Source organism: Hyaena hyaena, unplaced genomic scaffold, assembly GCF_003009895.1.
Source record: "Hyaena hyaena isolate Hyena2069 unplaced genomic scaffold, ASM300989v1 scaffold_1631, whole genome shotgun sequence".
NCBI lineage: Eukaryota > Metazoa > Chordata > Mammalia > Carnivora > Hyaenidae > Hyaena > Hyaena hyaena.
In genome coordinates, this window is record NW_024082265.1 from 115,541 (window position 1) to 187,629 (window position 72,089).

Consider the following 72,089-nt stretch of genomic DNA (forward strand, 5'->3'; position numbering starts at 1 on the left):
TATAGCATTGTATATGGTGATGGTGTATACATTAAAAATATATGGCTTTTCTGTATGTCAATCATAACTCCAGAAAATTAACTACTTGGAAATAGAGGAGGGAAGGAAGGAAGGAAGGAAGGAAGGAAGGAAGGAAGGAAGGAAGGAAGGAAGGAAGAAGGAAATTGACTCTGCTAGGCCTTGAATTAGTCACAGTGGTTTCACAATCATGACAAATAAGAATAAGAAATTTCAACTTTCAGGGGTAAGGAAATAGAGGTTTTGACAATTTTTAAGAACACTTATCGCTGTAGCAGACATGAATTAGGAACCACAAACTGTGACATTCAAAACATATAACATTTTTTTAAATGAAATCTAATTCTGTTTCCATTCTCCCAAATATCTGGGTGAGAATTAATCTCAGTTCTTATTAACGCTTTTCTCACACTGGGATTTGTAAAGGAAAAGGTTTGGGAAGATTGCTTTAGTGTTTGCTTGAAATGATTACTCCGGACACGACCATGTCATTGTCCAACCCTCCAGCCCCTTTGAAGTCTGGCTGCTATTGGTTGTTTCTATGCTGTTTTGGGGCCCAATAATATTTGCTGAGACTAGGGCTCTGTGGCTCAGAGCGGCATCACATAGTCCTTTAATTCATAGGTCTTGTCTTCCCCTGCATGCAATGAGGGAGGGGACCCCAAATGTCCACTCTCTGGTCATACAAACTTCCACCCACCTCCTGATTTGGGATTCTCCCTGCCAGCTGGGATCCTACTCTTCCCTGCCTCTAAAATACTTCTTTCTTCTCCTCTTCATGAGCACCTAGAATAAGTAGTTTGCTCAGATAGGCAGGGCTTTCACAAAGTTATCTTTAAGTAACCTCTACTTGGACCTTGAAAATTCTTTTAAGGCAAAAGAACACAAGGGCCTGGCTACACTTTTGAACTAGGGAAGGGGAAAACAAGGGATCACAATCAGCACAGATCACATTCTTTCCAAATCCTTTTTAGGAGTGAAAACAAAACACCAGTTCATATTTCAATGTTGTCCTTCCATGTTATTCAGGGAAGGAAGCTGGGAAACAAAAGATTTCACTTACTTTGGGAAAAGAAAAATGAGCATGCATAGTTTCAGTTCAGGTATGTGTGTGTGTATGTGTATATATATATATATATATATATATATATATTTTAGGGGGAAATATATCATACATATCATATATCACATATACATATATACACACATATATTTGGGGAAAAGAAAGGAAAAGATAAAGGAGGGGGAGAACAGGTTAGTTTTTATTTTGGTAATTTCCATTTTACATATACATCTCCATAACCTCACATTATTGGATAAAAACATGCAGAGAGTTCTGGCGCTTTGCTCCCATGTCATGATTTGCATGGATAAAATTACTATCTTCCCAATTTCTTCTTTGGTCCCTATTTGATAATGCCATTACTGCCCCACATGTATATTCTCCCTGCTTGTGCAAGCATAAAATACGGTCCTAGAAATATGGAATTTTAATCCTAGGATTCAATAAAGAGCCCTAGCACTAAGAGACTTAACTCTTTTTCTGGGAACAGTGAAATGTTGGAAAAATATGTTAATCTCTGTTTTTTACTTCTCCCTTTCCTTATGTAAAAATGGATCAGCAATACTTGACCTCAGAAGAAAGGGATCAGAATTCACTACCTGCATCATTTGAAGGAAGGGACTAGTATGCAGTTTATTCTTCTCTCTTTGGGAAACCTAGGATGAAATCAAAAGGTGTTCTGGATTAGGGAGAGGGTTTCTTAGCCTCCTGGCTGACCAGCCCTCCTGTCCTTGCTCTTGTTTTCCCATCTAATCCCTGTGATTGAGAAACCTCTGTTTCTTACAAAATTCTCACATTTGAATCTTTTGGATCATCTTTAAAGGTTTCTCCTAAGTTTTCCATTTTGAAACACTGTGCCTTGATTCTGAAGAAGGCCAAGGAGAATGGTTTTTCACACTGCTTCTAGCTTTTTCTCAGAAACAGAGAATTAGATTTAACTTTTTGGCAGTGTTACTTCATAGGAAATGTTATATTCATCAATCAGGATGCACGGAATATCTAATTATTTCTCTCTTTGTGATGTTAGCAATTGTTGGTGTTTAAGACTTTGATACATTATTTCATTATGAGTTGCAAAATGGTTTAGATAAAATGAGAAAATATAGAAAAGTCTCTGAGATGTTTAAAATATTATGCCAATATAAAATTATATCAATATTTAATTTTCCTATGAAAAAGGAAAAGAAAGAGAAGAGGAGAAGAAAGGGAGGAGGAGAAGGAAGGGGGAGAAGACCCACATAAAATAAAAATAAACAGTAAATAGACAAAATTCCTCCAACTCCTATGCGTTGAGAATTCTTTGATCAAGAGGACAGCAAATGAAAGACAGTTGGGCTTCTGAATCAAATGTACATCCATTTCCATCTTTTTCTTTTCTCAATCCCATTTAAAGAAGTTGAAGACAAGAAGAAACCCACAGTAGGGCTGAAAATGAAAGGGGATATCATCAGGTAAGAGTTCTCCACCATTACCCTCCACAGAATGTTGATTTTAGCGGTTATGGATGAGATAACCCTGTGGGAGTTGGGTAGTCCATTGGGGGAAGTTCTAGCACACCGCTGGGAAAAAAATCTGAGAATAGACGCACTGAAGAAGGTAAGAGGAATATTTTTACTTTGGCTTCATCACCATCCCCTAAAGTGGCACAGTTTGGTGGCAGAAGAGATGCCCATGGCCTGTAATTTTCCCATGGGGGAAAGTGAGAACATACTGAGTGAGTGCTCCATTAAAGTTAGGCTTGGTCATATGACTTACTTTAGCCAATAGAATGCAAATGAAAGTTATATACACCACATTTGAGGCAAAACTTTTTTTAAATGTTTTATTTACTTTTGAGACAGAGAGAGACAGAGTATGAGCAGGGGAGGCACAGAGAGAGAGGGAGACACAGAATCCAAAGCAGGCTCCAGGCTCTGAGCTGTCAGCACAGAGCCGACTCCGGACGAACCTGTGAACCATGAGATCGTGACCTGAGGCCAAGTTAAAGTATCCGACGCCCAACCAACTGAGCCACCCAGGTGCCCCTGAGCCAAGCTTTAAGAGCCATTGCTTGATTCAGCTATTTCTCCTTCCCCTCTTCCACAGGAATAGTTTATCCTCATAACAATACTTTGAGGGAGGGTCTGTTACTCCCATTCCTTTATTCCTTTGTGAGGAATCTGAAGCAGAGAGTTAAATAACACTCAGCTGGTGTTGCAGAGATGGAGTCAGCATTTGACTGTAGGTAGTCTGGCCTCAGTGTCTAGATTTCAACCACTGCACAAGACTGCCTGTCTCCAGCACATTCTTTCACTCCAATCAGTTTTGTCTCTTGTGAAGCCCATTTCTGATGTCTTAGCTTAAGGACAAACACTTCTTGCTTCCTCTCAAAAAAATATTTATGCCTTACTAATCAGTACTACTTACTTATCTCTCTCTAAGTGAAGGCTTCCGAGACCCATGAATGAGTTTTTTTTCCTAAGATCCCTCAGAACATAAACTATTTTCAATTATTCTGTTTGACTTTATATGTAATATCTGTAGCTGAACTATCGGCAAATGTTACACATTCTTCACATTATTTAAAATAATATAACTCTTCATGTAAACATGTAATTGATATCTGAATGAATGAATGATTGAACAAATGATTGGTTGGCCAGAAACATATATTTATTTAACAAGCCTCTTTGATGTCTGTTTCCTTGATGTCTGTTTGATAGAGACAAATGACTCCATTTCTTCTAAACAGTATGGGACCAGGAATCCAGCAAAATATGTAGAATAAATATGGGTCCTCAAACATTGCCATGTTCTGCATCTATGGAGAAAAGAGAAACATAGGAAGGTGGGGGCGGGGAGATTCCTCAGGAACACTCCTTCAGTCAAGCCTGGGCTAGACCAGGGGTTGGCACACTTTTGCTGTGAAAGGCCACATGGTAAATATTTTGGGTGTTGCAGGCCTTGTGCTTATGTCCTAACTATTCAACAGATGAAAACAGCTGTAGAAAATAATGTAATGAGCATGGCTCTGTTCCAATAAGAACTTCATTTACTAAAATGGATGTTGGGCTAGATTTGGCAGGAGAATTAAGTAGCTGTCCCATGGGCTGAAGGAAACAAATTAGCTGTGATGTAAAATGTTGCTATCAGTGATAGCTATCCTACAAACGAACAAGCAAACAAAACTTTTTGACTTTACTGATAATGGTGTGAATATCTGAACTTGGAGAGCCCACTGTTTTTTCTTTGTGTGAGAATGCCACAGGCACTGTTTTGCGTCTAGGAAAAGACTTGTAGAGAATTTTAAATTTAGAAGAACGTTTAGGGAGCCTAGTTCATGCGGGATAAGGGTGGCCTTGGCATGCGACCTCTTACCTGTGCTGCAGGGGGCTAGGTACTCAGCAATGGCAGACTCATCTGAAAGAATCGTTGGGTGAAAAGAGACAAAAAAAAATCCGTAAGTGGGAGCCCATATTAAGTCTGTTCACTTTACTTCTGGAGAAAAGCACATATCAGGATTGTCAAAACTCTATGTAAATATACAGGTGTTGAACAGGATAGTTAAAATATTTATATTTGAACACCCATTTGTCATAAACTGCCTTTCCTTGTTACATTATCTTTTTATGTGGATTATGTTCTCTATGTCTCTAAAATATTTGAGAGCAGTGTCCAGATATTATCTTTCTTTTTAGATTTCTAAGTTTCTGACTCAGTAGATAGTGATAAATTTGTTCCATTAATAGTTGTTACAATATGTATCTTAGAGCAAAGAGACAAATAGATGTAGTACTGACTGAATGGACTCAAAAGTAGGATCTGTTGTAACAATGGATTCTATTTCTTGGTGCTGGGTTGAGATTATCTAGTTGTTTCAGTTTCTTCTCACTTACCTGTCTCATAGTAATCATAGACTTTGACAATCGCTGGCTTGAGTTCCCTTACTGGGATATCCTGCAGAACCGTGAAGGAAAAGCTGAGTGTCTGATTTGTTACCTAAAAGGACAAGTGGGAGTAATGAAGAGTCTGGAAGCGAGCGTCCTTCCCTCTTCTTTGAGCAAATTATATTCTTTCTTGCTCTCTGGCTTTCAGGCACTTGTGTCTTTTAGGCAAACATTTATGGATGACAAGATGGATTTTAATGCAACTTTGGAAACACTTTACCATGAACAAAATTGCCCAGAGTTTCTTCTAAACAGTTGAGACAATCCATATTCTTTTGTAGGCTTCCCTATAAGATTAACTCTCTGGGCCTATGTGAATGTTTTCTAAGATGCAGAAACTTGGCTTTGTAACATTTGTAATTATCAAGCTATTTTTTTTGGTGTGACTGGATAAGACATTCCGTTTGCTTTATAGTCAGATTTGAAGATATTCATAAAGTCTACATTTTATTTTATCTTATAGAGTGATGTATTAGAATGTTTACACTATCATTAATCAACTACCATCATCTATTTATTCTTTTGGGAGAGCTCTTCAAAATAACAGACACAATAGACTTTTTGTTTTATTGATTTTCTACTTGAAATTTCATAGAAATACTCATATTCCATTTTTAACATAATTAAAGGGACCAGAACACTCCATGGGCCTAAAAGGAGATTTTTATTCTTTTAGAATAAAGGGACTTTCTAGAAGGGTGCTACTAATTACTGCTTTCCTCATATTACTTATTTTCTAATGAAGAGATTCAATTAAAAGACCACCATTATGTATAGTCTCAGCCAAAATGTCAGAGCTCTTACCTGTTCCACATAAATGAGGACATGGTTATTGCTGACTTCTGTCCTGCTCACATGACTAGATCTTTCGAGCTGAAGAAAATTAGAAAAATCAGAAAGTTAGAAAGACAGCAGATCATGGTAAGGGACAAATGTCCAAATGATGTCAGGGCTAGGATTCCTATAAATCATTTTCATGATTCAATAGCCAGGGTACATTAAAGATATAAAAGATGGGTGAGGGGAAGGAATCACACTTGAACACAGCCTTCAGTGTTCTCATGTCTTGACCATGAAAAAACCATCTGGCTTTCTATGAATAGAAAGAAGCCAGTATTTTCAGATCAGGATTTCCACCATGTTTCAATATCCAAGTAACATATTAGACTCTCTGGCATCATTGATGATTCTAGTTCACATCGATTCTATCATTGCCAAATGTTTGAGAGCATATCAGCCAATTTGATACTTAATCATTGTCTTTCTTGCATTGATAAAATAAAGTTTTGTGCCCATATGCTTTAATTCCCTAACTAGACTGTGAATAGCTTAAGGACTGGGACTCCTTTTGGGTTTCCCTGGTATCACACAAGTCCCTCGGCTTAGAGACAAATAAACAGTTATTGGATTTAATTTCCTGGGTTTGAGAAAAATATCTTGGGGGAGGGGCAGGATGATAATGATAAGGCTTTGCTATCGGTATGCTCCAAGTTTGAAGACACACAGCGTCCTTTGTATGAAATTCACTATGCTTAAAATTCACCTACCATTTTTATTGTTGGTTTCAAGGGGATAAAACCAGATACCATCTTCACATCAACGATCACCATATTGGAGACAGGACGGCTTCCTGTGTAACTATAGTGTCAAAGGGAAAAGGAGTAAGGGCTTTGTATGTGAAAGAAAGTCAGAGTCCCTCCTTCAAGACCTACCATAAACCTGCCTGTCTTCATGAAGTTTTCTGTGACTTCTCCTAGAAATCTGTGTTCCTCGGACATGTATGACACTGATGTTTGGAACCCTGAATGCACATGGGATCTACAGCTTACTAAAATCATAGATGTTCAAGCCCCAGTCCCAAACTATCAAGTCAGAATCTTTGGGAATGGAGTTTGGCAATCTGCACTTGTTAACACATGATAGTTTTTGATCACTTTCATCTATGCGTTTGTTATTTTGTAGGTATTACTTTTATATTTTTAGTTAACTTGAATGTAGAATGTCTCCCAGAGAGGTTTCAAAGTGTTACAAGACCAGATAGACTTATATTTTATATTTTGAATAAATTGGTGTTTTAATCAGGTTGGTTGTCTGAAACAAGATTTGTTTTACAATACCAGTACCATTAGTATTAGTTACATAGTATTATATTGCTGCTATGTTTTCTTAGGATTCTTATAAGTTTTTGATGGGTTATTATAGAGCAATTTCCATATCTTATATTTAATTTATACTTCTATTTAATATTAGCATTTGTTATTTATCTGATTAGAAAATAATAAAATAGAATGCAACTATTCATAAGAGGTAAAGAAGACTTACTTCAATCTAAAGTACAAATGTTTGTGGAAAATAATTTACTCTTCAGTGAAGAGTTGAACAAAAATTAGTGTAAATGTAAGAAATTTTTAGAACATTTGAAGAGTTATTTTTTCTTTGACATTTTAAGGCCAGACTTTGCTTTTAAATGCTTTTGAAGTATTACTAAAGTTTTAAGACAAAAAATATTACTAAATAAAAGAATCACTTCATGGTGATACAAGGTTAACTTCATTAGTAGATATAACAATTTTCAATTATACTCACCTAAGAGCATAGCTTCAAAATATATTAATTACTGATGGTTCCAGGTAGCTTTTATTTATTTATTTATTTATTATTTTTTAAATAGTTTATTGTTCCAGGTAGCTTTTAGACTCGGAATTGGGTGATTCAGTCAGAAGAAGTCTTACCTGACATTCAGTGAGATCTGGAAGCTGGTGTGAGCTTTGGGCCCCTCACAAGTATGGGGTACAGTCTGCACCTTCAGAGCAAATGGGAAGTCCTCCTTCTCTGGAAGAATATTGTACTTCATGGATGTCTGTGGAACAGCAATGCACCATCAGTTTCTCTCTTTGCCTAGGACTCCTCACTTTTTCATCGTTTAACTTCTCCAGATTTGCTCTTTACTTGTTCAGGAACAAAAGACCAGAGCCCCCCTTTCATTCTCTAAGGTTAAAATTTCCAACATAACTTGAGTCTCACCTGAAGATACACACATCTTTCTCCAGTCACTGTTATGGCATATTCCCCAGGTAGCTCTGGCAATGAGACCCGATGCAGTAAGAGGAAGTTGTTTTCATCCACTTGGAAATTCATGGAAAATGTCTGTGAATTCTGAATGGTCACCTGTGCAGCTTTCTCAGTCCTGGTGAAAGTGGTGGCTTCATATCTGGACAAAGCTTGGAGAGCCACCACCGTGTCCTGGAAGAGACGAACGGAGAACCCACCCCCAATGAGTAAGTTTTTGGTAGCAGGGACTTGCCCCAAAGTCTGTGCTGGTTACCACAAGGGGATAATGGCTTTTTCCCTATGAAGTTCACATCTGCTAATTGTTTTTCCTTTTTCTCTGCCTTTCAGTCCCCATCAAAGTGATGCTACAATTTCTGCAAGTGAAATAAAAGTTTCTGATGCCAATTACCCTTGCAATTTATTTTCACTTATATTGGCTTTGTTCGAAGGAATTATTCCCTATATCCAGAAACTATGGCCTACTCTTTCTCATCAATGGTGCTCTTGGCTATAGCTTTCAAAGATTGGGTCTAAAATTAATGAGTTAGGAAAAAGAGTGAATGGTGTTAATTTAGATAGAAGAGTGACCAAAATTGGCTGTGAGTAGTATTACGGGACCATTGCACTTTCCCAAGTTTCTTTCCCACTTTTATATAGCTTATTTTCATTTCCCACACCTAATTCCTCTTAATAGCAAAAGTCCCACTATGTACATCCTAAATATTGAAAGAAGTTTGTAGAAGGGAAAACCCAGATTCTCTGGATATTTAACACAATCACTCATATCCTCAGTAAAGTATTTCCAGAATTGTGGTAGGAAAAAAAATTCCAAGAACCTCAGCTTTGAAAACAAAAATCAGTTTAAAGGAGAAGTAAGAAGAAATTTTGCAGGGTAGGCAGGAAAGAGTGGAGAGGCTGAACAGAACTTCTCAATCATTTCATGAAGATCGAAGTGAATTCTGCTTGGTCACTTTCCTTTTATTATTTTTTTAAATTTTTAATGTTTATTTATTTTTGAGAGAGAGAGGGAGAAAGAGAGAGACAGACAGAGAACAAGCAGGGGAGAGGCAGAGAGAAAAGGGGACAGAGGATTCAATGCAGGCTCTGTGCTAACTGACAGCAGAGAGCCCAATGTGGGGCTTGAACTCACAAACTGCGAGATCATGATCTGACCTAAAGTCAGACACTCAATCTACTGAGACACCCAGTTGCTCCGGTCACTTTCCTTTTAATCCTACAATTCTCTGGTTCACCTTAGAGGATTTCTTGGAAGAATCCTACAGATGTAGTCTGGAGCCAAGAACACTGTTTCTTACCCAGTGACGATTTTACCTTATCTCAACTGGAAGTAGGTAGGATGCTATTGGCCATCTGGGGGGAGAGGACAGGGGTGCCACTAAGCATCTTTGGTGTCCAGGATAGCCCCTCACAACAGTAATTATCTGGCCCGAGATGTCAAGAGCACTGATTTTCAAAAACCCTAGTCTAGAGTGTGGCCAATGACCAATATGTGTAAGCTCTTGAGAAGGCTGATGTTTATGGTAAGTAGCCACATTTGTAGGGTGTTTACATAGCACCCGAGGAAAGCATTTTCAGGGAATGTCTTAAGTCTGCTTACTTCAAATTCCCACTGTCCTCAAATATCCCTGAATAACACTCCCCAAGATTTAATGGTCACTTTTCTTTTCCTTGTAACTCTTCTATTTTCAAGCTTCCCATCTGCCAAGTGAATCTGGAGGAAAGACTGTTTGGGAGCCACAGACCTGAGTGGAGGAGAAGCCCCCGTGGGCATTCTGTTGCTTTATGAGCCACCTCACGATGTGCGTGGCAGAAGTCAGCTCCTCGGAGGTCGGGGCAGACTGTGCTGTGAGGTAAGCAAGGAGCACATAGGACGTCATCTCCACCTCAGCTGAAGGAGCCTGGGGTTGGTAAAAATGCTCCACCGGTGCCCTGGGTTTCTGAGGTCGCTCCCAGTGGACTGAGTTGTCTTCAGGGTAAGAAAAAGGAGAGAATCCTAATTATCAGTGGATGATACATGAAAACACATTTGTATCACATGAAGCTGAAACTAATATAGAGATGGAGTAAGGTCCTCTCTGTCATGAGCCCCACAAATTCCCTAAGTCACATTTCCATATTGAACTTGGTTTAGTCCTGTGGGATTAAGTTGAAGAATGTTGTTGGAGGAAGAAGAACGGAACATCCTTATCAGTGTCTTAAATGTTATTTTCTTAATTAATTTTTTAATGTTTATTTTTGAGAGAGAGAGTGAGTGTGTGTGTGTGAGAAGGGGAGGGGCAGAGACTGAGAGAGACACAGAATCTGAAACAGACTCCAGGCTCTGAGCTGTCAGCACGGAGTCTGATGTGGGGTTTGAATTCACAAACTGTGAGATCATTTCTGAGCTGAAGTCGGATGCTTAACCGACTGACCCTCCCAGGCACCCAAGAGTATTCTCTTATTGCTTGGGATATTTCATGGAAACTGGAGGATAAATTGGAATATAAAACCTACCTATTTGCTCCCAGAGGACTTTTGTGATCATCCCTTTTGCCAATAGAGATAAAAACACTTTGAAAATGTCATTGCACTTCTTTGAGTATCGTTTTTTGTTGTGCCTCTTTTCATTCAAGTATAATTTCATTCAAGCAGGTAATTATGTAAAATATATAAAAATTAAAAATATAAATATATGTAGCAGTTAGTAATAAACTTCCCTAATTTACCTGCAGCATTGTCTACTATGTGACACACTGTATAACATAAAAAATCACAGAGAAGACATTTTCATAAGAGGTGCTCTGGTATCATAATACATGAGTTGGATAAGGAATTCCAGATGAAGCCTTTATTGCTTTCAGCAGGAACATAGTTCCTATCTTTTTGTAGTATTAGTGGAAGCAGAAGGGGAAATTTTTTTTACCATTCCCTCTCACCTTCATTCACAGCGTCCTCATTAAGAGAGTTCAGTATTTCTCTCTTCTTTTCTTGGTTCCCCACTAGGGCAAAAGCGTAGGCCAACAGCGCCTTGGTATAGCTATGGCTCCTAGGGGTTCCCTCCCGTGCTGTGCTCCAGGCAGACTCCAGGCAGAACAGGGCATTGCGAATAACAGGGTGCTGCAAAGACAGAAATGTAATGATGTCAGCCTGGGGAAAGCAGTGGATGGAGCAAGCCCTGGGCATGGTTGGTAGCCAGCCAGATAGCCATGACAGTGAAATTGAAAAAAATATTTAAAATCTCTTAATAGTTAAGTCTTTAAAGAAGACTTATTTCAGCTCTGTAGTTTTCACAGTAGGAAATGGGATTGGGGTGAACCTTACAGTGGCAGGGAGAGGAATTTCCAGAAGAGCGATAGTAACATAGGCAGAGAGGGTCACTTCATCTTCTACTCCTCCCTGTGAAAAGAGGGAGAGAGAGCGAGAATTTTTATCAATCCTAATTTAAAATTTTAGTATATTCTTCTCTTCTGTTTCATGAAGACTCTCCTCAGTATGTCTCTATCCAGCAAAATAACATCCTCATGCAAAGTATCATTTCTTTCTTCTCAGGTCTAATGTTTTCAGGTTTAATATTCCTTCCCTGATGCCCTCTCACAAAACACTGGACTTCATCTTTGCAACTTCTCTGTGCGTTTCTTCTCCCATCAGCTTTGGAAGAATATTAGCATTTGTGTATCATGAAGTTCAGGATAAATACTCAGAACACTTCACCTTAATGGCATTGTTGAACAGTGACCCAGAGCTCCTGAAACAGCCATCATCCTTCTGTCTTTCGGAGAGCCAGGTAAGGGCTTGGGTGATGTGTGCTTCATCAATAAAGATGTAAGTTCGGGCCTGGGAAAAAGTCTTCAGTACAAAGGCTGTGAGCCTGAAGAGTCAATGAACCGTTACTGAGAGTTTGGAGACTTTTTCTCTTAACCTGGCAGCTTCCATATTCTTTTTTGTTTAGTTGCAGCCTGTTGTTAAATGCATTACCAACTGGTCCTTGTTTCCTAAAGCATTTCTGTGTTGCTTTAGAGATTCAGGTGTCTCCTAGACACCTTGGGTAGTTAAGATATTTGTTCTCACATTCTGGACTTTCTGTATTTATTTCTTTTCACAGATTTCCATTTTTAAAGTTATTTATTTATTTTGAGAGTCAGGGAGAGTGTGTGAGCAGGGGAGGGGCAGAGAGAGAGGGAGAGAGAATTCTAAGCAGACTCTGCGCTGTCAGCACAGAGCCTGATGTGGGGCTTGAACGCATAAACCATGAGATCTTGATCTGAGCTGAAATCAAGAGTCGGATGGTTAACTGACTGAGCTACCCAGGAGCCCCTTTTTTCACAGACATCTTACCTCCTCATCTGCAGCTAATAGTCTAATGAACTATTTTTAATGTCCTGCTTCAGTAAATATTTCTGTCCACCTCACCCACCACTCTTCCACCACTTTCTGGGTCATTGATTTCCTCTCATTTTCTTGTGTGGTCAGACTTATTCAAGATAGATAGATAGATAGATAGATAGATAGATAGATAGATAGACAAGTAGATAGATGGATGAACACACAGAAGATAGATGGACAGACTGACCATGATGGATGGAGAAACAAAGAGAGACAGACAGACAGACAGACAGAGTCATCTAGTAGAAGGTAGTAAAGTACACTCAGTGAGTAATGGCTGCTGTTTTCTTGCCTGTCACCAGCATCTCTCAGTGCTGAGCAACAACTTATGAGGGAAAACCACAAACTTACAATTGTCTCTTAGCAACATGAAAAAGAAAAGATACTTGGTGTATTAGATATAAAAAGAATCAATCTCCAAGTGTTCTCAATTCTGCCACTTATTGGTTGTTTATACCAGAGCCATTTATTTATCCATGTTGTATGCCATTTCCTCCTCTGTAAAATGAAGTGGCTCTCACTTCACAGGATAGTTGTAAGACATAAATGGGCTAATATATGTACATGCTGTGAATTCATTGTTGAAACTCAGAGTAGATTTTCTTTTCTTACCAAGTGTTGCCCTGACTCCTGCCATATTGCTGTCCAAAGGGGCTATAAGAGCCATCTTGGTGTTTGTAGTTCAGCTGTCTCTGGTAGCCTGGAATGAAAGGTTCAATTAGTTCAAGAAGTATTACAGAAAGGCCAGGCACCCATAGGTGCAGGTTGATGCATCCAGAAGTCACAGACATTGTATGATCTCTTGTGATAGGACCTGTCATAATTTTATGGATATGTCACAACACAACATCCTATTAAATGGTGGGGAAATTGTCATTTCCACAAAAATCACTATCTTTAGCTTAATATCTGGTAATATAATTCAAGCTTAATTGGGAAAAATCTCATTAGAGCAACAAAATAAACATTTCTTTGTCTCACCACTGATAAGATAGCCAAGGGCCTTGGACTTGAGCTCTGCAGTCAACTGTTGGGTTTCATTCAGATAGTTCAAGACATAGATGTTTGGAGCAAAGAGGGCCATGTTTTGTTCTCCACAGCCATAGGGCATCTGGAGGAGATTGTGTATATTTTGCATAGCAGAACTTAATATGTCACCTGGGGAATGTGAAAGATTAGATGTCAGAGTAATTTTGGCTCATAAGTAGCTAACACTATTAAAGACAAATGATTTTCATATTTAGAATTATAGATACTGTCATTTAGGCAAGGGAAAAGTTCTATTTAGAAAGTGAGACTTCCAGAATCCCAATAGAAATAGATGCTATCAATAAGTTGAGATTTCAGACACAAACATAGATAGATAGATAGATAGATAGATAGATAGATAGATAGATAGATGATAGATGATAGATAGATGATAGATAGATAGATAGATAGATAGATAGATAGATAGATAGATACAAATGTATTATGGCTGCTCTTTTGTCCCAAGTTTCCTGGGTGCAAGATGACTCACCCAAAACTGAAAAAGAGGCTCTGGCAGATTCTTTGACCACATTAGGTGGGAGCTTCAGGGATAACAGCTCAGATATTTCCGTGCCTTTGGAAACAGAAAACCCATATCAAAGATGGCATATCTTATAGCAACACAATGTGGTGGTTAGGGAGGAGGGCTTCAGAGCCACCCTGCTCAGATACAGTACTGGCCCTGCCACTTACTAGTGATAAACCTGGACAAATTACTTAACCTTTTCATCGTCTAACTTGGTCATATGATGATTCCATGAAGAATGCATGTAAAACATGTGCATTAGAGCAGCCTCTGCAACATGTTAAATCTCAAGACATGTGAGCAGTTGTTATTGTTGTTATTATTATATTCAGCGGTAATGTTATTAGGTCTCCTTCACGGACCCAGGGTCCCAGGAATAAGGACTATTACCTTTAATAATCCAGCTCTTCTTGGCACTAGATAGTTACCAGACTCCTTTCCCCTCTCACTTTACTATGTTTTGTGTTGTTGTGCATAGTGGTTCTTGAAAAAGAGCCTGGGAACTGGTGAGGGTGTATAGTTTTTTATTTAATTGTGTAATTCTCTGATTTCATTGTTCTCTGATTTTATGTTTTCAACTGGTCCTTCTCAAGTGACAAGAAAAGTGTCATATACACTATGAACGTAGCACTAATACTAATGTGGCAACATAATTTACAAGGTACAGGTGTATCTTAATGATATGATAAATTCTCAATGTAAAGTGTTGTGGGTTTTTTTTTTTTTGCCATGAAACATATTTTTTTTTTTTAGTAAGATGAGTACAAAGTACTCATTTCATCATCAACTATTTTAGAGAATATAATTGTTGTTCAAACTTACCACAACTTAGCTCTCCTTCTGCCTAGACTATGACACTTAGCTACTATATCTTGACTGGTTCATGATCAGCCACTGGGCTATGGAGGTAAAAGTTAAATGTAAACTGAGCAAGCCCCAGCCATAGTCTTGTCTATTCCCTAACCCATGTTGATGCTCTCTCTTGGGCTGAGTGTCATCTTCTACAAAATGTTATAAAGAAATATTTATTGCTATGCCAATTTAAGGAAACATTCTGTAAAAATTTTTTTATTTCTCAAAATATGAGAGACAAAGACAGAGATCGAGCAGGGGAGGGGCAGAGAGAGAGGGGGACACAGGATCTGAAGCAGGCTCCAGGCTCTGTGTTGTCAGCACAGAGCTCAACACGGGGCTCAAACCCACAGACTGTAAGGTCATGACCTGAGCCGAAGTTGGACACTTAACCGACTGAGCTACCCAGGCACCCCAAGGGAACATTCTAATAATAATAGGAGATAATATGTATAGACATGCATTGTAACTTGACATACATATCCCTGTGAAGCATTATTCTCACTATGATTATGAAGATGGACTCTTACCTGAAACACAGATCATAGAGTTGAAAGTCTTCTCTTGCTCAATACCTTCAGGCTGGAGTGGGAAAAAAAAGGAGAAAAGGGATAAAGATCCAGTCTTCTGGGGAATAACCATAGATTCATTGCACTGAAGGGTGGAGTTTATAATAAACAATCTTAATATCCTACTTATTATCAAATTACTATAGATCCATACAATTTGAAAGACCAGGGAGAACAGCAGAGGAGAAAAGGAGGGATAATAAGGAAAGAGAATCAAAGGTAAAAGGTGTGAGAAATAAATGAATCTTAGAAGAGAGGTAGAGATCAAGAAAAGAAAATAGCTCTAAAATAATCTAAGAAAAAGTATTTACAATAAGCTAACAAGGTTAGTTAGAAAAGTTTACTATAATACTTTTATTTTTTTTATATTCTATTTTATTTTAGAGAATGAGCAGGGATGAGGGGCAGAGGGAGAGAGAGAGAGTCTTAAGCAGTCTCCATGTTAGGTGTGGAGACTGACAGAGGGCTTGATCCCACTTCCATAAGACCACGACCTGAGCCAAAATCAAGAGTTGGATGCTTAGGGGCGCCTGAGTGGCTTAGTTGGTTAAGCGTCCGACTTTCGCTTAGGTCATGATCTCGTGGGTTCGAGCCCCGCGTCGGGCTCTGTGCTGACTGCCAGCTCAGAGCCTGGAGCCAATTTCAGAGTCTGTATCTCCCTCTCTCTCTGACCCTCCCCTGCTCACGCTGTCTCTCTCTCTCTCTCTCCTAGAAATAAATAAAACATTAAAAAAAATTAAAAAAAAAAAGAGTTGGATGCTTAACCGACTCCTACAATACTTTTAGGACGGGAAATTCCATTGGTTTTACCAGGTGGATTGTGTAAGTATGGTGTTAATTACCCTTTATTATTTCAAGAATATTGCCATATTTTTCATTGTTATTATTGTTACTTAGAAAAATATGTCAAAGTGGGGCCAGACCGACTTACCTCCACCAACAGGGTTTTGATGACCATGTCTTTTCTCCCAATCTCAGAGACCTCAGCAACCTCATTTCCACACAGCTCTAGGGAATGCACTGCCTCTGCACTCACCGAGAAGTTCACATTTCCTGAAACAATGAATGTAGAAAAAAAAAGCATTCCTCTTGACATCAGTCCAAGCCATTCTTAAGACCTGAAAATGACTCTGCTCTGTAATCATATTGAAGGGCTGTACTTTAACCTTACTATTGGCTGGAATAGGAAATAAAGCTGAAAAAAAAAAAACCTAAGGCTAATGTCCACTGTGCCCAGGTACAATGATCGTGGGGCCCAGGTGCAACGGGAGTAGTAGGAGGCCATTGTGGGTAGAAATCAAAAGAAGTACAAAACTAACCTTATGGAATTATATTTGTGGGAAAGAAAAAGGAGAAGATGATGTAAATAGGGTTCAGATATTTACCACACTTGTTAATTGGGGGAATATCACTCACCCAGAGTTTTAGGAGTTATTGTCCAAGACAGGGTTTGCCTCTCATTTACACAGATGCAGTAGGATTCCTTTCCCTTTTCATTCTGGGATTGTAAGAAGGCTGGAGAAGCTTTCAGCTGCACACTGACCTATCATTTGCAAGTGAGGCATAGAAACAAAAGATCGGAATATGGAGAGACAATGAATGCACAGAACTGGGACTGTGTATGAGATGCTGCACTAAATTGAGATTTGGAAAAACCAATTATGTCATGTAAATTCATGCATGCTTTGAGGAGTATAAGGATGGCAGTGATACAAAGCAAGAATGATTACTTACTGGGAGGATCTGGCCTTTGCATTAGAGTAGATTTGAGAAATCCGCAGGTATAGCAATGGTGGAGGGAAGGGAAAAACAGCAATGGAATATTGCCTATGGGAGCACTACCTACTGGTTCTACTTGTTGGTTCCTACCGCTCATGTAGATTTTCTTCCTGACTTCTTTCTTCCCTCCTTCCCTCAACAAATATCACCTGTCTACTATACACAAGGCAGAGCAAATTAAGAGGTTCATGACCTTGAGAATATTATGTTACAAAGGGGATAAGCTATATACAAAACTGTGACACAATTTACAAAGAAATACATGCTGTAGAAGTTGCAAGCATATTGTTGGCGTTTAGAGATAAGAACTTGAAGAATGACACTTACGGAATTAAGAAAGAGGAGTTTTCTGTCAGCATCAAGGCTTTTCCTGACAAAAAGCCTATCTCGTGGTAAAGGATACTGCCAGATTCAGGAAATTTTCTTTTTAAAAGTATATGGTTTGGAGATCTTGTACCTGTAGCTCAAATGTCATTGTGTTATCTTCCTGATCATGCCCTGCCTTGCTTAGCACTATTTTATTTGCAGTTCTAGTGCAGAATCCCCAGGAGTCTCCACAGTCTTGGGAACAGAATCAGGAGCTGACTGACCGAGGAAGTCTTTGATTCTCTCCACCCTTTCGGTTCACCCTCATTTTTCTTACCTGGATGCACTTGGGAAGGTAGTTTAGGACAGTGGCCTTGAGTGTGAAGGTCTCTCCGCGGATCACAGAGTAGGGCATGGTGAGCTCCACAAAGAAGGGCTGAAAGGTGTGGAGGGAGGCGGGAAGAGAGAGACCAAGTCCAGTGTCATTGGACAGACAGAGGGCGCCTGCCTTCCACTCAGTGATGGTGTCAGGGACTGTCACACCCACTTCAGCCACACCTGATGAGCTGAGGAGGATAGAAATGTGAAGAAGAGAAAGAAAGCAGGTGAAACATCTTTTCTCAAGTGAGAATCAGTATGTGCACATGAGTACACCAGATTACATACTGGGAAATCAAGTCAGGAAAATAGTAGGTACTAGCTGGTGCTTCTTTCCCTTATCAACATAACTGTACCTCAAAGAAAAATAGTTGAATGTGATTCAGTTTGGTCCATAGATGTTCCTCACTGTTGTAAATTCCCATAAACAAGCATATTTAAGAATCATGATGTAACAAGCAGACCATTACATTTACGTAGCCCGGTTGTTTATATGTGTGTTCCAATCTGGTTTATGGAAGGTTCCCTCCATAGCTAGGCAGTCCTGCATTTGGATATTTGTAGCACCCATGTCTATTTTCTGGAAGGCTCAGGAATACTTATTTTCAAATCGCTTATCTCTGAGACAATTTTACCTACATAATGAAATATAATATACCTTTATATTATATTTAAAACCTATATAATAAAAGCATTTTCTTAGACCTATCTGGAAAAGATGAGAGGTTAAGATGATTATTTAGAATTTCTCAGAAAGTCTATCTTAGAGTTGAAAATGCTGGAGGATCCACATACACTCACCCACAGCAAATGGAGGAGAGTGAAATTACTTACTCCACCACCACCAACTCCCAGATCCAGGTCTCAGGGAAATAAGTCCTTACTATTTCAGTGACTGGCTCTGGATTTTGCATATTATTTATAGATATTATATTAGACGAGTCAAATTGAGGACTATACGGACTTGCTGCCATTCCTGCTAATAAAATAAAGGAAAATTACAATCTAGTTAAACAAAAAACATCCATTCATGGCATATGCGTGAGACTTAGAGAGGAGATTTTCAGTTAACCTGCTCAGACGGTCTCCTAAGAGTTGTAGAACTTTGGAAGTAACTTGTTGAGCCCTCATTCTTTGAAGACAGGAGTCTTTGTTAAAGGTAGAAATTCCATGTATCCTAGAGATACCATAATTTTATGTGAGTGGAGGCTCATAGAGCAAGGTAACTTGGAGATGCATTTACAGTTTGCGGCGGACGTAATGGGTTTTCAAGGTCACAGAGCATTGTTTCCTTGATAAGAAGGACTGAACAGAGAATTCAAAACTCTCTTCAGGCAACAAGTGTTCAATTGTTCGAATTACCAATGGGTGAACAGAATTTAATAATATCAATTCTTTGTGCGCTATAACGAAGCTCATAAACTCATTGTTCTCTTGATACCAAGGTTAGAGCATTCGATTTTCTTCTCTTTATTTCTTGGAGAGGAGAAATGAAAAATTCAAGATGCCATAGAAAGCTATTTCCATTTTGCTAGGATGAAGACAGAGAAATTATTTATAAAAGTGACGGGATAGAGAACTAAACATGAAAGCTTTCTGGTCTTTGTGCCTTGGGTTGTGCTTGTAACTGAGTTTGGATTGGGCTCTCCATCACGTACCCCATGTGATATTTCAGAATTGCCTTGTGAAAGAATATTTATTAAAAATTTTTCCAGACATTTTTTCTTTGATATCTTTCTCAATTGTAAAAAACATCAACAGGAAATTTCTTTAATTAATGTCAGACAACTTCTTTCCCTTATGTCCTTCCGTATTGGTAGCCATCGCTTTTTATAACTTTAATTTCTCCCTGATGTTGCTCTATTGTCTCTGTTTTCTTTTTTACTCCTTATGTTGAATATGTTATTGGTACTTAAATTTTAGTATCTAAATGGATGATGCATCTAAATAAGCTGTTTTCTCTTTCCTGCTACAGATGCCAAAGGTCCTTTAACCTCTCCAGCTATTACAGTTAACAAATAATGTGTTATTTTAACTCCATTTATTGGATGGTGATTGTATCCTCTTTATTGTCTCATTCTCAAGGTCAACTTCAGATCCTTTCACAGTGTTTCTGTTAAAATTCCATTCTCCTTGTGTCACGACTCATAAACTCTACTGTAAATGCCTTTACACTCATTTCCTAAGACAAGCTGTTGTTGTTGTCGTTATTTTGCTTCTTTTCTCCATCTGACTTCATCAAACTGTGTTGATCCCTGGACACATTCACTCACATTCCATTTCACTGCTGATCACAAAATACTTTCAACTGGATATTCTGTTCATGGCTGCAAAAGGGCCACTCAATTTAGATTTGTATTCATTTTTGACCTTTACTACTTTCAAGCAAAAAAGCATAAAAATTCAAAACTGAATTTTCTTCTAAATTCAGTATCTAGTGTGATCCTTATAAGAAACATATTAGATCACATCACTCCCTCCTTCTGAAAATCTTTCCATCTCATGCAGAGTAAAAAGTCAAATTCTTACAATGATCTACAAGGCCCTACACAATTCGGCCTCAATTATTCTGCTGATCTCTCTCTCCAGCTGCTCTTACTTTATTCATTCTGATCCAACCGTGCTGGTTTCCTTACTCTTAGAACATTCCAGGCAAGCTCTCGCCCTACAGCCCTTGAGAGACAGAATCGTGTTGAGGTTAAGAAACATGGGTCTGGAGTCAAACAGCCAGATATGAAGCCCCATCTCATATCTTACTGGCTGTGGCATCCTAATGGTTTGAGTTACTTAGTCTTTCTGGGTTCCATTTTTCCATTTGAAAAGTGGTGAGAACCATACAAAAGAAATGGATTGACTTATCTTGCTTAGCATCATACTCTCCAGCTCCACCCATGTTATTCCAAATGGCAAGATTTTTTTTTGATTGATAAATAGTATTCCTAACACAGTCAGAAACAGACAAATATCATATGATTTCTCTAATGTGTGGAACTTAAGAAACAAAACAAACAAGCAAAGGGAAAAAATAAGGGAGAGAGAGAGGAAAACCAACAGACTCTTAATTATAGAGAACAAACTGATGGTCACCAGCTGGGAGGTGGGGAAGGGGATAGGTTAAATAGGCGATGGGAAATGAGGGGTGCACTTGTCATGATGAGCACAAGGTAACATACGGAAGTGTTGAATCACTAAATTCTACACCTGAAACTAGTATAACACTGTATGTTATCTAGCTGGAATGAAAATAAAAATTTTAAATAAAAAAAGAAGAAATGGAAATTATGAGGTGAAAGAGATTTTAGTTAATGCTATAGTGATAATCATTTTGCAATATGTAAGTGCATCAGATAAAAACACTGTATTCCTTAAAATTATTTAATGTTCTGTATCAGTTATATCTCAATAAAGCCATCTATCCTGCTTACTTGATACATAAAACCTCCGATCCATAAACACAAAACTCAAAAGATGTTAATCTTCATTATATCAAGAATATTTTGGAAGAAAAGACGGGATCATGAGAGAGAGAGGAAAAAGGATTTGTTAATGGGCTGCAAGTATAAATAGATCTGGGGAGTGGAACATGTATTTTAATGGGAAATTGAAGGCTGTAGAAAGAGGCTACTTCTTTTGATGTTTTATTTTGTCTTTTGACCTTGGATTAGGAGATATTTCTGCCATCTTCATATTGTTTCTTTTCACCAATGAGACCCTTTCTCTTCTTTTCCATTCTTTAAGATATAGCATCTCTAAAAGTGTCTCCTGATTCCATAATTAGAATTATTCTCTCCTTACATTGGAAACATTTTATTTTCTTATAGTATAGTAGAATCATGTGTTTCATCTGATTTTGTGCCCTGAAATATCGATTCACGTAGGGGCGCCTTGATGGCTCAGTTGGTTAAGTGTCTGACTCTTGATTTCAGCTCAGATCGTGATCTCATAGTCATGATTTTGAGCCCTGCACCAGGATCCATGATAAGCATGGAGCTTCCTTTTTTTTTTTTTTTTTCAAGCATGGAGCTTCCTTAAGATTCTCTCTCTCTCCCTGTGCCCCTCCACTGCTTGTGTGCTCTCGCTCTCTCTCTCTGTCTTAATAAAATAATAAAATAAAATAAGATAAAATAAAATAATCTGACTGACCTTTAAGAAACTCTAGTCAGTTCTGGCTATGCCATTTACCAGCTGAATTATCTCAGCAAGAAATATCTTATCTGAATCTTGGTTTCTCTATGGATAAAATGGAGATAGGGCTACACTATCTATCTCATTTTACATTGTTTTGACAAAGAAATATTGTTGGATGTTATACAAAATTGAAAGTAACTTTTTATTTTACCTCCATATATTGTTTGCCTTTTTGCTTCTGCAGGTGGGCGGATCATTGGACATGACGGTGGTTTTCGGATTTTAGAATTGGTGAACGCCTTTAATCCCATACCCTGTAAAAACGGTGACTCAATAGGCTTGTAAACTTGATTAGAAAGATATTTTGGTTAGAAATTTCCCTGTGTAACCCCAACAGCCTTAAATTTATATTAATTCCATGGGGATACACAGACTCAATAAAAGAGTGGCAAAATGATAACACTTTATGGCTTATTAAGATTTTATAATTTATGGCCTTTTGCAAAAAACGAAATATAACTAAAATATTTCAATGAAATGGCAGAGGTTGGGTCTAGCCCTGTCTCTGACTTATCAACTTAGGCTAAACATGTTCTAATAAAACTATATATTTCTATATAGCAAAATGTCCATAAGCCAGTAAATTAATAGGTAATAAGGATTTTACCTTTAGGAAGTCATACATATCTTCTTCATCATAACTGGCTAAGGGAATGTATATGGCTCCTTTATGGATGATATAAGAATGGCTACAACTTGCATGTTCTTCCTCCTTCTGGTCCAAATTTTCAGGAAAACCAGTAAGATCCTTCATCGTTAGCAGATTATATACCTGTTACACAGGGGAGATCAAAGACAGAGCTCTTACCTGTTTTTCTTTTTAAATACCCAGTGAACTAAGAGAAGTGTGATAATAATCATTAATTCTTTCTTGAGTACCTTCAAGTAGTTGGTACCTTAGAGAGAAGTTAAAATTTTGTTTGTTTATTTTTAGTAGTGCTTTTGTTGTAGTGGTTTTATTGACATAAAACCTACCTGGGAAAATGTTTCTAAGGAATAATAAAACTTAAATTACCAAGGATTAATAAAAAGTTAATGAAAAAATGTTTAGCGGTAAAACATGATCAAATAGAGAAAGATCTAAATTGTCTCTGTGTTTGATGAATAGTTAATAATCTGACAAACTTAGGTGTATCTGGATGACTCAGTCAGTTAAGTGGCTGATTCCTTTTTTAATGTTTATTTTTGAAGGAAAGAGAGACAGCAAGAGCTGGGAAGGGGCAGAGAGAGAGGGAGACACAGAATCCAAAATGGGCTCCAGGCTCTGAGCTGTCAGAGCAGAGCCCGATGGTGGGTTCAAACTCATGAGCCACGAGATCATGACCTGAGCTGAAGTTGGTTGCTTAACTGACTAAGCCACCCAGGAGCCCCCCAATTCTTGATTTCAGTTCAGATCATGGTCTTCTGGTTCATGAGTTTGAATTCTGCATTGGTGGGTGCTGTGCTGACAACATGGAGCCTGCTTCGGATTTTCTCTCTCTCTCTCTCTCTCTCTCTCTCTCCCTCTATGCCCCTCCCTCTCTCTTTCTCAAAACTAAATAAACTTTAAAAAAAAAAAGAAAAGAAAAAATATTCTAATTTAGGTAGGAATTATTGCAATCTGTTAAACTTCTATTTCTATATAACTTTATTCTTGGATAGAAAAACCACATAGGTACATAAATGAATATATATCATTGATATTCAATAGAACAATGTCTACACAATTGCAAACACAGGACACCTTTTTTTTTTTTTTTTTTTAACAAGAAGGATGACAAAATGAAAGAACAAAGAATCCATAGAGAGGAGCCAAGAGGCTTGGATATTTATATTCTAGGCTGGAGTAAGAGTGAGTCCTAATCAAAGGACTTCCAGCCTTTGGCTGGATCTCAGAATTGCCATGCACCAATACCTCCTATGGGCCTTTGTTTCCCATTTTGAACAGGAGCATCAGTATGTCAGTTCCACCATTGTATGCTGGATGTATGGAGGTAAATACTTTATGTACATTCTAAGTTAAGGTCTTCATAGCTAAAGGAATTGTACTTGAGGAACTACACCCAAGGAACATCAACTATACCTGGGCCTAAATTGAATGATGAAGTTCATTCAACCTTTGGGCTGCTGCTATTTGGGAAGGAGACTTCTAAGGTTTGGGTTTGGGAGGAAAGTGAATGTATTTTACATCTGGGAAGGTTATAAGTCATTGGGAGTCAGAGGGAAAACTGTGAACACAGCTTCCAAAGTTGCCCCCAGTAACCTCTACTTCCTGGTATTAGTGCTCTCCTATAGCTCCTCCCATAATGAATGGAAGTGATAGTGTGTAAATTCCAAGGCCAGGTTATAAAACACATCACAGCTTTAACTTCTCTCTCTTGGATCACTTGCTTTGGAGGTAATCACCTGCCATGTATTGAGGACACTCAGGCAGCCCCATGGACACTCAGTCAGTGTGTTGAGGAACTGAGGCCTCCTGACAACTGTATGAGCAGCATATCTTGGAAGTAGACTTCCAACCTCAGTCAAGCCTTCAGATGATTGAAGCCCTAGTAACATGTGGCCATGTTGACGAACAGGTGAGATCACAAGCCAGTCACTTAGCTCAGATAAGTTACTTCTGGATTCTTAATCCACAAAAAGTGCCTATAACAATAAATGTTTATTGTTTTCAACCAATACGTTTGGGGAGCATTGTTATGAAGCAGTTGATAACTAACCTCATACACTCTTTAAACTTCTTTATCTATTTACTTTGTTCTTGAGTAGGAGAACCAAATGGTCGCACAAATGAGCATTCTCCATCTCTACTGGATGAACGAATATTTTCCAGGTTATTGTCAAAGTAAGTGAGGTGAAGAGTTTTACAACTTTAAAACTTTAAAAGCCCAAGTCTCCAAGTATGTTTATAATCTTTTTTTATCTCTATAATGTTCAAAGCTGTTTATGCACCTGAATCAACTGTTAAATTTATATAACTAAACAAAATAGGATAAACATAAAAAGTATTGGAAAGTAGACTAAAGTTCTTTAATATAAGCTGAAAAATAGCTCAGAATAGACTACATAAATACAGAGTGTAAAAAAAAAAAAAAAAAGGCATTCTTCCAAGGAAAGTGTCCAGAGAGAATAAGTCCCCTTTTTTCAGGTAACTTCACCATGCCACCTTCTAATTCAAATAGAAAACTATGGTAAGAAGAATTTGTCTTTTCTATAATAGTTATTATGCTATGAGGAGATATTTTGACCTGTTAATAAAATGCTTAGGTTGAAAACAATTTTTATTATACCCTTCCTTCCGAAGAATGTTAATTTTGATGATTAGAAACAAGATAGTGATTCTTGATATGGTTATCTCACAGCTTAAAAATGTAGTACCTATTAATGAATTTTGGGAAGTAGAAACTAGAACAAAACCAAAAGAAACTTCAATATTACTGATTTATCCTCCAGTATTGCCAAATAATAATAAATCCCAGATAGGCAAGTTAATGAACTGATCTGTTTAAATATTCATCCATAAGGCAATTAAAGCTATAAAATTCACCAGTGACAGCTTTTTGACAATGATTAAATTCCAGTAACATATCATTTTTCTCACATCATACTGAGCACTTTTGAAAGATGACTAGTTTTTTTAAAAAATTTTTAAAATGTTCATTTATTTTGAAAGAGAGACAGAGTGTGAACTGGGGAAGAGCAGAGAGAGAGGGAGACACAGAATCTGAAGCAGGGCCCGACATGGGACTCGAATTCAGGAATCATGAGATCATGACCTGAGCTGAAGTCATGCTCAACTTCCTAAGCCACCTAGGTGCCCCCAGTTATCTAGTTTTAAATAGGTTAGAAAAGTAGTTTCTGTAGTTTCTTCTCCTTCTGATAGTTTTCAAAAACTGCATGTTTGGAAGTATTTTCTCCTAATGCTAATTATTAACCAATTTTTTATTTTCGGAGCCACAAGCAATTTCTTATTATAGTCCCTCTAAAAGGACAGCTCTATAAGGGACAAAGACTCTGATTGTTTGCTGCTATTTCCCCAGCTCCTAAAATAGACCTAGCACATAGTGGGCCTGCAAGGTGGTGATGATGATGATGATGATAAAAATAACCAATGATGAAAAAAATCAATGTGACACACCCAATATTACCACTATGAATTAATACAATTCTAGAAAAAAAGAAGGGACTTAAAATTTTAGTTAGTCTGTGACTCATCATTGCTGACAAAAGTGTAGTCAATCATTTTTTTAATTGAAAATAACTTGTAAATCACTTATGACCATTTTCACAGATCTCAAGAACTCTAGAGATATAAATAGATCTGCTGGAAGGTACATGACTTACGCTTGTAATACCAGTTTTTCTAAAACGCCTACTTACTACAATGATCAAAAATGATTTTCTTAGGTAGGATCCATATTATCAAATATTTTGTCAACTTATTAATTCTCTTTTGTAAACATAACCATCACATAAGTGGTGAATCTTAACAAAATTTAGCTTTCATTAACATCATTGTAAAGCATGAGACTTAGATTTGATTCCCTAGAGGAAAAGAAGTTATGTCGTGGAAGAGATCAAAGCTAGTGGGCAGTTTCAGAATCTCAGCTATGTCATTTACTTCTGGGTAATCTTGCACCAATCTCTCAAACATTCTGAATCTTGGTTTTCACATCTTCAAATGTGTCCATTATTCCCTGAGGTGTTGGGAGGCTCACATGAAGGCTTTATGTGAGAAAGCTTGAGAAATTATAAAATTTTGACAAATGGTGACTATTTTTATTACATTTCACTCCTAATAAGGGCTTCTCCTCTCCCCTCTCCACCCTCCCCTGGTCCCTCATGTGGCCCTTCCTGACCCACGAGGCTGCTGGGAACTCACCGAGGCTGGGGACAGCTCATCCTCGGGCCTCATGAGCAGCACACTTTGGTCCACAGCACGTAGGGCGCAGAGGGACTGAGGAGAAGCTGAGACTCACAGGCGGGCGTGTGAGGCCGGGAGACTTTGTGCTGGACAGAAGCTCAAGTTCACCTATGAGAATAGAAGGAAAAGTCAGTCAGCACTTCCTCGACTTTTGGGATCCTGCCGTCACCCACATTTCCCGAGCCAACTTTACATTAAGTCAGGAACCTATTTTCCTGTCTTCCCTTTGCTGTTGAAAAGGTTTATTCAATAGCTCAGTCTTGTCCTAAAGGAACAACGGATAGCTCATAAGGGGTAAATAGCTTGTTTGATATAGAAAGGCCCGTCTTTACCTCTGACCCATTATAAGGTGATTCTAGGTATTTGTCCTTAAGGTTTGGGGAACGTTTGAGTCTTAGCACCTTACATACCTCATGTAATTGAGTTAGTGGATAGGGCATCATGGACACAAGGTTGAACTATGTTTTAGTTATGTGGTAGCAATTTGGCAGCAAATTTGGTAGCAATGTGGCATAACTGGAAAAGTATTGTGCTAGGTGCCTGGAGATTTGGTGGTGCCATTAACTTGCAGGGATCCTGTGTGCAACTTACTTAATTTTCTGGACTCAGTTTTCCCTGAGGTAAATGGATGATACCTATATCATCCTATAGTTCCAACACCTATAGTTCCATTTATTTGTGTTGTAATTTTATGCTGAAGACACTCACTTTGTTGGCTAGACAATTTTCAATCTTAAAACTCTGTGAATCTCCGATGGCTTCTCCATCCGGTAAAATAGTAAAGATGAACAATCGAGCAATGGGAGCAATGTCCGACTCCACAAGGAAGGATAAGGAAAAACTGCCTTTCCCTGGAACATGGAGAAATTGAGACAAGATGGTCATGAGCCAGAGCACTACTGCTAGATCTTACCCAGTTTAGAACTGTGCCTACTCATTCAAAGGCATAGTCTCCTTAATGCCCTTCTAATTATTTGGTGAAATTAAGAGGTCAATTTTCCCCTTTTTAGCTTCAATTGTAGGATTAGTAAATTCCTTACACTCATGTCTGTGTCTGATTTTCCACTTAACTAAGGCTGAGAGCAACTAAATTCAGAATAGCTCTAAGGTTTTCTACATATATATGTATACACAAAATAACTTATAAAGTCTGCTGGGCTCTGTTAAAAATTATAGAATAAAGGAGGCACCTGGGTGGCTCAGTCAGTTAAGTGTCTGACTCTTCATTTCAGCTCAGGTCATGATCTCACAGTTGGTGAGATCGAGCCCCATGTCTGTAGGCTCTGTGGTGATAGCATGGAGCTTGCTTGGGATTCTGTCTCCCTCTATCTCTGCTCCCCCCCACCCCACCACTTGCACTATCTCTCTCTCTCTCCCTAAATAAGTAAATAAACATTAAAAGAATTTTTAAAAATTATATAGTAAGGAATTTATTATAATGTCATATATATAATGAGTATATATATCACCTATCTATATGATGAGTGGAAACCATTTCATTTAAAGACCATTTCAGGCCAGAGGTGATTCTCAGTTTAAATACAGAGCTATATGGGGCGCCTGGGTGGCTTAGTCGGTTAAGCGTCTGACTTTTGCTTAGGTCATGATCTCGCGGTTCGTGGGTTCGAGCCCCGCGTCGGGCTCTGTGCTGACTGCCAGCTTAGAGCCTGGACCCTGTTTCATTCTGAGACTCCCTCTCTCTCTGACCCACACCTGCTCACGCTGTCTCTCTCTCTCTCCTAGAAATAAATAAAACATTAAAAAAATAAATAAGTAAATACAGAGCTATAATTTGTAAGCTATAATCATAGAGCTTACTTTTTTTTTCCAAATATATGTCTTTATTGTGGTAAAAACACACATAACATAAAATTCACCATGTTAACCTTTTTACAGTGTACAGTTCAGTAGCATTAAGTATATTCACATTGTTGTGAAAAAAATCTCCAGAACTTTCTCATGTTGGAAATCTGAAATGTTATGCCCATTGGACAACTCACTCTTCCCACCTCCTACCCCACCTCAGTCCTTTGGAATAACCAAGGCAGTGTCGTGACATTTGTATTGTTGTTTCATTGTAGGGATCAAGTTTTAACTTAGACCCTAAAAAGGAAATAAGTTTTTCTGCGAAAGGAGGGTAATTTAAACCCTTGTACTGCTGTGTCTTGAGTGAACCATAATAGGTAAGAGTAGGTTGAGGTATCACAAAAAAGAAAAAGAACTTATGGCAATTTTTTTTCCCAGAGAGTATTGGAAGGAAAGTAACCTTTAGGTAATAAACTTCATGAAGGCTTTGTCACTTAACATCTGAATTCTGCACTTAAAAGAGACTCAGAAATTGTTCTGAAATTAATAATTTGCATCCTGATATTAAAACTGCAGAAAAGGATAAGAAAAGAATGACATGAGTAAGCCAAACATAAGCAATGTAAAAGGTTGAATTTAGACTAATTATGAACAGAGTTGGTTCTTTTATCTAAGAGAGTCAAGGATCTTCAGTATGTCTTTATGAAGAACAAACTGATAATTAATAATGTAAAAATGTATGATTAAAATAGTGTTATTATAAATACTTGTGAGTTTACTTGATTCTATAAAGAAATTCCTTTCAATTATTGACTGAATTACTTTCATTACATTTTGTGATGTCTTCATGGAGTAAATAATTAATAAAATTTTCCTTGTATTACTATGTAGATATTCTTCCTTTTCTGAATGATGCACAAATTAAAATGTCAAGAAAGAAACAATCATATGAGCACATAATGTTTTAAGACACTCAGCTATTTCTATAAATGGTTATACATTGCAGTATTATGGGAAAATAGAAAAACAGGCAACAAGATGCATAGAAGGGAAATAATGCACACAGTGGGAGCTGTTCTATATATCAAAGTATCTCTAAATATTGGGATAAATGATACTCAAAGCTGGCAGCACTCTTTAATGTTTAATTCAAACATTTTTAAAAAAATGTTTATTTATTGACATATCAGATAAAGGGTTAATATCCAAAATCTATAAGGAACTCATCAAACTCCACACCCGAAAAACAAACAACCCAGTAAAGAAATGGGCAGAAGATATGAACAGACACTTCTCCAAAGAGGACATCCAGATGGCCAACAGACACATGAAACGATGCTCAGTATCCCTCCTCATCAGGGAAATACAAATCAAAATCACACTGAGATACCACCTCACGCCAGTCAGAGTGGCTAAAATGAGCAAATCAGAGAACTCTAGATGCTGGCGAGGATGTGGGGAAACGGGTACCCACCTACACTGTTGGTGGGAATGCAAGCTGGTGCAGCCCCTCTGGAGGTTCCTCAGGAAAATAACACTAGAACTCCCCTATGACCCAGCAATAGCACTGCTAGGAATTTACCCAAGGGATACAGAAATGCTGATGCATAGGAGCACATGGACCCCAATGTTCATAGCAGCACTCTCCACAATAGCTAAAACATGGAAAGAGCCTAAGTGTCCATCAATGGACGAACGGATCAAGAAGATGTGGTTTATCTATACCATGGAATACTACATGGCAATGAGAAACAATGAAATCTGGCCATGTGTAGCAACATGGATGGACCTTGAGGGTGTTATGCTGAGTGAAATAAGTCAGGCAGAGAAGGACAAATATCATATGTTTGCACGTATAGGAGGATTAGGAGGAACTTGACGGTGGACCATGGGGGAGAAGAAGGGGGGAAATGGTGGAGGAAAGGGAGAGAGGCAAACCATGAGAGACTCTTGAATACTGAGAAACAAACTGAGGACTGATGGATGTGGGGGGGAAGGGGGAGATAGGCATGTCGGGGGACACTTGTAGGGATGAGCACTCGGTGTCATATGGAAACCAACTTGACAATAAACTATTTGTAAAAAAAAAAAAAGTGTTTATTTATTTATTTTGAGAGGGAGTGTGAGCAATGGAGGAGCAGAGAGAGAGGGAGAGAGAGAATCCCAAGTAGCCTCTGTTAATTCAGAGCCCGATAAGGGTTGGGGAGTTGATCTCACAAACCGTGAGATAACTACCTGAGCTGAAATCAAGAGTGGGATGCTTAAATGACTGAGTCACCTGGGTGCCCTCCCAAATAATTTTTAATTAGTGAGGGTACTAATTACTAACTTCTTTTAAGTTGAACCTTCTCCAATATTGTTTCAATATGGAAACAGAAATATAATTGGCATCTTATTTTTCCAGCCTGATAGGGAAGGAAACTATTTAAAACCTCATAATTTCAAGCCTTGTTAAGTTTTGCTGTGGGGTGAAGTCGAGTTTGGTGAAATATTTGCCTTACTTTCAGTTCATTACAAGCATGTTCATGGGCTCTTTTTTCAGTGACTTAAATCTTGACATGATTTAATTAGAATGGAAAATAATCCTGGCTTCCTTTCCCACACTTAATGAAGTGCACTCAAATTCATGGATGAGGTTCCCAGCTTCATGCTGGTAGCACTGTATGCATCCTGATTAAGTGCTGAAGGGAGTGACCTTCCCAGAGAGAAGAGAGCCTAGCCCAGAGTCCCGCCCAGGAGAAAAAAAATCTATCACCATTTTCCTCCCCATTCTCCAGGATGCTTAACTCTCTCCTCTGCAATACTAAGATTAAAGACAGCCAATATACATTTATTGTTGGGGTAAAAAAAAAACAAAACAGAAGAAAACTTAGGTTTTGAGAAGTTTGTAATTTAAATGTCAGATGGAAGAGACAAACTGGAGGGGAAAAAATTGTAACTCAGCAGAGTGCCTGACGCATAGTAGGTAATCAGATTTATCTGTTGACTGAGGAAAACTGCTAGAGTCATAAGGAGAATCTTTAGTTTCTTTTGTATCCTATTACAAAGGGATAATGGGAATAATATTCCCATTTGTGAACTATTGCTGAAGTGTAAAGCTGGCTGTGTTGGGAAGGAAATCGGGGGGGGGGGAGGAATTGGAGGATACTCACTCTCTCCTGGCTCTATAGGCACAGCATATGTTCCTGATCTGACGATGTTTCCCTTAGCCATGAACTGAAATGAAAAACCAACACAAAAACAACCTTTTGAGCCTAACACACTTCTCGACATCTTACTCCCCACATGACTTGCTTTTGATTCTTGAATCTGCTTGAGAGCATTAACTGCCTGAAAATCAAAGAATCAGGGGGAACTTGGACAAGAAAGCACGATGGTAGTGCACAAACAATTTTTGCGTTCGTGGCTTTTCCACCACTGTTTTCTTCGGATGAACTCCGAATATATTTTGTAGGCTTATTCTTACCAGGTAATAGAAAATGAACTCTTTTGGTTCCCCAGTGGCCTGCCCATTGAGTATATAGTATGTCTTGATAATCTGAGTTTGGCCACAGGGCAGGGTACTGGCCACGGGCTCCAGGTGAACGTAATTCCCACTTAAGGAGAAAGCGTGTCTCGCAATGTGCTAAGTACCCTCGTGTTCTTCTCTTACCCACACGTAGTTAAAACAAAAGTTATTTTGTTCGTGGAAGGCCTGATAAAACAGAAAAACAAAGAAAACTGTTTTGATATTCTTCGCTTTAGCTTCCCACCAAAATGAATAGTTAAAAGTTTGTGTCATCTCATCTCACATATACTATGCATTGTCCTCAACCCTGTCGACCACCAAATACACAAATTATAAGCTTCTCAAATTGCAGAGATGAAAGGAAACTATTTACAAACGAATCCCCTTTGTCCTGATTTTGCCAAATCATCACTGATTTATCCTTTCTTCTGCAGCTTATAGAATCTTAAGGAGCAAAAAAGGGAATCTTTGGATTATAGAAGGCCTTTGTAAGTTGGTTTAATTGAAATTATGTTGTATATATTCACGTAATATTTTATAACTGTAAGGGCTTCAAAAGTGTTTGTAAATAACCCCAGCAAATTATCATCTATACGTCTTATCATTATTATGACTGGAATTTTAAGGCCTTGTGGTTTTTGGACCTTTAAACCTTGCAAATATTGTTTAGCAGATAATTCCATTTCTTTCCCTTGCTCCTTAGCTATTTTATGAGTACACATACTTTTTTTTTTTTTTTTACTGAATTTACTAGGTGTATTTTGTGGACCTTTCTATTTGCTATCATAATAAAGTTCCTTTTTTAAAAAATATTTTTATTTATTTCTAGGAGAGAGAGAGAGAGAGAGACAGCGTGAGCAGGGGAGGGTCAGAGAGAGAGGGAGTCACAGACTGAAACAGATGCCCGACGCGGGGCTCGAACCCACGAACCGCGAGATCATGACCTAAGCGAAGGTTGGACGCTTAACCGACTAAGCCACCCAGGCGCCCCAGTTCCTTTTTTTTTTTTTAAATGATTGCTCTGAAATATATCATGCTAATAATTTGTAGCTCTGTTAACTCTATGATTATAGAATTTCTTTTTTAAGATAGTTGCAAACGACATATCAGATAAAGGGTTAATATCCAGAATCTATAAGGAACTCACCAAACTACATGCCCGAAAAACAAACAACCCAGTGAAGAAATGGGCAGAAGACATGAACAGACACTTCTCCAAAGAGGACATCCAGATGGCCAACAGACACATGAAACGATGCTCAGCATCCCTCCTCATCAGGGAAATACAAATCAAAACCACACTGAGATACCACCTCACGCCAGTCAGATGCTGGCGAGGATGTGGAGAAACGGGCACCCTCCTACACTGTTGGTGGGAATGCAAACTGGTACAGCACCTCTGGAAAACAGTGTGGAGGTTCCTCAGGAAACTAACAATAGAACTCCCCTATGACCCAGCAATAGCACTGCTAGGAATTTACCTAAGGGTTACAGAAATGCTGATGCATAGGAGCACATGGACCCCAATGTTCATAGCAGCACTCTCCACAATAGCTAAAACATGGAAAGAACCTAAGTGTCCATCAACAGATAAATGGATCAAGAAGATGTGGTTTATCTATACCATGGAATACTACATGGCAATGAGAAACAATGAAATCTGGCCGTGTGTAGCAACATGGATGGACCTTGAGGGTGTTATGCTGAGCGAAATAAGTCAGGCAGAGAAGGACAAATATCATATGTTTGCACGTATAGGAGGATTAGGAGGAACTTGACGGAGGAACAAGGGGGAGAAGAAGGGCAGAAATGGCGGGGGAAAGGGAGAGAGGCAAACCATGAGAGACTCTTGAATGCTGACAAAAACTGAGGACTGATGGATGTGGGGGGGAGGGGGGATGGGCATGGAGGAGGACACTTGTGGGGATGAGCACTGAGTGTTATGTGGAAACTAATTTGACAATAAACTATTTGTAAAAAAAATTCTTTTTTAAATTTTTTAATGTTTTATTTATTTTTTGAGAGAGAGAGAGAGAGACAGCGTGAGCAGGGGAGGGTCAGAGACAGAGGGAGACACAGAATCTGAAGCAGACTCCAGGCTCTGAGCTGTCAGTGCAGAGCCTGACACGGGACTCAAACCCATGAACCGTGAGCTGAAGTTGGACGCTTAACTGACTGAGACACCCAGGAGCCCTATAGAATTTCAAATATAGGCACACTGTTCATCTTTTCAATCCTAAGGAAGAGCAGGTCTCTATCACATAGAAAACCTTAAGCATCATTCCATATTTTAAATTGAATTAATATGTGAACATTGAGAAATGGAAATAATTTAAGTGCTATTTATCTAAGCTGGAATCCATGAATCATTATCTTTTTACCATTTCTTTGCTTGAGATTACAAGAGTCAATCTTTTAGTTATAGAAATCTTTTGATCATCATCATTAGACAATATATACTAAGAATGTGGGGGGGGGGTTCCAATCACTTTCAAAGTTATTTGAGTAGACATAGAAAAAAACCCAACATAAAACAAATTACATAAATTACTTACCCATTGAAGAACTGATATTGTTCAGGACCAAATCTTACATGAATTTTTTTACATAGTACATAATATTTTAATGATAATGTTAATGAAATGATCGAACATTTCTACAGTATCTCTGCTAATGTCTTTATTATTTTGAATGAAATTTTAAATTCCCAAGTTTATCCCTAAGTCGGACAGCTTCTTATTTCTATCTCTTGAATACAATATGTATGCTTCTTCATTTCTGAAAAAAATAATGGTTACTGAGGTTTCTTTTTGTCCTCCGGGTTTTTTTTCCCTTCATACTTACCACAACAGAAATTTTGGTGGCCAAGATATTAGTAGTATTGATTGAAAACTGTACAAGACCCTGTTCATTGGTAGTTGCATTGTAACGATAATTGGCTTCACTTGCAGAGATAAAGATAAGTTTGTTGGGGATGGGTACATCTTTCCCATCCACCAGAAGCACCTAAAGAAGAAAAGTACTTGATAAATTACGTGGATTAATACTCAGAGAAGACAGAACTCAAGGGGACAAATTCATTGGCTTCCATAACTGAAAGAAAAAGCAAAAGCAAACCTCGAAAACGATCCTTCCATATTTACTATAAAATCAATTTTTTCCATTTGTATCCTCATTTCTTTTACCTTTTTACTCTTTTTTTTTTTTTTTGGATCTTCATGTCTTTTTCATTTCCTGAGACAAACCACATAAACAGCCCCACAAAAAGCGTTGCTTTTTTGAGAAGAAATATAAGTAGTTTTAAACAAATTATTATAAAATGGGTAAAAAATTGTAATTATAAAAAGGGTAAAATTATTTCTTAAAATTAAAATCTATACCTTAAGCATGAGAATAATTTAATAATGATGGCCATTAAATGTACACTATTATAGGTCTTATGTCTAACAATAAAACTGCTTATCCACTTGTTTCTAAATAGAACCACAGATATAAAGGAGGATATCGGAAGGCATAAATTGAGAATGATTTGTGAGAAATTCTCTTAAAATTCTGAAGCTGGCTGGATAATTGCAGAAATATATTTATTGTAAGACAGTTGGTAGAGAAGGTTTGACATAATAACTAATTCATTTCACATTCTTCATTATCTACATGTTCTAAAAAGAAATAATATCTCTGATTCTGAAAATGCTATCGTATGAGATTGTACATTTTATCAGTGATGTTTACAAAGGAAGGTCTTTTTTCTTGGTTTCATGTTTTGGGTCTAGCTGATATCGCTAGGTAGATGTAGGCTACATCATCATGCCCTGAAGGTAAGATGCAACTAGATACGTCATTATTTGTGAATTGCGATATACTCTACCTGTCCAAAGAAGGGGATTCCTCGTCTAAAGTGTGACTTGATTTTCACGAACTTGAGTCTGGTTACAGTATTTGTGATTTCGCTGGTCCCATTTCCAGTAAATACTACACCTAAAAATATATAGAGAAGAGTAACTATTCTTGGAAGTTACTTTAGTCCTAAAATTCATGTCCCTCCACCTTCTTTATGACCCTTATTTGGTTATGGAAAACAAACGCATGTTTATGCGTTTCACTCCTTATATTAATTTAGAGTTCAAACCTGTGCCCTCTTCTCTAATCTTGGCTTCCACTCTAAGTTTCATTTCAAAACCCATATTTTTAATCTGGAGCGCATTTGTGTTTACTTGTTGGGTGATGCAGCCATTTTTGTTGAGCTGAGAGAAATTAAAAAAAAAAACAACAAATCGATCAACACCATATTGATTAAGACCACACTGATTAAAACTAAATCTATTATTTTCTTTCTGATGCTGAGACAACTTCTTTGGGTTAAACCTATTCAAAGAACTTTCATGTTCACATCTGCTCTCTAAAGGTTAGTCATCAAAATGAGAATTTTATTGACAAAGAATAGAAATTCTTTCGTTTTTTTGGTGGGGAATATATGAGGATAAGCTTCCTCCGATGTCCTCTTTCTAGTTATTAAAATAGGGTAGCTCCATGGTTGTCAACAATGATAGTGCTTAGAGAGAACATTGTAGACTAACCTGTTGACTGAGTTTCTCACAGAACTCTTTCTTTTGACAACTAGAATGATGAAGTAATTTTCTGCACATGCTCACAGTTGCAAGTCCTGGGACAGGTTTCCCGTAGGTGTATCTGTCATGTAAGAAATAAATCAGGAACGGAGGAAGGGTATCTACAATTTCCACTACATCAACCCACCGCAGATTAAACATATACTTTTGCAGGTCCTTGTACTTCTTTATCATCTGGGGCTCATATCAAGTTGAAATATGTCTGGAAAATATCTTTATCAAGAGATACTACACATTAAGTCATTTGAAACTTTGCTGCAATGTATAATCAAGTTTCCTTTGGGATTAAAAAAATTTCTTCCTTTGGGATACCTGGGTGTCTCATTTGGTTAAGTGTTCAACTCTTGATATCAGCTCAGGTAGTGATCTCCCAGTGGTGAGACAGAGCCATGTGCCAGCTCTGTGCTAAGTGTAGGGCCTGCTTGGGATTCTCCCTCTCCCTCTCTCTCTGCCCCTCCCCTCACACACACTCTCTCTCAAAATAAATACATAAACATTTAAAAAAAAATTCTTCCTTTTAGCCTGTTTACTTTTATCATTCTTTTTAATCTGCCATTATAAAATCAAAACTTGTTTATACCAAGTAAGAAAACCTAGATAATAAATAGAATCAAAATAAATAAATAATAGAAATAATAAACCTAACACCATAATGTACACGCATATTCACAGAAGGAGAGAGAGGAGAGAGAGCTGTGATAAATTCAACAATCATGGGGGTATGTAAAATAGAATTGTGTGTGTGTGTGTGTGTGTGTGTGTGCACTCTATTTTTCTATTAGTTTTTTCCTCTCCCTTAATAAAAATGGAATAATTAATAATCTGTTTGCTTGGGGCATTAGTTTTCTTTCCTATTTGTAAATACTTCCAATATCACTTCAAATAAAAATCAGGACAACTTGTTCTGAAACCCTTTCCTAAGATACAGACATCAGTGCTAAGATGCCATTAAGTTAGACAGCTCATTCCTTGAGGCAAAGGTCCAGATGCTTTGATGCTTCCAGTATCTAATATTTAGATGAGCATATTTTTATACTCTGCATGCTCCCATTGCTACTGATGATTTATAGGAAATGAGTTATAATTCTCAAGGTTGAAATGAACTGTAGGAGTTATTTGTAACTGCAAAAAATTAAAGAAGAAGGGAACCCTTAAAGACAGAAAAAAATTTCACAAATGGCATAGTAAGTCCTTCACTATCAATAATTATTTTAAATGTAAACAGATAAAATAAAAAACATAGAGGGGATGAATGGATAAAAAATACAAAATCCAACTGTATGCTGTATACAAGAGACTCACTTTAGACTTAAGGACACATATAGGCTGAAAGTGAGGGGATAGAAAAAGATATTTCATAAAGATCATAGCCAAAAATGATCAGGGGTGGCTATACTAACATCACACCAAATAGACTTTAAGTCAAGCAAAGAAGAAATTATATAATGATCAAAGGGTCAATTCACTGAGAAGATACAGCACTTATAAAAATATACGCACGCAGCATCAAGACATGTAAATATAAAACACAAACACTGATGGAACAGAGAAGAGAAACAGACAATGAGACAATAGCAGGAGACTTCAATACCCCACTGTCAATAAGAGATAGAATATCCAGACAGAAATTTAAAAAGAAACAGTGACACTGAACAATCTTAGACCACATGGACTTAAGAGATATATTTGGAATATTATGCCCCAGTGTTGGCAAGGATGTGGAGAAAAAGGAACCCTTGTGCACTATTGGTGGGAATGTAAATTGGCACAGCCACCAAGGAAAACTATGGAGGATTTTCAAAAAACTATAAATGAAATTACCATATGACCCAACAATTCCACTACTAGATACTTATACAAATTAAATGAAAACACTAATTTGAAAAGATATATGCACCACCATGTTTATTGTAGCATTTTTTACAATAACAAAGGTATGGAAACAACCCAAGTGTCTGTCAATAGATGGATGGATAAAGAAGATGTATTAAAAAAACCATATATGGGGGCGCCTGGGTGGCTTAGTCGGTTGAGCGTCCGACTTTCGCTTAGGTCACGATCTCGCGGTTCGTGGGTTCGAGCCCCGCGTCGGGCTCTGTGCTGACTGCCAGCTCAGAGCCTGGAGGCTATTTCAGAGTCTGTATCTCCCTCTCTCTCTGACCCTCTCCTGCTCACGCTGTCTCTCTCTCTCTCCTAGAAATAAATTTAAAATAAATAAATAAATAAAAAATAAATAAAAAAACCATATATGTATATATATATATGTAATATATATTAGTGGAAAAAATATATATTAATGGAATATTACTCAAACATAAAAAAGATGAGATCCTGCCATTTGCAACAACATGGGTGAACCTGGAGGGTATTATGCTAAATGAAATAAGTCAGACAAAGAAAGACAGATAGTGTCTAATTTCACTTATAAGTGGAATCTAAAAAAAATACAAATGAATAAACAAACAAAAGGCAGAATCAGACCTATAAATGCAGAGAACAAACTGGTGATTGCCAGAAGGGATGGACTAAATAGGTGAAGGGAAATGGGAGACACAGGCTTCCAGTTATGGAATGAATAAGCCATGGGAATAGAAGGTATAGCATAAGGAAAACAGTCAACGGCATTGCAACACTGTTGTATGGTGACAGATGACAGCTACACTTGGAGTGAGCACAGCATAACGTATAAACTTGTTGAATTTCTAAGTTGTACGTCTGAAACTAATGTCACTTTATATGTCAACTATACTCAAATTAAAAAAAAAGAAAGCGTATAAAAAAATAAGGCATCCAAATCACAAAAGAAGTAAAATATCACTATTTGTAGAGGACATAATATTATTTATATAGAAATACTCCTAACAAGTTAAAAAATAAAGCCTGTTAGAACTAATAAACAAATCCCATAAAATTTCAGGATACAAAAATCTACATACAAACCTAGCTGTGTTTCTGTACACTAACAATGAACTATGAAAAAGAAATGAAAAAAAAAATCCTATTTACAATAGCCACAAAAAGAGTAAAAGACTTAATAATATACTTAACCAAGGAGGTGAAAGACTTGTACACTGAAAACTACAAAACATCAATGAAAGAAATTAAAGAAGTCACAAATAAATGGAAAGGCAACCTATATTCATGGGTTGGAAGGCAATATTGTTAAGATATCTGTACTACCCAAAGCAATCCTCAGACTGAATGCAATCCCTATCAAAATCCCAATAGCATTCTTTACAGGAATAGAAAAACAGCCCTAAAATTCATATGGAATAAGGAAAGACCCCAAATAGTAAAAATAATCTTGTGGGGATGAGCACTGGGTGTTATGTGGAAACCAATTTGACAATTAACTATTTGTAAAAAAAAAAAAAAAAATATTGAGAAAAAGAAAAGGCTGGAGGCATCATACTTCCTGATTTAAAACCATATGGTCCTGGCATGAAGACAGGTATGTAGACCAATGGAACAAAGCCCAGAAAGAAATTCATTTATATATATTCAATTGATCTTTGACAAGGTTGCCAAGAATACACAGTAAGGGAAAGATAATATCTTTAAAAAGGTGTTGGGAAAACTGGATATCCAATGCAAAAGAATGAAATTAAACCCTTATGTTCACCATACAAAAAAATTAACAGAAAACAGATTAAAGACTTAAATGTAAGACCTGAAATTATAAAGTTTCTATCAAAAATATGAGGAAAGCTTTGTTGCACTGGTAATAATAAGAAATTGGAACCCTTACACATTGTTGATGGAAATGTAAAATGGTGCAGACAGCATGGAAGTTTCTTTAAAAAGTACAATTAGAAAGTATTTAAGGTTTTAAAAATTTTTTCTTACACTACACCAAGAAGACCTATGAAAAATACTTCAGGGGAGGAGCCAACATGGCGGAACAGCATGGAAGTGTTTTTGTGTTTTTTATCCCTGAAAGGCAGCCAGATCAGCACTAAACCATCTTGGAACACATAGAAAACTGATTTGAGGATTAACACAACAATCTGCACAAGCTGAACCACAGAACTTGGGAGTATGCAGTGTGGACAGGTGAAGTGGGGGAGAGAGAGGCCACAGAGAGCAGGGAGCTGTTTTTGCTTGTGGAGAGAAGGATGGAGATGGGGGAGAGTACAGGAAAAAGACCCGCCCCCCCCCCAAAAAAAAGTAGCTGGAGAGAGAGTGGAAACAGCCAGCCTCAGGGACTGAACAAAAAAAGGAGAAAGGAGAAATAAGAGGGTTTAAATTCCATTGAGACTCTACAAACAGAGGTAGTGTGTGGAGTCTGAAACTCTGCAGCTTCCTCTGGTGGGAAGGGCGAATCTCTAGGAGCAGAGAGCAAGGTCCAAGGGGTCCTCGGGCAACATGGGGAGAGGTAGTTTCCCCGCTGGAAGGACATTTGGTAGAGGCTGTGCAGCCACCCCACAGACAATGGTCCCAGCTGACCCCAGAGAACAACCGCTGGTGCTGGAACAAGGACCTTGAGGGGGAAGTCTGGCGCCAGATGTGTGTTGTGATTTTCCATAATCCTTTAAAAGCTGCTGCTACAAGGTCGTGTGAACTTTTTCTGGGGCAGGCTGACACCCAGCTGCAGGGTCTGGGCATCGGCAGCAGCACAGCCCTGTGAACGTTCCTGGGGGTGGGTGGGCACCCAGCCATTACTCAGAGAGACCCTCCCCCAGAAGATCAGAATGGGTGAAAGCCACAGTCCCTCAGAAGTGAGGGCTTGGGAAACACAGCCACATCTGAGATAAAGCTCACGACGGAGGTGCTGCCTGGCAGCCTGATGGCTTGTAAGAGTGGAGAGTCAGTGGATGGAAGGCAGAGACAAAGGAGGGTGCTTGATTCCCAGTGGTCGAGAACACAGACTTACGATAGTAATGACTACATAGTAGGCTGATGCCATTTTCACCCCTCTAGCGAATGCGCATACACACCTACACGTGCCACAGCGATCCACCCCAATAAGCTAAAAGCGCCATCTAGTGGAGAATGGAGCTATAACACTAAGCTCCACCCAACAGGGCCAACAGCACTCTTTAACAAACACAAGTCTCTCCGCCTGCTTAGTTTACGGACTTTAAAGTATTTCATAGTTTGGCTTCTACAGGAAACCAGATGTAATTTCAGTCGTGCTTCATTCTGTTCGCTAGTTCTTTTATTCAATTTTTTTCTTTTTCTTTTTTTTACTTTCTTATTCTTGAATACAGAAAGAGAATCTATTTTTATTAAAAAGATTTTTCTTCTAATTTTACCGGGGCTCCTGGGTGGCTCAGTTGGTTGAGCGCTGACTTCGGCTCAGGTCATGATCTCACAGTCTGTGGGTTCGAGCCCCGTGTCAGGCTCTTAGCTGACAGCTCAGAGCCTGGAGCCTGCTTCAGATTCTGTGTCTGCCTCTCTCTCTGCCCCTCCCCTGCTTGCTCTCTGTCTCTGTCTCTCAAAATAAAATAAAGACATAAAAAATTAAAAAAAATTTACCTACTATATTTTTTAATTTTTGTAAATTTTTAAAATTCTTTTTTACTTTCATTTCCTTTTATTAGATTTTATTCTATTCATTTTTTCAAATTTTCAAACATTTTCCTTCTTTTCTTATATTTCTCTTTTTTCTCAATCTATCAAGCTTCTTTCAAACACCAGACCAAAACACACCTAAGATCTAGCATCCTTTATTTGATATCTTTGTGTTGTTTTTAATTTTTTAACTTAATTTTTTTAACTTTATTAATTCCTTTTCTTCCTCCAAAATGACAAAACAAAGGAAATCACCCCAAAAGAAGGAACAGGAAGAGAAGACAGCCAAGTACTTAAGCAACACAGATACAAGCAAGATGTCTGAACCAGAATTTAGAATCACAATAATAAGAAAATAGATTAAAATCTCTTTCTGCAGAGATAAAAGAAATAAAAGGCAATCTGGATGAAATAAAAAATGATATAACTGAGCTGCAATCTCGAATGGATGCCACGGTGGCAAGGATGGATGAGGCAGAGCAGTGAATCAGTGATATAAAGGACAAACTTATAGACAATAATGAAGCAGAAAAAAAGCGGAGACTAAGGCTAAAGAGTCCAAAATAAAAATTAGAGACTCAGTGACTCATTAAAAAGGAATGATATCAGAATCATAGAGGCCCCATAAGATGAAAAGAGAGAAAAAGGGGTAGAAAATTTATGTGGGCAAATCGAAGCAGAAAACTTTCCTATCCTGGGGAAAGACACAGACATCAAAATCCAGGAAGCATGGAGGACTTCCATTAGATTCAACAAAAACCAACCATCAGCAAGGCATATTATAGTCAAATTCACAAAATACTCAGGCAAGGAAAGAATCATGAAAGCATCAAGGGAAAAGAAGTCCTTAACCTACAAGGGAAGACAAATTAGGTTTGCAGCAGACCTAGCCATCGAAACTTGGCAGGTCAGAAAGGAGTGGCAGAATATATTCAATGTGCTGAATCGGAAAAATATGCGGCCAAGAATTCTGTATCCAGTAAGGCTGTCATTCAAAATAGGAAGAGAGACAAAGAGTTTCCAAAAACAAAAACCAAAGGGTTCATGATCAATAAACCAGCCCTGGAAGAAATTTTAAGGGGGACTCTCTGAAGGGAGAAAAGATGAAAAAAAAATCCAAAAAGACTAAAACCAAAAGACTAGAAAGGACCAGAGAACCCTACCAGAAACTCAAATCTACAGGCAACATAAAGGCAATAAATTCATATCTTTCAGTACTCATTCTAAACGTCAATGGTCTAAATGCTCCAATCAAAAGACATAGGGTAACAGAATGGATAAGAAAACAAGATCCATCTATATTTTGTTTGCAACAGACTCATTTTAGACCTAAAGACAACTTCAAACTGAAAATAAGGGGATGCAGAACCATCTATCATGCTAATGGTTGCCAAAAGAAAGCCAGAGTAGTCATACTATATCAGATAATCTAGATTTTAAAATAAAGACTGTAACCAGAGATGAAGAAGGGCATTATATGATAATTAAGGGGACTATTCACAAGAAGACCTAATAATTGTAAACATTTATGCTCCAAACATGAGAACACTTAAATATATAAACCAGTTAATCACAAACATAAAGAAACTCATTGATAATACCATAATAGTAGGAGACTTCAACACCCCACTTACAGCAATGGACATATCATCTGAACAGAAAATCAACAAGGAAACAATGACTTGAATGGCATACTGGACTGGAGGGACTTAACAGATATATTCAGAACATTTCATCCAAAAACAGCAGAATACACATCCTTCTCGAGTGCACATGGAACATTCTCCAGAATAGACCACATACTGGGACACAAATCAACCCTCAACAAGTACAAAAAGATTGAGATCATACCGTGCATATTTTCAGACCACAACACTATAAAACTCAAAATCAACTGCAAGAAAAAATTTGGGAAGATAACAAATAGTTGGAGACTAAAGAACATCCTACTAAAAAAATGAATGGGCTAACCAAGAAATTAAAGAGGAAATTAAAACGTACATGGAAGCCAATGAAAATGATAACATGACAGCCCAAAACCTCTGGGATGCAGCAAAGATAGTAATAAGAAGGAAGTATATAGCAATCCAGGCCTTCCTTTTTTTTTTTTTTTTTATAGATACAATTATTATTCGCATTTTATTTTTTTTATTTTTATTTTTTTTTACAAATAGTTATTGTCAAATTAGTTTCTACATAACACTCAGTGCTCATCCCCAAAGTGCCCTCCTCCATGCCCATCCCCCCCTCCCCCCCACATCCATCAGTCCTCAGTTTTTGTCAGCATTCAAGAGTCTCTCATGGTTTGCCTCTCTCCCTTTCCCCCACCATTTCCACCCTTCTTCTCCCCCTTGTTCCTCCGTCAAGTTCCTCCTAATCCTCCTATACGTGCAAACATATGATATTTGTCCTTCTCTGCCTGACTTATTTCGCTCAGCATAACACCCTCAAGGTCCATCCATGTTGCTACACATGGCCAGATTTCATTGTTTCTCATTGCCATGTAGTATTCCATGGTATAGATAAACCACATCTTCTTGATCCATTCATCTGTTGATGGACACTTAGGCTCTTTCCATGTTTTAGCTATTGTGGAGAGTGCTGCTATGAACATTGGGGTCCATGTGCTCCTATGCCTCAGCATTTCTGTATCCCTTGGGTAAATTCCTAGCAGTGCTATTGCTGGGTCATAAGGGAGTTCTATAGTTAGTTTCCTGAGGAACCTCCACACTGTTTTCCAGAGGGGCTGTACCAGTTTACATTCCCACCAACAGTGTAGGAGGGTAATCCAGGCCTTCCTAAAGAAGGAAGAAAGGTCTCAGATACATAACCTAAGCTTACACCTCAAAGAGCTGGAACAAGAACAGCAAATAAAACCCAAGACCAGCAGAAGACAGGAAATAATATTAGAGCAGAAAGCAATGCTATCAAAACAAAAAGAAACAAACAAACAACAACAACAACAAACCCCAGTAGAGCAGATCAATAAAACCAGGAGCTGGTTCTTTGAAAGAATGAACAAAGTTGATAAATCCCTAGCCAGTTTGACCAAAAAGAAAAAGGAAAGGACCCAAATAAATAAAATAAAGAATGAAAGAGGAGAGATCACAACCAACACTGCAGAAATATAAATAATAATAAGAGGATATTACGAACAATTATATGCCAATAAACTGGGCAATCTGGAAGAAATGGACAAATTTCTAGAAACATATGAACTACCAAAACTGAAACAGGAAGAAATAGAAAATTTGAACAGACCCATAACCAGTAAAGAAATCAAACTAGTAATCAAAAATCCCCCCCCTCAAAAAAGAAAACAAGGGTCCAGGGCTGGATGGCTTTACAGGAGAATTCCACCAAACATTTAAAGAATAGTTAACACTTATTCTCTTGAAGCTGTTCCAAAAAATAGAAACGGAAGGAAAACTTCCAAATTCTTTCTATGAAGCCAGCATTACCTTGATTCCAAAACCAGACAAAGACCCCACTAAAAAGGAGAACTGTAGGCAATTTCCCTGATGAACACAGATGGAAAAATCCTCAAAAAGATACTAGCCAACTGGATACAATAATACATTTAAAAAATTATTCACCACGACCAAGTGGGATTTATACCTGGGATGCAGGGCTGGTTCAATATCCACAAAACAATCAATGTGATACATCACATCAATAAAAGAAAGGACAAGAACCACATGATCCTCTCAATAGATGCATAGAAAGCATTTGACAAAATACAGTATCCTTTCTTGATAAAAACCCTGAAGAAAGTAGGAATAGAAGGATCAAAGCTCAAGATCATGCTAATATCACCCTCAATGGGGAAAAACAGAGCTTTTCCCCTAAGGTCAGGAACACGACAGGGATGTCCACTCTTGCCACTGTTACTCCACATAGTATTGGAAGTCTTAGCCTCAGCAATCAGACCGCAAAAGGGAATAAAAGGCATCCAACTTGGCCAGGAGGCAATCAAATTTTCACTGTTCGCAGATGACATGATACTCTAAATGGAAATTCCAAAAGATTCCACCAAAAAACTGCTAGAGCTGATCCATGAATTCGGCGAAGTTGCAGGATATAAAATAAATGCACAGAAATGGGTTGCATTCCTATACACCAAAAATGAGGCAACAGAAAGAGAAATCAAGGAATCAATCCTATTTACAATTGTACCAAAACTCATAAAATACCTAGGAATAAACATAACCCAGGAGGTGAAAAATCTATACACTGAAATGTATAGAAAGCTTATGAACAAAATTGAAGAAGACACACACAAAAAAGGAAAAATATTTCATGCTCCTGGATTGGAAGAACAAGCATTGTTCAAATGTCAATGCTACCAAAAACAATCTACATATTCATGCAATCCCTATCAAAAGAACGCCAGCATTCTTCACAGAGCTAGAACAAACAATCCTAAAATTTGTATGGAACCAGAAAAGACCCTGAATAGCCAAAGCAATCTTGAAAAAGAAAACTGAAGCTGGAAGCATCATAATCCCAGACTTTAAGATGTATTACAAAGCTTTAATCATCAAGACAGTAAGGTACTGGAACAAAACCTGCCACTCAGGTCAATGGAACAGAATAGAGAACCGAGAAATGGATCCACAAACATATGGCCAACTAATCTTTGACAAAGCAGGAAAGAATATGCAGTGGAATAAAGACAGTCTCTTCGGCAAATGGTGCTGGGAGAACTGGACAGCGACATGAAGAAAAATGAACCTGGACCACTCTCTTACACCCTACACAAAAATGTACTCAAATGGATGAAAGAGCTAAACGTTAGACAAGAAGCCATCAAAATCCTAGCGGAGAAAGCAGGCAAGAACCTCTTTGATCTTGGCCACAGCAACTTCTTACTCAATACGTCTCTGGAGGCAAGGAAACCAAAGCAAAAATGAACTATTGGGACCTCATCAAAATAAAAACTTCTACTCAGTGAAGAAAACAATCAGCAAAACTAAAAGGCAACTGATGGAATGGGAGAAGATATTCTCAAATGACATATCAGATAAAGGGTTAGTTTCCAAAATCTATAAAGAACTTATCAAACTCCACACCCCCAAAAAAACCAATATAATCCACTAAAGAAATGGGTAAAAGACATGAATAGACACTTCTCCAAAGAAGAACAGACACATGAAAAAATGTTCAACATCACTCATCATTGGTGAGATAGACATCACCTATCAGAATGGCTAACATTAACATCTCAGGAAACAGCAGATGGCGAGAATGCAGAGAAAGAGGGTCTCTTTTGCACTGCTGGTGGGAATGCAAAAAGATGCAGCCACTCTGGAAAACAGTATAGATGTTCCTCAAAAATTTAAAAATAGTATTCCTCTATGACCCAGCAATTACACTACTAGGTATTTATCCAAGGGATATAGGTGTCCTGTTTTGAAGAGGCACATGCACCCTAATGTTTATAGCAGCACTATCAACAATAGCCAAAGTATAGAAAGAGTCCTAAATGTCCATCGATGGATGAATGGATAAAGAAGACGTGGTATATATGTATATATATATATCTTGACAATCAAAAAGAATGAAATCTTGCCATTTGCAGCTATGTAAATGGAACTGGAGGGTATTATGCTAAGTGAAATTAGTCAGTTGGAGAAGGATAAATATCATATGGCTTCACTCATATTTAAGATACAACAGAATTTAAGATACAAAACAAATGAACATAAGGGAAAGGAAGCAAAAGTAATATAAAAACAGGGAGGGGAACAAAACATAAGGGACTCTTAAATATAGAGAACAGAGAGGTTGCTGAAGGGGCTGTGGGAGGGAGGATGATCTAAATGGGTAAGGGACATTAAGAAAGCTACTCCTGAAGTCATTGTTGCACTATAGCTAACTAACTTGGATGTAAATTAAACAATAAATGAATTTTTTAAAAAGGAAAGAAAAATACTCCAAAAATCCTCTTAAAATTGGTCAGAGGAGAAATTAAAATTAATCAATTCAATGTCCCATTAAGAAACAATCAGGCAAATCCAGCAAGAGGGACATTTACAGGCCAATTGACCATTCTCCAATAAGTTTAATTTTTTTCATGTTTTATTTATTTATTTATTTTTTCTTTTTTTTTTTAATTTTTTTTTATTTATTTCTAGAGAGAGAGAGTGAGCAGGGGAGGGTCAGAGAGAGAGGGAGTCAAAGACTGAAACAGGCTCCAGGCTCTGAGCTGGCAGTCAGCACAGACCCCGACGCGGGGCTCGAACCCACGAACCGTGAGATCATGACCTAAGCGAAAGTCCGACGCTTAACCGACTAAGCCACCCAGGCGCCCCATGTTTTATTTATTTTTGAGAGAGAGAGACAGCGTGAGCAGGGGAGGGTCAGAGAGAGGGAGAGACAGAATCTGAAGACAGGTTCCAGGCTCTGAGCTAGCCATCAGCACAGAGCCCAATGTGGGACTCGAACCCATGAACCGTGAGATCATGACCTGAGCCAAAGTCAGACGCTTAACCTACTGAGCCACCCAGGCGCTACATCCAATAAGTTAACATCCTAGAGAGAAAAGGAAGTTCCACACTTTTAAAACTTTAATATATTTATAGATGCCCATCGCTTGCTTAAAAATATTATGGAAAAAAATTGGAAGGAGGAATATAAATGGGACAAAATAAACAAAATTTCATAATTCTTGTAATGGTTGATGGGTACATGATTTTCCACTTTACTATTTTCTTAACCTTTGCATTCAATTGAAAATTTTCATTGTGGAGAGTCGAAAAAAGGGATACATATGAGTCACAGTAATCAAGAGTAATGAGAAATCACCATTTTTAGAAAGATTGAGGGAACCTGAGTATAAAATAAGAATTAGTATTAGAAATTACTTTTAATTTTGTTAACTATGATATGGCATCATGACTATACAGGAAAATGTCAGTAATTTTTAGAGCTACACAGCGCTGCATCAAGGGGACAGTATAATGATCTTTGTAATTTATCCTGAAATGTTAAAGCAAAAAAAAAAAATGATGTAGCAAATATAGAAAGATGTTAGTTGTTAAATCATGATTACGGGTGTCCTCTATTCCTCTGCATAATTGAAAATTTTAGTAATAGGCAGCTGGAATAAGTCATTGAAATGTTTTTTTAATTCAGTGAAAAATTAATTTGTAATTAAGTACCTAGCTAAATAATGACTCAAATTGAGGCAAAATATGAAATTTCAGGCAAGAGCAATTTAACTTACATCCCGCATACTGTTATGTTCACTTTTTCATCCAGGATACTGATTATCTTTGGTACATGAACTTTGACCTCAAACTTGGGAAGCACTGTTTGTAGAGATAATGGAAATAGGAGGTTGGTAAATATTTAATGGAAATACAAATATTTTGATGTCTATAATTTTCCCCCAAATAATATCCTGAAGGCCTAGATGCACTTTTCAATGACTAACTTTAAGATGATAAGGTTTAACAATTCATGCAAAATTTAACTGACTTTGTGATGACAGCAGATCTCAATGACACTAACAAATGATGGTGGTTCCACTGAAATAAGAATTTTGATACTTGGCAAGGTGTAACTTCCTACTGGGAATCAGCCTCTTGTGAACTTCTGGTGCACAGAATTATGATGACTTTACAAGCTGCTAAAGCTTATTCTAATCTGAGTTCAACATACCTATGAGGAATTCAAAAAATCTAAGTGAATGCATGGTATGAACCAAAACATTACGTCCTTTTCATCTTTCATAATCCATACCAACTTCTTCTACAGTGAAGGAGTGCTCTATCCTTTCGCCTGATTCCTTCTGCACCACCACCTTGTAAGAGCCCTGAACGGGCTCGGATGAGAGGGGAAAGGCCAGCTGTTGCAGGCCACTCTCCAACTGGAGGCTCTGCCATTGTCCAACACGATGTCTCTTTGGGTCCTACAGGGAAACAAGGAGCATGGGGAATAATCATGTAGCCATCATAGTCCTTGAACAAAACAAAAGACTTTGGGGTTGGTAACTGGCATTGCCTTCAGAAGAGATAAACATAGAAGAAAGATAAAACAGAATAAGCCTGACATCTGCGAGCAGGGAATTTTAGATATGAAAGGGTTTTTTTTTTTAATAGTAATTCATCTGTAAGGAATATCAGAACTTCCATTCTTAAATGTACTGCTTTCTTTATACAAGATTCTGATGCTTACCTCAAGATATACCAGTGGAATCTACATGAAAAAAGGAAAGAAGAGATGCGATTAGAATTTCACCAAAGGCTATGATTTCAGAGTTGTGATCAAATAGCTTAACTCAGGGAAAATGGATTCTGTAGTAAGTTATAACAAAATTTAACTTGAAACATTAAAACAACTAAAATTGCTCAGGGAAACTTGTAAATGGTTCTAAGTGAAGAACATAAATAATATATTTTCACAACAATCATTGTGTTACCATTTTATTAATGGTATTAATTATTAAAATTTTTATTAATTTTAATTATTAAAAGTTTTATTAATATTTATTAATTATTCATACTTTTGTCAGTAATATTTAGGTACTTACATCCTCTGAGTAAAGAATATGACTATCTTGTTTACTTACATAACTGAGGAAATGGATATTAATAGAGTGATAGGTCATTATGATTTAGACCAGTTAGGAATTTGGGTTAACAGTTAACCAAGAAATACTTATTCTAATTTAAAAATTGCATTTTTAGAGTAGTTTTGTTTCTTTGGCTGTTGAAAGCTAGTTGGAGGAAGGGACACCCAATTAACAAAAGTGAAATCTTTACATAAGATATATATCATATATGTTAATATCTATTATAAATATTTGTGTTTAGAGTATGTATGTGTATTTGTTACCATATTATAATATTGTCTACTATGTATATATTCAGAAACAGTGACACTCCCGTGCTTTTAGTAATCATAAACTCCTTGAGAGTATGGATATGAATAACATCTAACTTTTTTACTCTTTATTATGTTTAATGTATTATGTTCACAGCAATAAATGTAGCTGACTTTTGTCAAGCTGGTTAATTACTGTTAAAAAAGAATAGCATCCTCATCTTTTACCCCTCAATATTCCCTTACATAAAACTCTAGATCTGTAGCAAGCCTGGAGGCCAGATTCCAAAAGGAATGTCTGCCATCTTCTTGCTTTTCCTGGCCCTTCTGCTCCTGTTTGGGTGACTACTCCCATCCCCTCCCTCACCTCTGCCACCAACCCAAACCATAAGTATTGAGATCCTTACCAGTTCACTTAAGGGGTGAAAGTTTTCATCCACAGAGACAATACGGAATTTTACTAAAAAAGAAATGTTCTGATAAGACTCAGACATGATATGATAAGGCAGATTATGTGAGTGATAGAGCAGGGGGCTAAGAGATGGGGACAAGAGTGACTGGCTAGAAAACCAGCTTTGGGGTGGCCTCTCCTTCTCAGTACTGCCCCTCATAGTGGAATTTCCCTACATACCTGTCTGTCCTGGTTTATAGATGGGTTTGTCTGTCTGGACAAAGACCAAACTTTGAGCATTCTTTACCAGCACTGTGTTCCTCTTCCTGAAGTCTTGTGTTGGTCCCTTTATCTGGACACTGAGAAATGCCACCTCCAAAGAGGATGAGCTCCTTGGGAGCTAAACAACAAAGAATACCACTGAAGAGTTGCACAGTCTTCTTTCTCTGAGTTCTTCACTCGTGACTATTTTCTACCTCCCTTTCAGCTTAACCAAGGGCTAAGTAAGTATAAATATTTCTCCAGACACGAATGAAGATAATAACATAAGATATAGGGGAGATATGTCAGTGATAATAGCCATCAGTGGGACCCAAATCTCCAGATAGCTAACCTGGAACTTTAGTTATTAAATCACACTCCTCTTAAAGGAGTAAAATACTTGCGGGAAGGATAGAAAGGATCATCTTTGTAAAAATATGGGAGAACGTGGGAGCTGAGTATCCCAAGCACAAAGAGGGTGACCTCAAAGAGGTACTGAATGTTTGCTTTGAGTGTCTGGTACTATTTGTACGTTCAGAAGACAAAGCCATTTAACATTTCACCACAGGAGAAAAATTCTGCTACATGTTGTCCTACCATGAAATTTTTGTATAATCTCTTTCTAGGCATTGTCTTGCTCTGACTTTAATGAGATGGTTACATATGAAAATTAGAAAACCTCTTTGACTAAGTTAGGGCACATGAGTAGTTCCAGCATCCAGCTCTTGATTTCGGCTCAGGTCATGATCCCATAGTTCATGAGATCGAGCCCCACATTGGGCTCTGTGCTGACAAAATGGAGCCTGCTTGGGATTGGCGTTCTCTCTCTCTCTCTCTCTCTCTCTCTCTCTCAAAATAAATAAACTTTTTTTAAAAAAGAAAAGAAAAGAAAAGAAAAGAAAAGAAAAGAAAAGAAAAGAAAAGAAAACCTCTTTGGCTAATTCATGCTTTCTATGGCTAATAGAATTCTTTTTTAATTTAAATTGACCTTTGGCATGCAGAGAAATACGTCTCTCTTATGCTGATGGAAAATCCATGCTTTGTTCCTTAGTAGCTGGAAACTCACTCTCTTTAGTACTTTATGAGGTCCCCACTAACACTTTTTTTAATATTTTATTTTTTTATTTAAAAATTGTTTTAAATATTTTTATTTATTTCTGAGAGAGAGAGAGACGGCATGAGCAGGGAAGAGTCTGAGAGAGAGGAAGATAGAGAATCTAAAACAGGCTCCAGGCTCTGAGATGGCTGTCAGCACAGAACCCGATGTGGGGCTCGAACCCACGAACCACCGTGAGATCATGACCTGAGCCGAAGTAGGATGCTTAGCCAACTGAGTCACCCAGGAGCCCCTATTTTTTTTAAAGGCTCCATACCCAAACGTAGGCTCAACCTCGTGACCCCAAGATCAAGAGTCACATGGTCTACCAACTGAGTCAGCTAGGTGTCCCAGCTCACTAACATTCTTAAAGTCATTCTTTGGGATTCAACACCACCTATCCATCACCAGGATTCAATATAAAGTATCAAACAAGGACAGGCAGATAGTACTCACAGTGAAGGAGACACAGTGGAATAAGTCCTTCTCCACCACCAGGTCAGTGAAGAGGCTCTGGTTTCCCCTGAGGGTCTCCAAGGAAGCACTTACAGTCACTGTCTCATTCAGGTAGCTCAGAAGGAAGCAGCCCTTCTCAGGGGTCTCCGTGTGGAGCAGGGAGGGGACCAGTGCCAGGTACTGCCTGAGAAGAGAAGGGAAGTCAGAAAAAAATATGTAGAGTAACAAGCATTTTCAACTGTAAATGTGTTTTCCATAACAATATGTATTTCTTGCTACAATTGATTCTATACCAAGTGTCAATGGACAAAGAATAGTAAGATGGAAGGTTTGTCACTGCCTGGGATAAGAATTATATCTTTTACTCCTGAGTAGTCCCTCACCCACACAGTCTACCAGAAGTTGGCCTCAAGGGTGTTAGAGGTTTATATGCATTCTTTATATTAAAGAGCATTAACATCTGAGTTCCTGAATATATATCCATAAGAGTGCACATATATAATAAATTGCTGATGATTACATTAAATTAAATCTGTCTATATAAACATCCCTTATGCATGAACACTGCAACTGAATTCTTATAAATTCATCTGGAAAATCTCAGTGAAATTGTTTTCTTTATAACAGCAACACTGAACATTAACGATTGACATTCCCCTTCATTCTCACCCTTTTGAGGTAATCAGTATTAATATGTTAATATTAATACTTCTATGTCCATAAATAATGCTTCTGTTAAACCTATATGGGTCAATAAATTATCTTATGAAAAAAACAAGTTCATATAAAATGCATTATTTTACAGTCTTTTTTATTCTAATTATTATGTATTTAATTATTCAGAAGTATGGGCAATCTTTTATGTGAGTTTACTTTTTTAAGAATTTTTTTCAAGAGGGAGAGAGAGAGCACATACAAGTTGGGGAGAGGACAGAGGGCAAAGAAAGAATCTCGGGCACCTGGGTGGCTCAGTCGGTTAAGCGTCTGACTTTGGCTCAGGTCATGATCTCATGGTTCGTGAGTTCGAGACCTGCATAGGGCTCTGTGCTGACAGCTCAGAGCCTGGAGTCTGCTTTGGATTCTGTGTCTCCCCTTCTCTCTGCCCCTCCCCTGCTCATGCTCTGTCTCTCTCAGTCTCTCAAAAATAAATAAACGTTAAAAAAATAATTAAAAAAAAAAAAGAAAAGAGAATCTCAAGTAGGCTCCAAGCTCAGGGCAGAGCGTGATTTCAGGGTTCGATTCCATTACCCTGGGATCATGACCCGAGCTGGAATCAAGAGATGGATGCTTAAATGACTGAGCCACCTAGGTACCCGTTAACGACTGTATTTTTAAGTAATCTCTAGCCCCCAATATGGGGCTTGAATTTACAACCCCGTGATCAAGAATCACATTCTCTATTAACTGAGTCAGTCTGGAGCCCTTGTGAGTTTACCTTCTTGATTTCACTGATACGTTTCCTTTATCTATTATATTCTTACATTCCCTCCCCCTCCCTCCCCCCCCCCACACATATTTCCAGTCACAATTCTAGCTATTTTTCAGGAACCATCCCAAGTAACACCTTTGACAAAAACCTTTAGTGGAACACTCGACTCTGTATGATCTTCCCATAACCTGAACCCCTATGGGCTGAAATGTGTTTCTTAAGTGCCTGGTACTTGCAAGGAATTGTGTTAAGCAGTGTCTGTATTAATCGTTCTAGTAATCCTATATGGTGCATACATCATATTCTTTATGTGCGTGACAGCTAAAACATGGGATCCTCGCCAATCCCCAAATTTGAATATACAACAGTAAGATAAAATCTCTGCCTACTCACTAAATCAGTAAACTATACATAAAATGTGACTCTGCAAAACCTTAGTGATTCAATAGCTGCAGATTTAAGCCATTTATTTATAGAGTTAATTTACAATAAAAAAAGAGCTATTCTTTTCTTATATTGTTTTACTCCGCTTACCCTTCTACCCCCAACATGGACACTTATGCTTAAAAAAAAAAAAAAGCAGGCAGTTTGACACATGAAACACTATTTTATTACTTTTCAAAATTAATAGGTATGAGACTTTGAGAAGAGAATAACAGAGATAGTATAGTTGTGGAATCTGGAAGTCAAATTTGGTTCTATCATTCTCCAAGTGGTCTCCAATATACTCGTCAAGCTATGTTTTAAGTTGTTTCTGGGCAAAACTATATGTCATGAATCTTTAGATCCACTCTTCAATAGTTAAAATCCCATACACAAATTCAATGCAATCCTTATCAAAACTCCAATGACATTTTTGGAGAAATAGAGAAATCTGTACATATTCTCTTTTAATAAACTTTAAGGGCAAATCACTCCAAGTTACCAACAAACACTCATAATTAAACTATGAAGTAATATATCAAACGTTGCACATTGGGAGCTACCATTTGGTTACACAGAGGATCCGATCCAATAGAGTGATTTTCACCAGCCAGAGTGGCTAAAATGAGCAAATCAGAGGACTCGAGATGCTGGGGAGGATGTGGAGAAGGGCACCATCCTACACTGTTGGTGGGAATGTAAACTGGTGCAGCCCCTCTGGAAAACAGTGTGGAGGTTCCTCAAAAAATTAACCGTAGAACTCCCCTAGGACCCAGCAATAGCACTGCTAGGAATTTACCCAAGGGATATAGGAGTGCTGATGCATAGGAACACATGTACCCCAGTGTTCATAGCAGCACTCTCAACAATAGCCAAAACATGGAAAGAGCCTAAGTATCCATCAAAGGACGAATGGATCAAGAAGATGTGGTTCATCTATACGATGGAATACTACATGGCAAGGAGAAAGAATGACACATGGATGGACCCTGAGGGTGTTATGCTGAGCAAAATAAGTCAGGCAGAGTAGGACAAATACCATATGTTTTTCCATAGGAGGATTAGGAGGAACTTAATGGAGGACCATGGGGGTGAAGAAGGGGGGAAATAGTGGGGGAGAGGGAGGGAGGCAAACCATGAGAGACTCTGGAATGCTGAGAACAAACTGAGGGCTGATGGATGTGGGGGGTAGGGGGGAGATGGGCATGGAGGAGGGCACTTGTGAGGATGAGCACTGGGTGTTATATGGAAACCAACTTGACAATAAACTATTTGTAAAAAAAATCTTTTTAAATAAAAAACGAAAAAATTGTAGAACCGTATTGATCTAATATTTCTAAAATTAAAATTCATCTTACAAAGAGAAAAAATAAAATAAAATAAAATAAAATAAAATAAAATAAAATAAAATAAAAAAGAGTGATTTGGGCTCCGGTCATGATCTCACTGTTCCCAAGTTCGAGCCTCTGTCAGGCTCTGTGCTGAGAACTCAGAGCCTGGATCTTGCTTCAGATTCTGTCTCCTTCTCTCTCTGCCCCTCCCGCACTCATGCTCTGTCTGTCTCTGTGTGTCTCTCAAAAATAAAAATGAATATTAAAAAAATAGAGTGACATTAAGGGAAGATGGGGGGAAGGGTTAAATAGGTGATGGGGGTTAAGGAGGGCACTTCTGGTGATGAGCACTGGGTGTTGTATGTAAGTGATAAATCACTGAATTCCACTCCTGAAACTATTACACTGTATGTTAACTAACTGAAATTTAAATAAAAACTTGAAAAAAATATAAAAAATAATTAAAATCTCAATTTTTTTGAATAAATGCTAAAGTTTTGTTCTAAAGTAGAGAAGCTTAGAGCAGTTAAGAACCTTCCCATAATCATTAAGATGATACCTCTCATTTATTCCCTTGCTGGCATCTGGATATTTTTGATCTGAATAAAATACCCTGATATATATGAATTATATATATGTAAATTTGAATCACATTTATCAAAACTGTGATAACTGATAAAAATTATCATTTTCTCCTCCTCATCTATACTTTTTTCCCCTCCAGTTTTTTGATTTTCAAAGGAAAGAAGGCATGAGTATATAATAACTTATTCAATATACTGCTTTTGTTCTTATTAGTTATAAGCCTATTTGATATCATAATTTAAAAATTAATTCCATATATATTAGATATTTCAAACAACTATTTCATAAAGGTTTGGTTAGTATTCATTTAATAGATATAGAAATTGGGACCTATCAAGGTTGAGTAATTGCCTAAGATTTCATCTGTAAGTGAGCAATTAAACCATTAAAATATTACTTATTCATGAATGTTTGCATTTTAAATATTTGCCTTTGTAGGAGTGACCAAATTTTGCAAATATTAAACAGAGGACTTTTCGTTTTCTCTTTTCATCATGTTCTCCTGCAGCCTCCATGCCTCTGAGGCTTCCTGCCCCAAGGCCAAGGAGAGCCCTTACTGGGTCTTTTGGGCAATGTCTCTCATTCGTCACGTCAAGGGCTAATAAGGCTGCAGGGAGACAGGATGTTTTCTACACACAGAGAAGATACCCCTTCTGTTTATGACAACTAGGCCATGAGGGTTGTTGTTCTTTATCAAACGGTGGTCAGGATGTAAAGTAACAGTTTTCAGTAGGCAGAGCTGGACTGAAAACATAGACCGCTTAATTTCCAACCCCCATAAATGCCACTTGCTTCATCCATCCAGCCTTTACTCAGAAATATGAACAGCCCCACATATTTCCAGATGCTCTCTGGGTGGAATGCAGTGGGAAGTGGACCATCCATAGTTGGAGATGAGGTAGAGGAGTGATGGGAGAGGAATGTACTCTGACTGATTACTGGGAAATCATAGGCTAAAGAAATTTGAAGAAGAAAGGAAAGTGAATTGGTCAGAGTTCTGATTTCTGCTTCCTGTGCTCTGGCCTGGAGAGGGCCAGTTGTATCAAGTGGGTTAAGGTAACACAGACAGAAAAGAGTCCTTTGGTTCCTCTTTACATTTAGGACTCTGGATGCTGCCTGGTATCAATCTGGAATGTAGCTACATCAAAGTCAGGAGAGGAGTGGGTAGGGTCTGAACTTCAAAGAGGAGAGGTGACTGCGGTACAGGTTGCATCAGAACAGCCGTGGAATTGGAGGCAGGATGCTGTGACAGGTTAGGGGTTCTATAGGATAAAAAAGAGCTGAGGGGGATCAGAGTTGGCCAGAGAGGGCTTCTGGCACTTCTTGGTCAAGGGACCAAGCTGAGACAAACCAGGTGGCTGAAGACTCAAGTGATAAATGCTGGCGGGTAAGGAGATGTTAGATTCACGGTGGCCAAGGAAGAACTCTCAGGTTGAAGACTATGAGGCTTTTCCTCCACCAGGAAGGAAGGGAGATCACCTTCTAGATACTATGGGGAGGAAGTATCTAGTATCTAAATACTATTGGGGAGGAGCTGGGGAGAGGTAGAAGAGAAGTTTTGTAGTTATTGGATTACAACTTTACAACTGCATAGCTTTAAATTACTCTTTTAAATTACCCTGCCCTTCTTCCTGACTGATTAGTTACTGGGGTCTCTTGCTGAAGACTCAGTAAGTAATTGGAAAAAAAGGAAAAGGAACATGTGTGATCTACAATATGAATTAAATGGCGCCCCTCCATACTCTTTAACTATTTTTGCTGGTTTTTTAAAAAAAATTTTAATGTCTATTTTTGAGAGAGAGAGAGAAAGCATGAACAGGGGAAGGGCAGAGAGAGAAGGAGACACAGAATCTGAAGCAGTTTCCAGAGTCTGAGCTGTCAGCACAAAGCCTGATTTGGGGCTTGAAGTCACGAACTGCGGGATCATGATCTGACATGAAGTCAGATGCTTAACAGACTGAGCCACGCAGGAGCCCCAACACTTTAACTATTTTTATAGTCAACGCTTTCCATCCTGAAGAATGACTCTGTGAAGGTGGGATCCGAGGTTTCAGTGTCTAATCGAATCACCTTTCTCGTGACTACTTACTCTATTTATGATTGTGATGGCCCAATGAAAAAAATTAAAAGTGTACAATAAATGAAAGAAAAAAATCAGTTATGAGTAATCTCTTATGATTGGAAGGTATCCTAAGAAATGGAAGGGTAGCATTTAATGGGAAGGTCAAAGCAAAGATAGAACAAAGAGACAGAGATAGAGAACGGACTCTTGAGGAGGGGACTCTAAGAGAGACTCACGGTTCTGCAGAGTCTGAAGCATTGGTAGAAAGCAGGACAAGGAGAAGTAGCATGAAACATGAATGAGGAGGTCTGTGTTTCTCCATAGTGAGGGACAAAGCTCAGGGACTGTATTGTGCCCAACTCCCTGCCTTCAGCCTGGTCTCTTGAGGTGTCTTAAATTTACCAGGCTTTATGTGGCTGCTATTTGCAAAAAAGCTCCACCCCAAGGCCTCCAAATGGAACTCAGAATTGGACAGACCTTGCCTGAAACAGGTCATTGCTCTCAGCGATTGCATCATTACCCTCAAGGGTAACCTCTACAGGCTCTGAGGCCCTTCCAGAGGATAAAATTCATATTTAGTTAGAATGAATGTTCTTTTTACTTTTACTTTGACAGCAAAGTTCCTGGTGAGAAACTAGTTCTAAGAGATTCATCCATGTTATTATGTACATAGCAAATCAGTTTACTTTGTTACAGCATCGCACTTCTTGGTCTTCATCAAGCAAATTTTATGTTTCCACTTGCCCAGTAATAGGATCAAGATCGTCTCCATCTCTCTGACAGCACAAATAATGCAATTTTTTTTACTCCTCAGTGTCTGACAACCACTAATCTATTTTCTGTCTCTATGGATTTGTCAGGACATTTTAAATAAACAAATGGAATAATGCCTTATGGGGCTTTTTGTCTCTGGCTTCTCTCACTTAGCACGGTATTTTCAAGGTTCATCCGTGCTGCTGCATGTATCAGTATTTTTTCCTACGGATGAAAGACACTCTATTGCACAGCTGTACAATGTATTCGTTCATCAGTTGATAAGACATTTGGGTCACTTCCACTTTTGGGCTAGTATGAATAATTCAGCTCTGAACAGCTGTGTAAGAGTTTTTGTACAAATATATGTTTTCAATTCCCTTTGGTATTTAAGTAGGAGTAGAATTGCTGGACCACAGGGGGACTCTCTGTTTAACGTTTTGGGGAACTGCTGAATTGTTTTCCAGACAGCTGTAGCTTTATGCCTTGCCGTCTTTGATAAATGAGGGTTCTGTTTTCTCCACATTCTTGCCAGCACTTGTCATTCTCTGTTTTGTTGTTGTTGTTGCTGTTGTTGTTGTTGTTTTAACAAATAGTTTATTGTCAAGATGGTTTCCATATAACACCCAGTGCTCATCCCCACAAGTGCCCTCCTCCATGCCCATCTCCCCCCTCCCACCCCATACCAATGAGTCCTCAGATTCTTCTCAGTATTCAGGAGTCTCTCATGGTTTGCCTCCCTCCCTCTCCCCCACCATTTCCCCCCTTCTTCACCCCCATGGTCCTCCGTTAAGTTCCTCTTAATCCTCCTATATGTGCAAACATATGGTATTTGTCCTTCTCTGTCTGACTTATTTCGCTCAGCATAACACCCTCAAGGTCCATCCATGTTGCTACACATGGCCAGATTTCATTCTTTCTCATTGCCATGTAGTATTCCATTGTATAGATAAACCACATCTTCTTGATCCATTCGTCTGTTGATGGACACTTAGGCTCTTTCCATGTTTTAGCTATTGTGGAGAGTGCTGCTATGAACATTGGGGTACATGTGCTCCTATGCCTCAGCATTTCTGTATCCCTTGGGTAAATTCCTAGCAGTGCTATTGCTGGGTCATAAGGGAGTTCTATTGTTAGTTTCCTGAGGAACCTCCACACTGTTTTCCAGAGGGGCTGTACCAGTTTACATTCCCACCAACAGTGTAGGAGGGTGCCCGTTTCTCCACATCCTCGCCAGCATCTAGAGTTCTCTGATTTGCTCATTTTAGCCACTCTGACTGGCGTGAGGTGGTATCTCAGTGTGGTTTTGATTTGTATTTCCCTGATGAGGAGGGATGCTGAGCATCGTTTCATGTGTCTGTTGGCCATCTGGATGTCCTCTTTGGAGAAGTGTCTGTTCATGTCTTCTGCCCATTTCTTCACTGGGTTGTTTGTTTTTCGGGCGTGTAGTTTGGTGAGTTCCTTATAGATTCTGGATATTAACCCTTTATCTGATATGTCATTTGCAACTATCTTTTCCCATTCCGTTGGTTGCCTATTAATTTTCTGGGTTGTTTCCTTGGCTGTGCAGAAGCTTTTAATCTTGATGAGGTCCCAACAGTTTATTTTTGCTCTTGATTCCCTTGCTTTTGGGGATGTGTCAAGTAAGAAGTTGCTGCGGTGGAGGTCAAGGAGGTTGTTTCCTGCTTTCTCCTCTAGGGTGTTGATAGTTTCCTGTCTCACGTTCAGGTCCTTTATCCATTTTGAGTTGATTTTTGTGCATGGTGTGAGAAAATGATCTAGTTTCATTCTTCTGCATGTTGCTGTCCAGTTCTCCCAACACCATCTGTTAAAAAGGCTGTCTTTTTTCCATTGGATATTCTTTCCTGCTTTGTCAAAGATCAGTTGGCTGTATACTTTTGGGTCCACTTCTGAGTTCTCAATTCTGTTCCATTGGTCTATGGGTCTGTTTTTGTGCCAATACCATACTGTCTTGAGGATGACAGCTTTGTAGTAGAGGCTGAAGTCTGGGATGGTGATACCTCCCGTTTTGGTTTTATTTTTCAGTATTACTTTGGCTATTCGGGGTCTTTTGTGGTTCCATACAAATTTTTGGATAGTTTGTTCTAGTTTTGAGAAGTATGCTGGTGCAATTTTGATTGGAATTGCATTGAATGTGTAGAGTGCTTTAGGTAGTAATGACATCTTAACTATATTTATTCTTCCTATCCATGAGCATGGAATGTTTTTCCATTTCTTTGTGTCTTCTTCAATTTCCTTCATAAGTTTTCTATAGTTTTCATCATACAGATCTCTTGTATCCTTGGTTAGGTTTATTCCGAGGTATTTTATGGTTTTTTGTGCAATTGTGAATGGGATCAGTTTCTTGATTTCTCTTTCTGTTGCTTCATTATTGGTGTATAAAAATGCAACCGATTTCTGTACGTTGATTTTGTACCCTGCAACTTGGCTGAATTCTTGGATCAGTTCTAGTAGGCTTCTGGTGGAGTCTGTCGGGTTTTCTATGTAGAGTATCATGTCATCTGCGAAGAGTGAAAGTTTGACTTCCTCTTTGCCAATTCTGATGCCTTTGATTTCCTTTTGTTGTCTGATGGCTGATGCTAGGACTTCCAGCACTATGTTAAACAACAGTGGTGAGAGTGGACATCCCTGTCGTGTTCCTGATCTCAGGGGGAAAGCTCTCAGTTTTTCCCCGTTGAGGATGATGTTAGCTGAAGGCTTCTCATAGATGGCTTTGATGATGTTTAAGTAGGTTCCTTCTATCCCAACTTTCTCGAGAGTCTTTATTAAGAAGGGATGCTGTATTTTGTCAAATGCTTTTTCTGCATCTATTGACAGGATCATATGGTTTTTATCTTTTCTTTTATTGATATGATGGATCACATTGATTGATTTGCGAATGTTGAACCAGCCCTGTAACCCAGGAATGAATCCCACTTGATCTTGGTGGATGATTCTTTTGATATGCTGCTGGATTCGATTTGCAAGGATCTTGTTGAGAATTTTTGCATCCGTATTCATCAAGGATATTGGCCTATAGTTCTCTTTTTTTGTTGGATCTCTGTCTGGCTTGGGAATCAGAGTGATGCTGGCTTCATAAAATGAGTCCGGGAGTTTTCCTTCGACTTCTATTTTTTGGAATAGCTTGAGAAGAATTGGGATTAATTCTGTTTTAAATGTCTGGTAGAATTCCCCAGGGAAACCATCAGGTCCAGGGCTCTTATTTGTTGGGAGATTTTTGATCACTGATTCGATTTCTTCACTCGTTATGGGTCTGTTCAGATTTCCTATCTCTTCCCGTGTGAATTTTGGTAGTGTGTGTGTGTTTAGGAATTTGTCCATTTTTTTCTCAGTTGTCCAATTTGTTAGCATATAATTTTTCATAGTATTCCCTGATAATTGCTTGTATTTCTGAGGGGTTGGTTGTAAGAAGTCCATTTTCATTCATGATTTTGTCTATTTGGGTGCTCTCTCTTTTCTTTTTGAGAAGCCTGGCTAGAGGTTTGTCAATTTTGTTTATTTTTTCAAAAAACCAATTCTTGATTTCACTGATCTGTTCAGTTGTATCTTCGGTTTCTATGTTGTTTATTTCTGCTCTGATTTTTACTATTTCTCTTCCTCTACTAGGTTTAGGGCCTACTTGTTGCTCTGCCTCTAGTTCCTTTAGGTGAGCTGTTAGATTTTGGACTTGTGCTTTTTTTAATTTCTTGAAATAGGCCTGGAGTGCAATGTACTTTCCTCTTAGGACTGCCTTTGCCACATCCCATAGGTTTTGGATTGTTGTGTTTTAATTTTCATTTGTTTCCATATATTTTTAAATTTTCTGTCTAATTGCCTGATTGGCCCATTCATTCTTTAGTAGGGTGTTCTTTAACCTCCATGTTTTTGGAGGCTTTCCAGACTTCTTCCTGTAATTGATGTCAAGTTTCAAAGCATTGTGATCTGACAGTGTGCATGGTATGATCTCAATTCTTTTATATTTATTGAGGGATGCTTTATGTCCCAGTATGTGATCTATCTTGGAGAATGTGCCATGCGTACTTGAGAAGAAAGTAAATTCCCTGGCCTCAGGATGTAGAGTTCCAAATATATCTGTCAGATCTATCTGGTCCAATGTGTGTTTCAAGCCCATTATTTCTTTAGTGATTTTCTGTCTGGTTGACCTGTCCATTGCTGTAAGCGGAGTATTAAAGTCTCCTGGTATTAGCACATTCTTATCTATAAGTTTGTTTCTGTTTGTGATTGTTTTAAATATTTAGGAGCTCCCTTATTCTGTGCATAGACAGTTTATGATTGTTAGTTCTTCCTGATGGATAGACCCTGTAATTATTGTGTAATGCCCTTCTTCATCTCTTGTTATTGTCTTTAATTTAAAGCCCACTTTGTCTGATATAAGTATCACTTCTCCAGCTTTCTTTTTATTTCCAGTAGCATGATATATTTTTCTCCATCCCCTTACTTTTAATCTGAAGGTATCTTCCAGTCTAAAATGAATTTCTTGTAGACAGCATATAGATGGATTTAGTTTTTTTATCCATTCTGCTACCCTATGTCTTTTGATTGGAGCATTCAGCCCATTTACACTCAGTGTTATGATTGAAATATGTGGATTTAGAGTCTTTGTGTCCTTTGTGGGGTTCATGTTTGTGGTGGTCTCTGCTATCTTTGTTCCTTGCAACATTTCCTTCAGAGTATCTCCCTCAGGATTTCTTGTAGGGCTGGCTTAGTGGTGACGAATTCTTTCAATTTCTGTTTATTTGGAAAGACTTTTATCTCTCCTTCTATTCTGAATGACAGGCTTTTTGGATAGAGGATTCTTGGCTGAATATTTTTTCTGTTCATCACATTGAAGATCTCCTGCCATTCCTCTCTGGCCTACCAAGTTTCAGTAGATAGGTCTGTCACCACTCTGATAGGTTTGCCTTTGTATGTTAGGGCCCTTTTCTCCCTAGGTGCTTTCAAAATTCTCTTTGTCCTTATATTTTGCCATTTTTACTATGATATGCCATGCAGAAGATCAATTCAAATTACATCCGAGGGGAGTCCTCTGAGCCTCTTGTATTTCCACGTTTACTTCCTTCCCCAGGTTGGGGAAGTTCTCTTCTATAATTTGTTCCAGGACTCCTTCAGCACCTTTCCCTCTCTCTTCCTCTTCTGGGATTCCTATGATACAAATATTGTGTGTTTGACCATATCGCTGAGCTCTCGAACTCTTCTGTCATGTTCTTGGATCAGTTTGTCTCTTTTGTTCTCAGTTTTTTTCTTTCTATATTGGTGTCTTCTAAATCACTTATTCTCCTTTTTGCCTCTTTAATCCATGCATTGGATGCCTCAAAATTATTATGTATCTCATTTATCGCATTTTAAAATTCATCATGCCTATTTTTATTCTCCATGGTGTTTGTAGCCATAGTTTCTTTGATGTCCTCTATGCTTTTTTCAAGCCCAGCTATTAATTTTATGATTATTATTCTAAAGTCTTGTTCAGTTATGCTGCTTATATCTGTTTTGAGCAGTTCATTAGCTGTCAATTCTTCTTGGAATTTCTTTGGAGGAGAGCTCTTTCGTTTTGTTATTTTAGTTAGCTTTCTGGCTCTTGTTAGTTTTAAAGACCTGTTAATGCTCTCTGCACCTGTGAGCACTGCTGTATCTAAGAAGACTCTTTGAATGTCCAGGGCCTATCTTTTCAGAGAGTGTTTTTTGAATGGTATCTTTTGGTGTCTCTTGTTGAAACCTTTGTTATTTTATTTTCTTACTCGTGATATTTGGGACTTTCCACCATGTGTACTTTGGCTTGTTTCTTGAGGTAGTCATGGAGAAGAAAACAGACAGACAAATACACAGGGAGCAGAGGCACATAAACGCACAGGCTAATTCAACTAACATGCAAAGCAAGAGGGAAAATGAAAAAGTTAAGAGAAATGACAGAAGAGGGAAAGCGAATAATGGTAAATAAAAAAAATACATACAAAGGTCAAGAAGAAGAAAAGGAAAGGAAAAAAGAAGAAAACCAATGGACAAAGAACGGTTTAAAGCATATAATCGGATTTCCCAGCTACAATGAAATAGGCGGGTGTATGCAGTGTTGGTTCAAGAGCATAGAGAAAGAAAGAGAAGACAAGGTGGGGATGAGGCAAAATTGGAAATAGAATGAGCAGGCAGAAGGGATAGGAAGCTTGTTTCAAAGAGCTAAAGGGTGGAATATGGTTGGATAGGTGAGAGAAGGACACTGGTATTATCCAGAGAAACTATATAGTCTCATTACTCCTGAGAGAAAGAGATGAAAATGTCGGGAGGTGTAGAATGTACATCTACAGAATGGACTCGTTGTGATTATTTAAGCAAGCCGGTGACCAGAGTTAATCAGGTCAGTGTTATGGGGAAAAAAGAGAGAAAAGAGAAAGAAGAAGAAAAAAAGAAAAAAGAAAACGAGGGGAGGAGGGCAGCTCTCAAGCAGGGATGGGCGTGGCATGATCCAATGTCTCAGGCGGGAGTTCTGCCTTGGCAGTTGTGGGGAGGAGAGTGATGGTGCCCCCGTCCTTTCTTTCTTTTTTTTTTTTTATATATATTTTTAATTTATTTCCAGGAGAGAGAGAGAGAGAGAGAGACAGCGTGAGCAGGGGAGGGTCAGAGAGAGAGGGAGACACAGACTCTGAAATAGGCTCCAGGCTCTGAGCTGGCAGTCAGCAAAGAGCCCGACGCGGGGCTCGAATTCACGAACCGCAAGATCATGACCTAAGCGAAAGTCGGACGCTTAACCGACTAAGCCACCCAGGCGCCCCGCCCCCATCTCTTCTTGAACCAAGCGTTCCATCTCGCTTTTTTGGGTGTGTAAACTCCCCGTGCCGGGGGACTTAGCCAAAGTGGGTCACACTCTTTAACCCAGGCCAGGCCTCATTTCAAATCCAAGTTTGCGCACCCCATTAAATTTGCCGTAGACACAACCTCGCAAGCGATCTCCTCGGGGCAATTCCAAGCCTCTTGCCTAGTCCTGGGGATGGAGGCAGAATCGCTGTTCCCTTCTCCTCCAGGTCGGGTTTGCGAGCAAGGATGGGGGTTTGCCTGGAGGGCTCGCAGGGCTCGCTGGAGAGCGGGAAACCAGATCCCTCTGTGTCTCGTCACCCGAAACACGAACTTGCAGGCTAATCTCCCAGTTTTAAGCCCTTCGCCTTTCCTCTAGAGTTCCAGCCAAGCCAGGGGGCATGTGGTTCCTCCAGGGGTCCAGCCAGCCAGGAGCACAAAGGAGCGGTCCACAGGCGCGGCCTCTCCCTGACGAGTTGGCGTGTGGGGACCTGGTGCCCAGGGATTTGGAGCGCATGGTCCTTCTGTGCCCCGAGGGGAGGTTCTTCTGTTTCCCAGCTACAGGGACCATGTCTTGAGTAGTTTCAGACTCTCTCTTTTTCCCCTCTCACTCCCTGTTCGAGGGGGATCGCCCCCCTCCCTGGAGTCTCTGATCCCGGCCCGATTTTATCTTCCCCAGTTCGCACTCACATTAGAAGGCTTTCTCAGTAGATTCTGCGTCCTTTTTCTCCCAGTCTCTTGGGTTCTGTAAGGTTTCCTATGGCTTCAGATCTTTTCCGTGTGAGATATGGGGGCAAGTGCAATGTACGGAGCTCCCTACTTCTCCGCCATCTTGCCCTTCCCCCTCAAATAAGCCTGTTGTTTGTTTTATTATACCTATTCTACCAGCTGTGAAGAGGTATCTTATGGTGGTTTTGATTTGCATTTCCCTGATAACTAATGATGCTGAGCATAATTTCATGAGCTTATTGACTTTGCATATCTTCTTTAGAGATGTTTCTATTCAATTTCTTTACCATATTTTAAATTTTTTTCTTATGAATGAGTGGTAAGAGTTATGTGTTCTGGATCCTAGATTCAGGTTTTTTAAAATGTTTATTTGGTTTTGCAAGGAAGAAAGACAGAGCATGACAGGGGAAGGGCAGAGAGAGAGGGAGACACAGAACTCGAAGTGGGCTCCAGGCTCTGTGCTGTCAGCACAAAGCCCAGCACGGGGCTGGAACTCACAAACTGTGAGATCATGACCTGAGCTGAAGTCAGACTCTCAACCGAAAGAGCCACCCAAGAGCCGCGAGGATCGTAGATCCAGTTTTGAAAATAGTTTTGAAAACGAGAATTGTGAGTCTTTCTTCTTTGTTCTTCTTTTTCAATATTTTTTTTGACTAATTTGAGTTTCTTGCATCTCCAAATGAATTTCAGGATCAACTTGTCCATTTTTAAAATAAAAGCAGTTACAATTGTGGTAAAGATTGCACTGAATCCACAGATCATTTGGGGGGATATTGTCACCTTAATAATATGAAAATATTAGTACAATAAAATTTATATATTAATAGTTTATTACTTTATATGATATCTTTTATATTAATATATGTCTTTCAATTCATGAACACTTGATATTTTGGAATTATTTCCTCCACCATTTTTGCTGATGTTACTCTTGGCTCAATTTTGATGGGTTTGTTAATTTTAAAAACTTGTAAAACTTTTACTGCAAAATATTATATTAATGCAAAACCAAAATTAGCCTATCTCCATTTATGGTATAGTGGTCTTAGAAATTAAATTGTGATTATTTATTTGGAATAGAGTAGGGATTATTTTAAATATTGTGTTTTTAAAGAATAGAAGAAAAGTTATTTTTATTTCTTTTTATGCTATATCTAACCCTCTAGTAGATTTTGTTTTCAACAATGGTTGAGAATATTACTTATTTTCATTGCAATGTGTCCAGATAGCAGTTATTCAGTGTTGCACCAGTATATTTTTTCTGCTATGTGTTGACTTTGCAATCATGTTATCTTTCTTTTTTTGTGTTAATTTAAAAATAGTTTCACTTTGATTAGGTAATAAGTAATAAATTATTGTTTTCCCTATCTAATCTAGTTACCAGTTGCAATTTGGCAATTTTCTTTTGCTTTCCTCAGATGGAATCCTGAATTTAAAAGAAAATGATAAAGTCAGAATATTTTTCATTATATTTGTTAATTAGCTTATCAGTGTTGTAAAACCTACTTGGGAAGTATGATCAAATTAGAATATTACTCAGCCTTCTCTAGGTTAAATTTGCACAGGCAAAATGTTAACATAAATATTTCAGAAATTATAGCTTTTATGTGAAGATACTGGAGATTTGTCAATGTCTTCATTGCCCATAGTATAATCTCACTTTTATGATAATATTGATCAAACCTGTGTGAAATAGCTATGTAAAGTATGCCTATGGGAAATCTTCTCTCTTTCACTATGATGTTATTGGTTACTGTAATAAATGAACTAATCTCACTATCAAACAGTTGTCTGCTGCTCGATACTTGCTGAATGTTTCTGGAAAGTTCTCTACTAGATACTATGAACATTTATACTTCAAAGAATAGACTCTTGGATTCACGTTTCTGAGCTGTTCTCCCTTAGACAACTTTCAGACTGTACTAATGGATCAGGCAAGATTTCTAGGACTCTTTTTAGTTTAGAAGCAAATATACTTCATGAGAGAACAATGCTTGACCTGAGATCAAGCCAAATGAGAATTACAAGGATTGACCAAACCCAAGAAGGGAATTAAAATGTGGTAATCGGGGCACGTGGGTGACTCAGTCGGTTAAGCATCCAACTTCAGCTCAGGTCATTGATCTCACAATTCATGGGTTCGAGCCCCGCGTCAGGCTCTGTGCTGACAGCGAGCTCAGAGACTGGAGCCTACTTCAGATTCTGTGTCTCCCTCTCTCTCTGATCCTCCTCTGTTCGTGCTGTCTCCCTCTCTCTCTTTCTTTCTCAGAAATAAATAAAACAGTAAAAAAAATTTTTTTTAAATGTGGTTATCTATTTGGAATATGATAGGTAGGTATTATTTTAAATGTTGTATTTTAAACAAATATAGGAAAAGCTTTCTCTCGTTCTTTTTACATTATATCTAACCCCTAATTTAGTAGATTTTGTTTCTGTAGATGGAAACAAAACATTTAAAAATGATATCTGATTCCCACTGATTCCCTTAGAATTCAAACATATACTTTCACTGAATGTTTATACTTTGCATGGTAAACATTCCATAGTTTAATAAGAATTTGTTGTTTTCTTTTAGCATGGATATAATTGGGTAGGTTGATTGTGTAATCAAGGCATACTTGGAGCAATAGTGTTTGAAAATAATTCTCATTTAATCAGACATGATAGGTTCACTATTGAGAAATGTCAGTGGTGTCAATACCTACAAAGTTCTCTCGTGAAGCTGACCTGGTACCTGACTTATAGGTAGGTAGGTATTATTACTTACAGGGGTTCAATCTCATGAGAATAGATCAGATGATTTCCTGGCAAGCCAAAGATCTTGGAATTTGAGGGACTTTTAGGTGAGAGGAATTCATCTAACTTTGTAGGTACTATAGGCGAAATAATAAGTCATAGAGGATTTTAGAAGTCTAAGCCAAGATTCTTTGTGAAAGCTGCTGGACAAAAGTTAAGTATGCAGCCTTAGTAGTTTTTTAATACTGAAGGCTCAAGATTTGCACACCAACTGAAGGAAGCCTACAGGCTCATTAACTCCTGGGCACTTATGAAAATGATGAGTACAAACCTAATAAGATGGCTCCTTCTTTTTTCTTTTTTTAAAATGAAGAATAATTCTAGAGAGAGGAGACTGTCAGAAAAATTATCAGAAACTCAGCAGTAAAGCAAAAATAGCACATTCTGTCTATCTAACTTAGGGGCAAGGGCCACTTAAAGATTATCAAGGGGCATATGCCTAGTTCATTTCATTATTTACTACAAATGAAAGGCTCTAGGTTTAGTGGGGTTACTTGTTGATTTTTGTCAGGTACCCATGCAAATAACTTCTGCCCAGTGGAACAGATAATCTCTACAATTTTATGGCTTATTTTAAATTATTTAGTTTTATATGTAACTCATCATTCTTCTTCTCACAGTTTTCTAAAAATTGTACATTTCCTAGCTTTTTTGATGCTCTTTGAATTTGTTATAACATTTTACTGGTTACTTAATTAATACATTAAATAAGATCTTAGACACTATGTTCAGTTTGTCTGCCTGAGAATATAAATTATATTTGTATGAATATATATTTTCTTTTTGGAAGTTATACTTTGACAAACAACTTATAAAATAAAGTGATACCAGAGTTAATAATATCCATCTATGAGTCCCTGTGTAAATTATTTAAAAAATTATAGAAAGGGTGCTTTTAAAAAATTTTTAATGCTTATTTATTTTTGAGAGAGAGCGAGCAAGTGAGCATGAGGAGAGAAGAAGCAGAGAGAGAGGGAGACACAGAATCCAAAGCAGACTCCAGGTTCTGAGCTGTCAGCACAGAGCCCGACGTGGGGCTTGAACCCATGAACCATGAGATCATGACCCGAGCTGAAGTCAGACACTTAACCAACTGAGCCACCCAGGCGCCCCAGGGTGCTATTTTATTTTACACAAATTGGCAAAGGCATTCTCTTATATTTTCAATCTTTTCTTTTTTGATGCCTGCTGTCAAGAAGCGGTTTAATTTTATATTCAGCAGCTCAGTGTCTTTGGAGAGAGAATGTTTAGGTCAAATGATATCAAAGTGTACTAAGGATGAAAGTCTTTTGTGTGGCTTATATATTAACAGAGTTTGGTAATCCAAGATCATTTACTGGACATGACAAGTTTCATTCTGTCAGATCTAAGTACACATCACATCTTGGCACAGATTTTTTTTCAGGCGAAACTTTGTTCAACAATAACTTGTTCCTTGCAGACTTTGTGCATTTAGTGGCTTGAGGGTTCTTTAATGTTATCTCATTAATTCGGATTCCTAAATTTTATAAGAAAAATGCCTGAGAATATTAAGTGAAAAGCATAAGGATATTTTGCACACTATTGCCATTTAAATAACAGTGACTTTTTTATGTTTTTAGAATCACTGAGAAGAAAGGTCTGCAACAATACTTTACTTTGTATTAAGTGCCAATCAAATATTTCTTGAGGGAGTGTATCAGAACAGATTAAAATCTACAAGTCAGCATTTTCACCCAAA

The 72,089-nt window shown here is 38.1% G+C and overlaps 1 protein-coding gene across 1 annotated transcript; it reads right to left on the minus strand.

Moving 5' to 3' along the window:
* Positions 1-3,723: 3,723 nt before the first annotated feature.
* LOC120226229 (PZP alpha-2-macroglobulin like) lies at positions 3,724-52,028 on the minus strand. Its single transcript, XM_039224417.1, is given in 33 exon segments — positions 3,724-3,881; positions 4,439-4,480; positions 4,957-5,059; positions 5,812-5,880; positions 6,555-6,645; positions 7,740-7,867; positions 8,032-8,250; positions 9,822-10,045; positions 10,995-11,175; positions 11,380-11,454; positions 11,770-11,926; positions 13,054-13,141; positions 13,423-13,599; positions 13,961-14,044; positions 15,379-15,430; positions 16,349-16,470; positions 16,834-16,960; positions 17,840-18,068; positions 18,715-18,859; positions 22,220-22,322; positions 22,676-22,840; positions 26,930-27,079; positions 27,680-27,822; positions 31,930-31,993; positions 32,244-32,471; positions 35,130-35,291; positions 36,154-36,263; positions 36,415-36,529; positions 36,863-36,974; positions 49,656-49,740; positions 50,174-50,342; positions 50,609-50,629; positions 51,888-52,028. Coding segments are annotated over 33 exon segments (4,023 nt in total). The 5' UTR covers positions 51,948-52,028; the 3' UTR covers positions 3,724-3,858.
* Between the last annotated feature and the right edge of the window lie 20,061 nt (positions 52,029-72,089).